The sequence below is a fragment of the Rhipicephalus microplus genome, unplaced genomic scaffold (assembly GCF_043290135.1).
Source record: "Rhipicephalus microplus isolate Deutch F79 unplaced genomic scaffold, USDA_Rmic scaffold_27, whole genome shotgun sequence".
Classification (NCBI taxonomy): domain Eukaryota; kingdom Metazoa; phylum Arthropoda; class Arachnida; order Ixodida; family Ixodidae; genus Rhipicephalus; species Rhipicephalus microplus.
The window spans coordinates 3,331,895-3,403,983 of NW_027464600.1; the positions used below are offsets into that span (position 1 = coordinate 3,331,895).

General features: G+C 45.8%; 1 long non-coding RNA gene across 3 annotated transcripts; it reads right to left on the minus strand.

Annotated features, from left to right (window-relative positions):
- Window positions 1-21,452: 21,452 nt before the first annotated feature.
- On the minus strand, window positions 21,453-32,683 carry LOC142786664 (uncharacterized). 3 transcript variants are annotated; one of them, XR_012889105.1, is made up of 4 exons: window positions 32,398-32,683; window positions 29,410-29,519; window positions 25,922-26,116; window positions 21,453-21,777 (listed from the first exon to the last, which is right to left on the minus strand). It is a non-coding gene; the product is annotated as an uncharacterized LOC142786664 (long non-coding RNA). The 3 variants fall into 3 exon arrangements; XR_012889104.1 differs by having other exon boundaries at window positions 25,922-26,131; XR_012889106.1 differs by lacking the exon at window positions 29,410-29,519 and having other exon boundaries at window positions 25,922-26,131.
- Window positions 32,684-72,089: the final 39,406 nt, after the last annotated feature.

A 72,089-nucleotide genomic window follows, 5' to 3' on the forward strand; every position in this document is an offset into this window, starting at 1 on the left:
CAATGAACGTGACGGAGGAGACGGGAATTTCGCAACATTCGTATGTCTGCTCACACTACTGCTGACTGGTTTTATTTATTAAATGCGGAGCATTTCTTAGCGAACTTCAGTGACTTTGAGCGTGTCCGTCCGTCCGTCCGTCCGTCCGTCTATCTATCTATCTATCTATCTATCTATCTATCTATCTATCTATCTATCTATCTATCTATCTATCTATCTATCTATCTATCTATCTATCTATCTATCTAGCCGCCTACGACTTTTAGCTCTTCTGGCCGTTTGCATTATGGTATCGATACCAAACTTGATATGGCATAACATGACTATATGAAGAACATATTTAACTAGACATAACATGAAAATGATGATATGTGTTTCATAAATGTCATGATCTACATTTTATGGTCCTGCTTGTCTTGCGGTGGTTTTGTTCACATGACATGGTCTAAAACTGGTAAGGTGTGACAAGATTGCATGGCGAACACAACCGACAGACCCTAACATGAAAATCATGACATGCGTGTCATGTAACAACATAATTACATTTCACGCTTATTATGCGCTCGTGGTTGTTTCGCTAGCGTCACATATACCGAATTCGGTATTACGGTACGTGAACGGATGACGAAGGTATGTGACTGGTGTAAACATGATAATCATGATATGCGTGTCATGTAAGCACGTGACTACATGCCACGTTAATGATGCGCTGGTGGCCATTTCGCTAACTTCCCTTATACGAAATTTGATATTACGGTACGTGAATGAATGACGAAGGTATGAGACTGCTACAAACATGATAAACATGAGATGCGTGTCATGTAGCAACACTACTACATGCAAATCTCATGACACGCTCGCGTCAGTTTCGCTAGCTTCAGATGTACCAAATTAAGTATTACGTGACGCGCATGGACGACATGGGTAAATGACACATCCAAACATGATACACAGGACATGCGTTTTATGTGACAACATCACTACATGCCACACTGATAAAGCGTTCACGACCGTTTCGCTAGCTTCCCATATGGCAAATTTGTTATTACGTGACGCCAATGGATGACGAAGGTATGTGACTGGTGCAAACATGATAATCATTAGAAGCGTATTATGTGAGAACATGACTACATGCCACAGTCAAGGCGTCAATACAATTCGACGTGACACGGTGCGCGTGCGTGGTGGCGTTCGTTTCGTCGCGTCACGCCGGCGTTGCCACGCCGGGCGCCGGTCCTGCCATATACTCGCAGGCGCGCGCCCCGCTGCGTTGCTCTGACGCATGCGAGTTCCAATGCGTCTGGCATCCCTCCGTCACGAAAAGAGGCAGACGCAGTGCTGTCTGGGTAACGCATCGGCGCGAAATGCAGCACGTCGCATTTCGCGCTGGTTGCCGTAGGGCCACGCCTACGGACGCTGGTAGCGCCTGGCGTCAGATTTTAGAGTGCTCGCGTTTTGTTAACTTAGCGTCGCTGCGCCCAACGTGCGCGCGCGTCAACGCTACATTGAAGTATATTGGGCCCTGCATGATGCGCTCACGGCCGTTTTGCTAGCTCCACATATATCAAATTTTGTTTCATGTGACGTGAATAGATGAGGAAGATAAACGACACATCCAAACTTGATGATCATGACACTGAAGTCATGTACGGCATCATTTCCTTCCACCTCGTAACATTGTGCTGATTTTAAAGTGACGTATCAATATTAGTGATTCGTGCTTCGCATATCATCGATTTCCACCATACGTGAGATCTGCCAAGTAGTAGTAGTAGTAGTAGTAGTAGTAGTAGTAATAGTAGTAGTAGTAGTAGTAGTGTAGTAGTAGCCCCACCGCGGTGACCTAATGGCTAAAGTACTCGGCTGCTGACCCTCAGGTTGCGGAATTGAAACCCTGCTGCGACGGCTGCATTTTCGACAGAGGCGAAAATGCTAAATTACCGAAGCCCTAGCCTACGGTGCATCTCATAATTAAATAGTTGTTTTGCAACGTTAAACCCCACATATCAATCTAGAAGTTGTAGTAGTGGCAGAACAGCAGAAGTATTAGTAGTTTCAGTAGTAAAAGTAGTAGTACAGCAATATATTAGTAGTATCAATAAAATAGTGGTGGTAGTAACAGCTGCACTACTATAGTAGTAGGCATCATGCAGATCATATGACTAAAGATTTGGGGCGAGCAAATAAATAAATAAAACAATATAATTACGATGTTGGAAGTAATGATGATGATCTTTATACCAAAAGTCATCATCATATTTACATCTTCGCTGTGTTTTCGTTTCCCCGACGCGGAATCAGCTGATTTCTTTATTTCTCCTTCACTCGCAAAATATGCGAGATATGTTACTAGACTAAACCTAAACAACCGTACTGCTGCCTCGTACTTTGACAGAATATACCCGTTCTGAGAAGAAAAAAATTGCGGCTGGAAGAGGCCTCTGTGGTGTGGCGCGGGGGCCTAACGCCTCCAGAGTCGGCCGCAAAAGCGTTATTCAGTTTTCATTTTTCTTCGTCCCTCTTTTCTTCCTATATCTTGTTGCTCGGCGAGTGTCACATGCAGTCGGCGTCAAAATAACTTCGTTGCACCGCCTTTGTTCGGCTACCCATGTACATTCTTAATAATTTCCGCAGTGAAATTACTGTCAGTCTGTCTTTTTTCCTTCTCTTTCTCATCTTTCTTGTCCCCTTCCCAAATGCCCAGTGTAGGGTAGCCAACCGAATGTCTTTCTGGTTAACCTTGTTCCTTTTATTGATTCCTTCCTGCCTTCCTTCCTTCCTTCCTCCCTTCCTCCCTTCCTTCCTTCCTTCTTTCCTCCCTTCCTCCCTCCCTCCCTCCCTCCCTTCCTCCCTTCCTCCCTCCCTTCCTTTCTTCCTTTCTTCCTTTCTTCATTTCTTCCTTCCTTCCTTCCTTCCTTGATTAGCGATCTTTTTTTAGAATGCAAGATTCTTTTGAAAATCTTCCTCTTCAACTCTACGGAGGAATTGGCTGATCATCGGTATACTTTGAAATTGTCCCGCAGTTGTAATTATGGACGTAATTACGAATCAGTGTACGATTTATTAAATTCGCGTATATAAAATTTCTCGAGATGTTCACGCAATTACGCGTGCAGTCTTCGTCCTCCATACAATCTACTGTACTAACCGTACTGGGAGGCGAAAGAGTTTAAATGAGTTCGCCCCGAACATTCCAATCAATGGGGTACACATGTAAAAAAAGATGAACTCGGCCATTCAGTGCTTCAGTGAGCTTGTTTGAAAACGATAACGCTGAGTTGTGATCGGCATCGCGGAAGAATTCACGAGAACGCAAACTTGTGTTATTTGTGGAAACTACATTACTTGGAGGCTTCGCAGGCAGGAAACATTGAGCGCACTAACACGAACGCGGAGAGTGAATCACTATACAAGCTATATCTCGGAGCCTCATAGTTGTCTCTTTCCATCTCGTTTTCTCTCGCCCGCCGTGGTGATGAGCTCGATTCCTGCTTCCCCGAAGGTTGCGGGTTCGATACCAACGGCGGTCGCATTTAGATGGAGACGTGACGCTAGAAGCGGGCGCGTACTGTTCAGTGTCGGTGCATGTTAAACGCCACCAGATGGTTCAAATTTCCAGAGACTTCCACTAAGGCATTCTAATTCATTGCTTGATTTCGGGATGTAAAAACCGAAGTGTTATATTTATTTTTCAACCCATTTTTAGCTTCCAGTGTGGCATAGTAAATCAGGTGCAACCTGGTTAACCTGCCTGCATTTCCCTTGCCTCTCTTTTTTTTCGTAACTAGCTTAAAGCTTAGTCTGTAGCACCGGAAGAAGTGAAGCGAACTTTATTGCCACATAGATCAAAACATGTCTAAAAAACAAGGATGGTGGGATAAAGGCTGCATGTAGGCAGCCTGACCAGTCCCAGCTCCCGGAACAATAACAGCAGCAAATATTTATTTATTATTTATTTATAATACCTCAAGGGCCCCAGTCAAGGGGTGTTACATGAGGAGGTAGACAGTTCACAAACAGATGATTTGTTCGATGGCTTCTTTGAAATGGGCGATGCTGGAGTGGTGCACGATGTCAGCAGGAAGATCGTTCCATTCTGTTGATGTTTGCACAAAAAATGAAGAGTGATGGGCAGTTGTATGCGCACGGGGTGGATAAACCGCTCTCGAATGGCTGATATGGCATGAAAGACGATGGGCTGGAACGATAACATGGTTTAGGTGCAATGCAGGATAAAATGTGTGAAACAAACACAATCTTGAAATTTCGCGGCGTGAAGCTAAGTTAACCATGTTAGCCTGAGATTAACAAGCATTCTTACTTGCCACAAAACTAAACTAGAAATACACAAAGCAAAGCGATAAGAGAAGAAGCAAAAAAAATCTGTAAGAAGCACACATTTTTAACAAACACATTAATAAACAACAAACATTGGTATTCATAAAATTAGTTGAAACATTGTCTTTTTAAAAATATGACGTATGTTGTCGTCATGTATTTTATATTTGTTTAGTATTGTAGGAAGGCAATAGGAAAGTGTCTGAAAACCATAGTTTGTGCGTGGTCGCGGAACTGCCCAATCTGCTTAGACTTAAGAGCCACAGTGCTTAGGCTGCTGACCTGCGGGTCAGCAGCCTAAGCACCGTGGCGGGGCCTTCAGGCTTTCTTGATTCTTCTATCCAAATGGAGCAACTGCACCTGGTCGCTTACAAAAAGCGAGCCCTCGCGCTTCGAAGCAGTACACCATGCCAACAATATTAATAATAGTCGCAAAGGTTGAAATGTCAGCGAGACCTAGCGATAGGTCGTGCCCAGCCGAAGCTATGGTTATTGCAGTGGTGTAAGATGGCGGTTCTCGTACAAATATCGTACGGGTCATCATTTTGAGTGGAATATATACGGTACTCACGAGTGTAGCCTTGTCATCTGCTGACACAGCTCACATGAATTTGAAAAATGTACGCGAGCCAAAGTGTCATATTGAAGAGCGCCGTTCTTACTCTCCCGTTCCATGCGTTGAGTAGCGTCACTGTCGCCGTATACCAGTCGATTGTGCAACCAAGAAGCATGAAAGAATGAAAAAATTTTCAATACAAACTAGGATGCGAACCCGGGCCCCTTACGTGGCAGTCAATTATTCTACCACGGGGACCTGCTGTTCTTTTTTATTCATTTTATTGCCTATGGAACAGTTACTGTTGCTACCTGTAGAGGCGTCATAAAAGGCTATACTGCAGGCGGCATGGTGGACAAGCAATCGGGCTAACCTACGTAATATACCGTGGCAAAATAATAAAATAACAACCAGTAATCGCACAATGCTAATTACGTTACGAGTGTTTGCTTCTCACCCACAGACAAGTGGTTAGCAATAATTCTTGATTGGCGTCAGCCACACGCTGCATCAACGAAGAGCGCACAATACGTTGAGTATAGCGCACTTACTACACGCTATCTTCAAAACGTGTAGTGGGTACCAGGCTTATCGCGAAAGACGCACAGTGGCGTAGTTGGTGTGGTGCTACTTTACAAAAAATTATGAGTTACGGCCTAATCGATACCTTGAGGAAAGCTAAATCTTCAAACACCATTGGCCTTCCTCCAGCACGGAGCTGAGCTGAGAATCCGCCTTAGGCAGAATCGTAGTCATCAGTGAACTTCTTAAATGCAAAGCAATTCTTAGCGAACTTCGGCGACTTTGAGCGTATCTATCTATCTATGTATGTATCTATCTATCTATCTAGCCGCTTACGTTTGGGTGCTCTCGGGGTCAACCCGTTAACTTGGCGTGAAGCAAAATTAGCATGGGAGGGTAAGATGGTTTGAGGAATATGACGCGCTGCTCAAGACCTCAATAATGTCACAATCCCGTCGCGTACGTCGTCAAAAATGTCCCGCCAGACAGTGGCACATACTCATCGGTGGGTATGTGCCGCTGGTAGGCACGTATGTGCCACAGGTAAATGACACTTAGTTTCTACCCAGGAACGACGAGAACACACATGGGCAATTTGAACGCGTGAGCGTTAGGCAATACCCGACATCGTAGCGTCGATCCAACGGAGTCATAGAATAAATGTCACTGTTTAGAAAAAATTTGACATAAACAGCGTTGGCCCCCCGACGAATGCAAATAATGAAATTCAGGGTCCTAGCAGTAATCGAATCTAAGCATTCTGCGTGGCAACCAAGTATTCTACCACACAGCTACGCCAGGTCTCGGAACTACTTTTCAAATAGACACAAATCTTCGTGAAACGTAAATAGATCTTGCAGTTCTACCTACCCAATTTTATAAACATTACATATGTGCTCCTTTGACACAGCCGTCACGTCGGGTTAGCGTCAATTGTGGTTATAGTTGCCATGTGCTGAAGTTGATTTATGTAGCATTGTCCAGGGCCAGCATTTTCGCGAGCATGAGCGGTTCGTATCTCCTTCTGGTGTTGCTAACACGCATGTTCCAGTTAACATTGTTGCGAAAGTGTAAACAACTGCTTATATAAACATCTGCAACTCTTCAACATATATCTGTGCATGCAACATTTGTAGATATATTTAGCGTCATTTCATGACGTGTCGCTCAATAACAAAAATTGCAACACGGTCACCTTCCTTCCGCATGCTTCGCATAACATCGACTACCAAGTACGTGGGATCTGCCAAATTTTTCATTTCTATGCGCTTGCACTATGTTTGTAGTGCGCGTGGATGCTTAACGCTTTACGAACTTGTCTAACCTAACCTAACCCAACGCAATCGAAAGGCCGGCGAGGCGATTACTCGTCCCGTTGTTTACTGCAAGCGAACGCGAAGTTATGTGCTATGCGGAAGCGACATTTTACCAGCAACTCGCCATTGTGGCTAGCGCAAAATTGTTCTCGGGCGAGCCCCTTAAAGCATTTGTTTTTGTTTTAGATGAAAGCAATCACACAGCAAAAAAACGTCGAGGTTTTGTTTTCACAGGCGCGTTCATGGAAATGGTCGCCAATCTATTATTTTACAAAAAAAAAATGTTTCACGCTGCCGCTTCTCGCCAGTTACGAAACTATACGGCGCACAATGGAAACAGATGGTTCCAGAACAAACTTCGTACCCCAAGAAAACGTTTTTCTCTAGGCTTATAAAACAAGACTCGCGTGCTTAGGAGGTTTTCTGTCGCAATCTTCGACGCCTAGCTATTAGCGATGCAGCAGCCGGTGGCGAATTGTGCATGTGTACTTCGAGAAACCTTATTGTTTCCAGCTGCTACGCCATCAGCTGTAGGTTAGTGCTGATTTAAAATTGCCAAGAACTTCAGCTGGCTGCTCTATTCGTTGGGTATAGTTAATGTCGTGTGCATGGCGCAGACATTGTACAACACATGCAGCTGCTCAACGCACCTTCTCAAGGCTTACTCACGGTACACTTTAGTGATGTTGAATTCACAATAAACTTCACTATATAGTTTTTTTGCATGTCATGTTTAATTGTTACATCTTTTTTTTTCTGGTATGAAAATGCTTTCTTGGCGAAAGCCCGTTGCAGCTGCTTGGGTCTGAGAACTATACAGTGGCTTTTTTCCCGACTTGAGGTCTGTTCATACAAATCATAGCATATCATGCTGTTGTGCAAGCCAATGCCAACAAAGCTGATGTTGAGGCTGCCCTTGTTCTCACATCAGCTTTATTCGCTGAAAGAAAACTTCTGAGAGAAAAAATAGTGATAGGACCAAAGATAAAAACACTGGAAATCTGGCAACCTTCTATTGCATACCACACTCCCTGACGTTTTAGATCTGGGGTCTCAACCTCCACTTAACTAGCACTCCACAGTCAAAAAATGTTAGTCTCTGGCGTGTATCGGAGTCGACTGTGAAGAAGGTTGGAGCAGGAAGTATATTCAACAATGTGTCAGCCTACATCACCATTTCAAAAAAGGACATTCCCATACTCTGTGTTCGGATCATTCCTGAAAGAACTTTGACGTCTGGCTTCAAGAAACCCATCGCTATACTTCAGAATCACTTATACAGCGATGGCAATTCCCAAATGCAGAGCTTTTGTGCTACGGTGACTTTGCAACATATCAGAATACCATGAGGATCTTCATGGGGGGAAAAAACAATACTGCGAGACAAGTCGTGGCGGTGTAATTCACTAAGACACTTACTTAAAAATTATATGCCGCGAAGACAGTTATTCGCAGCCTGGGCCGCTAGCGAAAGATTCGCGGGCAAGGTGCCTCACGCCCCTGCGATAAAACGACCATCCTATCGGGACGCGTTTTGATGTGTATACGTGGCTAATCTGCATTTCGCGTTTGATAATGCAAGTACGATCTGATGAACTATAGTTCGTCAGAACTGGGTGAGCACCATAAGAACTACGTACTAGTTGGTTCGACAGTGAACGGAGAGCTCACCATGACTGGAGACGTGCAGTGGCACCTGGCAGAACGCATGGCACCATCCGTCTCCATATGCTCGCTGCCCTGCGATAAAGGGAACGTGAAGGTACAGTCAACCACAGAAGCTTGCAGACCACGCACGTGTGTGCCTAGTGGGGCGCCATCTACCGTCGACCACAGTGCTAGGCCGTAAATGGCTCTTCTTGTTGTTCACTGACCTTTGAGTTTTCTACTAACACGCAGCACATTGTTTGTTCACACATTTCACGCGGAGCACGTATCTGCAGTATAGCCGTCATACTTCTACATTCATTGCAGGATCAACTATATCGCGGCTTGCCTCGAACGGCGTTTCATTGGCTAGGTATCGCTGTGACAAAGATTTGCGACAGATAACACTTAGGCTCACAAACTGATCTCGAGGCAGAATCACGTTGACACAGATTCCAAAAAGCACGACGCGTTGAAAAGTGAACACTGAGAACTATTTGCACCCAGTCAGAAAACAGACAGGCCGTAGATTAAGAGAGAGATGCCCCTCGGGCGTTGCAGCGCTGTTGAGTTCCGCTGACGTCGGAGAAGGGTTCAATCGCGTGGTCCGTAAACTTTTGTGGTCGACTTTACGTCGCACCATCCCAAAACTCGTGAGCCTTTTTTGTTGCTGCATTTACACTGTCGGTTGTTGTGCTTTCAAATGTGTCACAAATCGCTCAGGCTGACCGATGCCGCCTAGAAAAATATTAGGGGTGAAGCTACTAAAAGCATGGGTCTGTTCATTCCGTGTATGCATGTACGTGACCGCCTTTAGTTACACTTTTGCCAACTGCCCACTACTTCGTCCTTGCAAACATCCCACTACGCCCCCTCACTGATCCACCACTTCACCGACCATAAATCAAATACTGTTCAAAAGTAGCCAATATGAAATGCAAGATAGTCGTGTACTTGTATGCAGGTGCACGTTAAAAAACCATAGATCGTCCCATTGTGTCCATCCCTTGATTGTACGTCACCGCTTATAGTTTCACCTTTGCAAACTGCCCACTACTTCGTCCTTGAATCATTCCGCTGCACCCCATCACCGATCCACCGCATCACCAATCCTAAAGCCGTTTTAATGAAGGTGGAAAAGAAACGACGCATAGAAATTATTCGTTAATGGTGGCTATGTCGCTTCCATTTGAACCCAAGCATTCTGTGTGGCAATAAAGCATTTTACCACAGAGCTACCCCACGTGACGGAACTACTATTCAAATAGACGTTAACCTTCGTAAAACGTCAATAGTGGTTGCAGTGCTGCCTACACAATTTTATAAACATTACATATGTACTATTTTGATACAGCCATCACGTCGGGTTAACGTCAATTGTAATTAGGTGCCATGCGCTGAAGTTAATTTATGTAGCAGTGTCCAGGGCTAGCATTTTTGTGAGCATCAGTGCTTCATACCAGCTTCCGGTGTTGTTAAGATGCGTGTTCCAGTTGACATTGTTGTGCAAGTGAAAATAACTGGATATATAAACATCTGCTTCTCTTCAACATATGTCTGTGCGTGCAACACTTGTACATATATTTAGCATCATTTCATGACGTGTCGCTAAATAAAAAAATTCAAACACGGTCACCTTCTCTTCGCAAGCTTTGCATAACGTCGAATCACGTGGGATCTGTCGATTTTCTTCCCAACAATTCAAGTAAACGTAGGTAACGCTAAACGTCCGCGGTGTGAATCGTCAATAGCAAAATGTTTACCTACCCTAAAGGAAAAACCCTGCTCCGAAAATGTACTGTCATGTGCGTTCAATATTTTAATGCCAAGGCTTACGGTACCGAGTCACCAGCACACAAGACCCCTTTATTTTAGAGCAAACGCCGAACAGGGTGAAGTTGTTGCCGTTGGAATGGCTTCAAAATATGTAGTACGGGCACACGTACCTTCAGGTCATGAAGAAAATGGATTTCGACATCAGCTAGATGAAAGGCTCACTCAAATTTTGCCCTTCAGTTGTCCTGAAAAAATGATAACACTCGCCACTTCGGTCTACTTGTGACTGAAATTTGCCACGCAGCATCACCCAACCAATCGGATTTGCAGCCATATACATTGCGGTTATCCAGTGCACAATGCGCATCACATATCCACGCTGCAGTTCACGGACACGGAAAAACACGGTCTTCTCGTGTTACCAACAAGGACACCAGAACGCAACGAAAACGTTCATCAGGCTTAATAATCCATGTCTGTCAATCGACGAAAGCGAGCGTATAGTCATGCCCATGCAGTGAAACACGGCAGTCTGAAGTGAGTGACGTCAGAGCCCGCGGCAGAAAGAGTGCGCAGGCCTGAAATTCTCTAGGTGGAATTGGGCTGACTCAGTGATAGAGATATCCAGGGACTCGGATGAAATGCAGATAAAAACGCAAAAAAAGAAGTTGTTGAAAACGGGACTATATTCAGCCTTCAAACGCGGACACAGTTTGGACAACAAATTCATTGCTTAATGACGGGCACAGGTAAACTTAACGGCAGGGATAGCTGGCTCTTTCACAGGTGCTCTCAATGGTATTTTTTAAACGGCTGCCCAGAACTGGTCGTTTTGAAAAGCAGCAATTTTTTAGAGTACTAAAGCTTTGTGCATTTTGCGCGTAATCGCCAGCCTGAAGCGCTTATCTATGGCCACTGTTGCACCTGCAAATCGCCATTAATGGCCTCGTTAACCCAAGTTTCAAGCGGCACTTGAAAGATGGTGCACTGATGACAGAGGCACCCTGAAGACACTATAGCTTGTCATTGCGAGTCTGCTGCTAATTACGTTTTTTTTCCTATGAGCTCTATTTTTCATATACTTTCGCTGGTCTTTCCAGTTTCGCTGACTCTAAGTGCCGCATGCAATGTCAGCATTCAATCTTTACAGCCTCTTTCAACGAATTCAGAAAAGAATTGTTTATGCGTAGAAGTCCATTTTTCTTTTGCAGACAATCTTTGCAATGCTGGCTTTTATATGACAGTATTTTGTTTGGTGTTGCTTTCCAATACCCTGTTTTATAGTGAAATTTTTCCGGGATCGGCCCTTCGTTCTTAGAGTAATGATGTCATACGGTGACACCATTGTGTGACGCTGCATTTATTGATACGTTCTAATAAGAGGACACATAGCGCACCCAAGAATGAAATAAAAACAAAGGACGGGGCCTGGAATTAGGATCTGGGGTCCTCTCGCTGAAATAAACACCAGCGTTTGGACGCTCTGCTCTGATCTCTTGAGAAGCATTGTCCTTGAAGCCTGGCTCTTAATAGAAGGAAAACCTCACTGCTGTAACTTAAGCTACACTGGCCGAGGTTGATCATTATCGTGAAACCTATGCTGATAGTGCTGTGCATGCGCGAAAAAAAATGACGTCACAAGGCACACATCTAGAATGCCAGAGAAGGCCTGGAAGCTCCTGGAGTGATGTGTCACTAGTGAGCTGGCGGTTGACTCGCGTCAGCTCACTCGCTATTATGTTCATTCGTCCATTCGTCCTTCCTTCTGTATGTGCGCCTGACCAGTTCGTCTGTCCTTCCTTCACTTGGAGGTTGTTGGCAACGGTGTTCATGCTCTGTGCTTTATTTTTTCTCTCTTCCTCTTTTATTCTTCAAAATTACTTTTTGACAGTAGATCTATTTATTTTTTTTTAATTTGGTAGCCTGGAATACTTTGGCGCAGCAGGCCGGGCATTTTTATTCTCTTAAGATTAACACTTGTCCACACAAACCTTGTTGTTCATTCGTCCATCCGTCCAGCAGTAATCATTATAACCTAACCCTTGACAGCCATGAAAGCTAATCAGCTGAACCTTAGCTCACGCTACGTATACCCTGGCGTAGCCGAGCTATGCCAGTGCTAATGTTTTACGTTGGTGCTAAATCCCGGGAAGTCCTAATGGCGTCATGTTGACGTCGCAACTAGTCAAGCTTCTGTCACTATGAAGCACCTTCGAGATGGACTTACCACCAATGATAATTGGTGCATATAATTAGCACGCCTTTTATAATGTGTGGTAGCCCAATGAATACACAAGATATGGGTGTTAGCCGAATGTTAAAATGCACCGCACCATTCAACAAGTGGTCACCGGTATGAATTGCTTCATTCTCTCAATCGCGACAATTTTTTTCCTTACTCTCATATACTTCGAATTTTCGCTCATTTAACTAGCTTTCTGAACTTTCTGGAGTTTTGATCGCAACACCACAACATACTGCCGATAAATGACATACAATTAACGTGAGATCCTCCACCATAACTCAGCGCATCATTGTTTGGTTAGCATATGCAGTCTCCATATGACTTTCTTGCCGAAGCGTATTATGATAAAATATTTCTCTCCGAACACTCCGATCATGTGCTTGTCTCGTGAAGCGGCAACGTGTGGTCCCGTTGATTATTAGTGGCTGGAATGTGTCAACGTGGCTTTCATAGTAGCTTTTGATTTCTGTCTCACTGTTTTTATTAGATGAAAGCCTCCAATTTTGCGTATGCTGACATTAGCTTAAAGGCTGTCAAGAACACATAAAGTGTATTTGATTTGTAGCATTCTATGCTGTGATGGCTGCCCTCCTTAGCCGTTTATTTTTAATAGGCCTGACGAGAGAGTAGACAGAGCTTGTAGACGCTTGGAAGTGAAGTATTGCTACTTTACTGTGCTGGGAGCTCACGAACTGCCACACTTATGCCCTGTTTTTTGACTCGGCCACATCATGTGTGAGGCTCAAGGGACAGCTTTTAGCTTTCCCATAGTAGAGTACCGAGTACTCCAAATCGTTAAACAGTTTTTTCTAAACACAAATCCTCTTCTAATTTTCACTGTTTGTCAAAATAAATTTCTCCTAATATCATCGGTATTGATTGCCACTCGTGTCGATACTACGTTCGTGACAGCTTCTTGCTCTCCCATAGTAGAGTACTATCACTCTAAATCGTTATACACTTTTTTTTCTAAACACACGTCGTTTTATGTTTTGTGTCTTTGATACAAAACTGGGTCTTGATATTCTTGCACAGGTATGTCTCGAACGCAAAAGCTATGATGTTATCTTGAATTGTTATTTACTTCAGCTGTCTATGATATAAAAAAATTTTTCTAAACACATCTAGTCATCTTTCAGCTGAGTTGAAAAAAAACAATGGTACCGAGAAATGAAGTGGTTTGACATTTTAAGCAGCTTGGCAATGACATTCAGTTCGCGTGTGTAAAGAGCATGTAATGCTGCTTTTGAATCCAAACTCGTTTGTTAGGGCATTGTTGTGCAAGCCTATCTTCATAAGCCATATTGTGTGGTCCTGCAGCGGAACACGCGAAATGAGGTTCTAAATACAAGAATTGCAATAAAACACATCGGAATACCAGCAGCCGAGCCAACAAAAAAATACTGCTTTTTATACAGTACAGCGAAAAACGCTGCCGCCGCCGAACTTGCTGCCTCTCGCGGAGATCATTATTATTTTTCTATGCTTTTCTACATATCCCTGAACAAGGTCGCCAGCAGCTCACACCAAGACGCTACTAAACTATGCATGCCTACATCGTATCGCGGTTTCGGTGCTTGGCATAGAGTTTCATACAATAATAACTAGAGAGGAATCTGGCACTGCGATCACGTACCCTCATGGAAATTGTGGGAAGTACAGGCTTCGGATTGGATCGCGTTGGCTAGCAAACTGTCTACGGATCTTCTTCAGCAGCTTTAGTCTCGTTCTTCACGCGGAGTGGTTAGGGGAGTGGGTGACTAGCCTAACGCAGCAAAAGCATACCAAGTACCTCAAACAGCTTACTCCGGTGTCTTCTTGTAGCTCAGTTCACAAATCCAATGAAATAAATGAAGGCAAACACACTGTGTCATTGTCATTCAATTCATTGTACTTGGTTTTGACACTCAACTACACCAGCCGCGTTGAGCTTGAGGCTCCATCAGTGATGGTATCAGCGTCTGTACTGTGTATATAGGACCTCAATACTAATTTGTTCGCCACTATTCGTATCTCTGTTTGCATTGCGTTCCGCTTGCAGCATGTGCCAGTTGCAGCTGCAGCGCTGTCAAACTCGGGCGGCTGCTACGTGCCCTGTCTTCTGTTCGCGCCCAAAAACACGGACGTCCCCTCTCATGTATCAACCCCTCCTACCCTCCCTCTTGTCCTTCCTCCGTGTTCTGTAGCTTACTGCACGACATCGATTCATGTCGAAGCTAAATGGTTCCTTACGGAAGAACCGCATTAGCGCGGCCGGTGTTCCTGTCACTGGTTTTTCTTTTCTTTGGCGTGTTGTGTATTGGGGAAACTGGCACATAATGAATGGTCTCACCTTCTCGGCGCCATTGTGTAATTTTGGTCCCGCAGCATGTCCGATCTCACTGGAAACCTTGCTTTAAGCCGACATCTGTTCGTGTGCGAATTCCCTAGTTTTACCAAATGTGCGAAGTATGTCGTATAATGAACTTAGCTTTCTATTGTTGGTTGTTATATACGTAAAGGTGGAATGGGCGCATACAACACAAAGAAGGTAAAAAAAATACAGGGATGTTAAAACCCACGTCAGTGGGCAGAAATTGAAAGGTTCATATTCCCCACAACCTTCTTTTTCAACTTTACGTGTGTATACAGTAAAAGGTCGCTAGTTCGACCTTTGTTGATTCTATAATTGGGATGATCCAGACGTGTTCTCTGGTGTTGGAGTCCATACGCATGGTTTACGAGCATCAAGCTTTTAGTTAGTTCAGTCAAATTTAGCCGCAACCAGGTTTGTTCGGGTGGTCCCCGCAGTGTGCCGAGCACGAAGCGCCGCAGATTTGTTGCGCTGTGCAAAACAAAAATGAACATGGCAGTTCCAGGTAATCAAATATAAGGGGCTCTTCACATCGCTATCTTCATCAATCAGGGACCACTGTTTTATCCACACGCGGATCTGGCACTGTGTAGCTTCATTCTTGATGCCATGCGCACGTGATATATTGCAGAATTTCCACATTGATTTATTTATATTAAATAATTGATCATTTATTGATTGATCGACTGATTGATTGATTGATTAATCTATTGATTGATGGATTGACGTCCCAAAATCACCATATGATTAAATATCTCCTCACATCACGTCAATAACAAAAGTAGATTTTTTATAGTACAGAATTCGGAGCCGTATCGAATGCTCATTTTATTTCTAAGAAAACACTGACAGCTATTTTATTACCATGAAGTGCTTAGTTGACTAACTGCCAGCTGCGGTTATTTGTGACAAAACCATGTTGTCCGGGGCAGATTATTTCTTTTGAGCTTAGAAATTGGCACAAAACGGGCCTAATTAGGTTTTCAAAATGCGCGTTCACAATTCTGAGCACCAATAAGGGATGGTAGCTCCTCGGGTTTTCTCTTGATTTGCATATAGGTACCACTTTCGCAATCTTTAGTACGTCTGGGTAATTGCCCATTAAATATCCAGGTACGCATTGATGATGTGGAAAAGAGGCCATGAAAGAAACTGTACAGTTTCCTTCAGTACTTTTGTTGATTGAACGATATGTGGGCTTTAACGTCCCAAAACCACCATATGATTATGAGAGACGCCGCAGTGGAAGGCTCTAGAAATTCCGACCACCTGAGATTTTTTAACGTGTACCGAAGTATGAGCACACGGGCCTACAACATTTCCGCCTCCATCGCAAATGCTGCCGCCGCAGCCGGGATTCGATCCCGCAATCTGCGGGTCAGCAGCTGAGTACCTTAGCCACTATAGACTACCACGGCGAGGCTTCAGAACTTTTGTAGTAACGTCATCATTGCCAATGGCTTTATTGTACGGGAATTTTAGAATTACTGACCTATTTTCTCAGCTGTTACGTTTGCAAGCTCGAAGTCTTCATCAAATACTTTCTTTTGACAAAAATGTACAGGATCTTCTTGAGACTGAGCAGAACAGTTGTTGCCAAGCTTGGTAAAAAATTATTGAAGTAACGGTATTTGTATGAGAGTTATGTGTAGGAGAGTGCTTTTAAATGCGAAGCATTTCTTAGCGAACTTCGGCGACTTTGAGCGTATCTATCCATTTATCTAGCCACCTACGACTTTTAGCTCTCTTGGCCGTTTCGATAATGGTATCTATACCAAGCTTGGTATGACATAACTTGACTGTATGATAAACATATTTTACTAGTCATTAACATGAAAATGCAGGACCATGAAATGTAAACATGCAAATGTAACACGCAGGACCATGTAATGTAAATCATGTCATGAATGCCATGATTTACATTTCATGGTCCTGCAGCTCTTGCGGTGGTTTCGTTCACATGGCATGTTTCGAAACTAGCATGGTATGGCATGATTGCATGGCGAACAGCAGGGACAGACCCTCGTATGAAACTCATGACATGCGTGTTATGTAACAACATGACTACATGCCACGCTCCTGATGCGCTCGGGGAAGTTTTGCTAGCGTCACATATACCAAATTTGGTATTACAATACGTGAATGGATGACGTATGTATGTGATTGGTGCAAACATGACAATCATAAGATGCGTGTCATGTACGAACATGACTACGTGCCACACTGATGATGCGCTAGCAGCCATCTCGCTAGCTCCACATATGCCAAATTTGGTATTACGTGACGCCAATGGATGACGAAGGTAGGTGACTGGTGCAAACATAATAATCATGAGATGTGTGTCATGTGAGAACATGACTACATGTCACAGTCAGGGTGCCAATGCATTTCGACGGGACGCGGTGCGCGTGCTCGCCGGCGTTTATTTAGTGGCGTCCCGCCGGCGTTGCCACGCCAGGCGCCGGTCCTGCCATATACTCGGGGCGCGTGCCGCGCTGCATTGCTTTGAGGCGTGCACGTTTCAGCGCGTCCAGCGTCCCTCCGTCATGGAAAGAGGGAGACGCAATGTTGTCTGGGCAACGCATCGGCGTGAAACGCAACATGTCGCATTTCGTGCTGGTTGCCTTCGGGCCACGCCGACGGACGCTGGTCGTGCCTGGCGTCAGATTATAGAGTGCTCGCGTTTTGCAAACCTAGCGTTGCTGTGCCCTACGTGCGCGCGCGTCAACGCTACATAGGAGTATACTGGGCCCTTCATGATGCGCTCGTGGCCATTTTAATAGCTCCACATATAACAAATTTGGTGTTACATGACGTCAATGGATGACGAAATATATGACTGGTGCAAACGTGACAATGCTGACTCGCGTGTTATGTAAGAACATGACAAGATACCACGCTCATAGCATGCTCACGGCCATTTCGCTACCTCCACATATACTAAGTTTTGTATGACGTGATGTGAATAGACGACGAAGGTAAATGACACATCCAAACATGATAATCATGACACGGAAGTCATGTACGGGCATCATTTATCTCCACCTCGTAACGTTGCGCTGATTTTAAAGTAACATATCAACATTTCTCTCTCGTGCTTCGCATACCATCGATTCTCGCTGTTCATGGGATCTGCCAATTTTTCTATCTAGAAACGCTGGCTTTTGCACGCGCATTTTCTTAAATTCGTGCACTTTGTTCCATACCTGCTTCGTATCGCCGACAATACGAGCCCTGTATTACCATTTCATAGCTTTCCTGCAACTGCTGTTGTAGAAAACAAATACTGTTGCAATGGGCAGGAAATGCGTATTCTTTTGTCCAACACTCACCTTACGTGATGACTTTTGTGCCCTTGAGAAAATGAAAATGTGCGTGTAAATAAATGGCATCATGAATTACAAAAATTTAATTGCTTTAAAAACAAAATACTGAGAATTGCTGTATATTGCGCGAAAGCGTTCAGAAAACAATACAAGAGGTTACGTTTGTACTACGCACAAAATTCGAAGAACTCTTTGAATTGTAATTTAGATACGCTCATTGGTAAAATGATGCGTGCTTCGCTGCTGACTTGCAGGCCGCCGGTTCGATTCCAACCATGGAAGACGCAGTTTTGGAGGTGAAATGCTAGGAGTCCGAGTTCTCTGCAAAGTCTGTGTACGTTAAATAACTCTAAAAGGTCTTAACTTCCAGAGCCTACTAGTATACGGTCTGCGTCCTAATTCGGGGCGTTCAGAAGTAGCCACTTTAGATGTTATTATCATTACAAAATATCCAAATGTTTTTTTTCTTTTCTTTATCCGCGAATTAAAAGAGCTTTAAGAGAGGACAACCTGATTTTTGGCTCAAAGAAGCATCATCAATGTTGGATCAGTTAAGCGCCAGTCGTAGAGAAAAATCAAGTCGTTCTCTGTTATTCGCATTAGGCCCCATAAATTCCAGAACGATTCGCCCTTTTTTCATCTTTCCTGTTGGTCGCAATAGAAACACTATAAGAATATACAAGAGCCACTGCGTTTTAAACAACCACAAGAACACTCCCACTTCTTACTCAAGAACCAACCAACCATAAAAATGATACGAAAGTACAGCATGCATCGCGTCAAGTCGAAGCTGACAAAGGGAATGTCAGAATAGAATAGAATAGAAAAAAACTTTATTTGTAATGTCACAACGAATGAAAACCGATTTAACGATATTCGTGGACGTCGTCGTTCGGTAAAAAGCTCCGCCTAAATCAAGCTTAACGCTGCTCACTTACTCCGTTTTTTTATATTTTGTTACCAGTTTAATTCTGAATGTTTTCTATTTCAGACAGTTTTGCCCCGCCACGGTGGTCTAGTGGCTAAGGTACTCGGTTGCTGACCCGCAGGGCGCGGGTTCGAATCCCGGCTGCGGCGACTGCATTTCCGATGGAGGCGGAAATGTTGTAGGCCCGTGTGCTCAGATTTGGGTGCACGTTAAAGAACCCCAGGTGGTCTAAATTTCCGGAGCCCTCCACTACGGCGTCTCTCATAATCATATGGTGGTTTTGGGACGTTAAACCCCACATATCAATCAATCAATCAATCAATCAATCAATATTTCAGACAGTTACACCAGTCACTTGCCTTAACCTCGCTAGGCCCTAGACGTCGTGGAAAGCCAGAAGATTTCTGTCTTTTTTTTCCCGCACCCACTTAATATTGCTTTTAATATTCTTTGTGGTATGTGGGACAAAATCTTTTACAAAGCCATTTCTCGCTTACGCAAGAATAGGAAACTTTGAGACCAGTGCTAGGCCTAGAAAAATGAAAAAAAAAAAACTGGTTGGTCAGATATGCGGCCGCAGTACGGGCACGGTACAAGTTTGTCAATTTTATTTTTTGCTGCCCACTGCAACACGTGAAAAGATATTCCGGCCCACATAAGAAAACCCAGTGGTGTACACCACCAATCGTTCAGAATATATCAAGCGGGGAAACGCCCACCGCCTACGGGATATCGCCTCACGAGGGTGTCAAGCACAGCGGTCAAGCATTTCCGTTCATCAGCTCTCACCTTGAACAGGAAAAAACAAAGATGCAAGTCTCCTCAATTTATGTTGGGTTGAACTTTGGAGAAAAGAAGCAGTTCTTTAGCCGGTTTCAAATAGAGTGTCGTTATCTGTAGGCTGTTTTACGGGTGGGTTTCAGTGTCGCCATGTTCAGTTGTCAACTTTGGTGTTTTGTATCCTTATCAACTAATCGAACGGTGTTACCTACGCGCATACGCATGGGAATTCTTGGGTTGGTGCATGCGATGTTTTATGGGCTTATTAAGTAACGTCGCATTATACAAAAACAATAAACGTTGATTTGACAGCGAAAGATGGTGGTGCTCATTACGTCTCAGCAAAACAGGTGCCCATACGTCTCAGGCAAGCACTTGCCAGATGCTCTTCAAGGAGCAAAGGAACCAAAGAATTGGTTGGCTTGTGGGTTGTTTCTCAGAGTCCTGGTGCAACCCACAACGGGGGATCGGCCATGAAACGGACGGTGCCTCATTTGTGAGATGGAATTGTTTTACCAGACAGATTATTTAGATACGGATGTTTAAACAAAGAACCAATTGGTAAATGATAGATTAGAAATAAAATACAGGTAATACAAAAACAAACAAGCTAATATGGTTTGAAATAATGTGAATTTATGCCTCAGCTTAACATTCTATTCGTTTTGTCGCCTTTAGAAAATCGCATGCGGCCTCGCAAACGTTCCTGTTGCTGAATCTTTTTTCAATTGCTCCAAAGGAAAGGACGACAGGTAGGGATAAATTTAGAACGAACCTACGGAGAAGGTTTTTAACAGTCTCTTCTTTTGATTTGTATATGACCTGCATGTTAAGAGGAAATGGTGTAGGAATTCTCTCTCGTTGCAGTAGAGGCATAGGGGAGGCTATCAAAGAGTCAAAGCACGTTCACCATAGTCTTCGTTGTCTTCGCCCATGTGCGCAACGATAGTCAATAATTCCCTACCCTACTGAAACGTTCCGCATATACGGATCCGTACATACGCAATTATTGGACTACGGAAAGCCGCATCATGCGGAAAGATGCGAACATCCGCAGCTTACGGAAAGCGCCATATCATGCGAAAAGATGCGGACATCCGCAGCTTACGGAAAGCGCCATATCGTGCAGAAAGTTGCGGACATCCGCAGCTTACGGAAAGTGCCATATCATGCTAAATTACCTGATAAGCAGCTTACGGAAATTAGCATAATGCAGAAACTATGCAGCTATCTGCTGCATCTTGCAAAGATCAAATGGACATCCTAGATCTCGAGTAAAAGCAATTGGCCATTCACGTTGTTTGCAAAAGCAAGTACTGTGTAGAAATATATATGAATATTTCATTCTTAATATGTTGCATGAAGGTGAAATATGTTTGCTATCTGAAACAGCCTTGATGAGTAAACAAAGGCTTGAAAGAAACAAATGTGTTAAGAAGCTACTTAATGAGGGATTGAATCATCGGCATCTTTCTAATTGTCGTGATGCGGAAGCAAAATTACCTTTCAAATAAAATACACTACAAAACTACTAAATTAACATGCTAGCGATCATAAATGGTGGTTACATTGCAACACATTAATGCAGTGTTCTATGCAAGACCTAAAGAACTTGTAAAGTTATTATTATCAATAGAGAAGCATTATTATACACACCAGCCCTGCTACAATCAATATATTTTTTTATTTGTCTGTATGCTCCAGCTGTGAATGGTGACATTGCAGTGTTGATGGTACACAAATGAGGTGACTACACCGTAATTTCACGAGCTCCACCTAAGCCACAGGATGGTGGCACAAAACACAATGTAACAGCAATTTTAGAAGGAAATGTTTAAACATAAATAATAATCATAGCACTGTGAAAGTGTGGCGCTGTGTTTGTATCATGAACGCCTTGTGGAGATCGGCGAAATGCTGCTTGAGGCTCCGGCACCACTGTAAATTTGGAAGGTCACTGCCATAGAACTTATGTGTCCTTCATAGGCACCTGGAAATGAAAATAATTGGCACAAATAATGTCAGAGACACATGTTAGCACATTAGTTCACATGCACAAGAAATATAACACACAGAATGAAACTGAAAATGTAAGGCACACAATCGTTCATGTTATGCATATGTGAATAATAGAAGGAATGAGTGTATAAATTAGTTCTGCCACATCAAAAAAACAGCATGCTTATCACAGTGAAAATAATTAGGTTGTCACGATTTTCAATGGTAGAGATAATCGATTAATATGTCCTTATGAAATTATGATTTAAATGCTTCCTGCACAGTAAAACTTTAGAAACTGCAAGTGAAAGCTCTCAATGTACATTTAATAGTGTGTGCATGTATATCTGCTGCCTTTATACTATACAGTTTGTGCACAAAATTGGCATCTTGAACAATTTTGAGAGTTAAACCTATGTAACTTATGAAGGTTAAAATCACCATGAAAGCAAGCAGGACAAGGCAGGTGCCATTAAAAATCTGTGCAAGCCAGATAACTATAACTGAACTGCACACATATAAAGGAGCAAGAGTACCAGAAATTCCGCTGCTGACCCGCAGGTCGCGGTATCAAATCCCGGCTCCATTTCCGATGGAGGCAGAAATGCTGTAGGCACGTGTGCTGATTTGGGTGTATGTTAAAGAACCCCAAGTGGTCGAAGTTTCCGGTGCCCTCCACTACGGCGTCTCTCATAATCATATCGTGGTTTTCGGACGTGAAACCCCACATATAAATCAAGAATAACAGAAATAAACTGCCAACAGAAAAGTTGGGTGCATGTGCTATCTGTAAGTGCTTACACCTTACTACATACAGCATGCTCATTCCATTTTAAATACCAATATTGAAAATAACTGCTCAATTAGGAATATAAAAGGTAAGGTAGAACTGAACGACCCTACAAAAAGTGACCCTATTATGACATCACGTTTTCTTATAACAAAATTGACTAAGACTCTGAAATATCATTATGCAAGAAAACATCTTCAAAAAAACAATCAAGTTTGAAGTCATATATTTTTAATATGGCTACTATGACTATAACCAAGAAATCGACCTCAACATGGCTAATGTTAGTTTTTAAGGCCTCTGTTCACTAGACAATGAACTGTACCACAAAAAGCACAGCGTTCAGGCAAAGCACCACACAAAAAAAGAAAGCAGTCCTTTTTGTTATTATCTATAATGCCTTTAAAATGGTATTTTTACCTCTACTTCCCGCTTTTTATCAAAGTAACTGGTGTGAAACAAGTTAGCTGAAAATGCACTGTGCCTCCAAAACCTGTTGGTTGAATCTGAATTTTTAAAACATGGTGAAGCTTGCACTAAATTAGGCTCCACAAGCCTTGGAAACGCGAGACTGCATGACTCTTAGGACTACTTTGGTTACTTGTGTTTTGTTTCTGGGCCTAAGCATAAAGACAAGGGCTTAACTGAATTGCTGCTAACAAACAAATGCTTTCGAAATTGCCCGAGCATCAAAGGATGCTCAGACATTTGTTGTTTTTCGCACTGGGCTATTCTACACCAAACATACAAACCATACTGCCTGGCGACCATCACAGATGTATAGTTTAAAAAATGATGGTAATTTACTCTTCTGAAAATAGCTATTTGCAGAAATGTTTTGAAGAGAAAAAAGTAGTGGTCACGTGGGTACCATCAGAATTTCGCAGAATGTCGTGCGGGTGTTATTTGTGAGAAAAATTTCGAAGTACCGCTTTTTCTTGCCATATCGAATTTGATCTCCATATTAAGTAAAGGTGCTTCTTAAAGTATTTGAAGCCGAGTAACATTAGTGCAATTTTTCCGCTACATAGGCTTTGAAGAATTCAGCCAAACTGTTTATCGTTTGCATTTCTTGTATGGCAATACTGCACTTTGTATGAATATTTGAGCCACAAATACTCACTGCACAGAAGTTATATTTCACGAAAAAAAAATAATGTTAGGTCCAGATTACAAATATCACTATATAATCGTTTTTGTCCACACTGAGATGCAACTTGAGCTGTGTGTTTGTCTAATTGAAAATTACTTTTATGTGTAAGTTGAAAGCAAATAAACAGTTCTTGTTATATGGCAAGTGTTATCATTACAATTTTTGTTTAAATGAGGAAAATGATTTTTGAAGTCTCCTATTGAGGGCCATGGAGAACTTCGGAACGGAAGCTGTCGTATATCAAATGTAGAAAACAGCCATCATAAGAAAACTTCAAAAATTTTTTTCTACTTTAAGACAAAGTGTAATCATATAACTTGCCATATAAAGAGAACTGCTTCCTTGCTTTTGATGTGGCAAAAAAATTGCACTAATATTACTGAGCTTCATGCACTACACACAATCACCTTTACTTAATACCTAGACCGAATTTGGTGTAAAAGAGGCAGTATTTTTGAAACACTTTTTACTTTTTACAAACAACACCCAGACGACATCCTGGGAAGTCCAGAAGGCACCAACGTGGCCTAATATTTTGTTCTCTGCGATATATTTTAGCATTTTGCTGTTTTCAATACAGTAACCGAGCACAATATTTTTTTTTTTTCAAAACACATTTAGTACGGTTGGCAAAATGGCTGGGATGTTTGATGTGTAATTGCTTCACTGCCAGCATTTATTCTTCCGAAGCTCAAGCTATCACCTCTCTGTTACTGCCTCCCTCACATACAATGCCTGCATAGGAAAGAAAAAGAAAGGCAGGTCCGACAAAGTTCGCAAGGCAAGATATTTTCATGTTGGATAAATTCATTACCATAAACAGCAGCAAAACAACATTCATTTTGAGTAGTCCAAGACACAAGCTATATACCAGCATACTAAGAGCCAAGCACAAACTTTTCATTTGAACATGTGTGGTGATAGACAGGAAGCACTTATTGCAAGACTGATCAGTCTGTAATTAACTGAATGAAATACAATGCACTGTTCAATCCAACACCACATAGGCATCTTTGCTATAGCAAAGCCATGTGTCCTTGATTCATGCACTAGATGGGACAATGCAAATGTAACAAAAAAGGTGAAAAAAGAAAACAAGGGGAAAAAAAAGAAGAAAAGGGGGGATGCAAAGTAGGAGCAGTGTAGCACTACTTTTACTTTGCAGCCCCTTTTTCTTTCTTTTTTCTTCTTTTCTATCATTTATCTTTTTTTTTTGCTTCCCTTACCCCCAACCTCTGACAGAACAATTTATATCAGCGCAACCTAACTTGAAAAGGAGCAAGGGCTGCACTCTTCTGCGTTATAGTTTTTTTTTTTCAGACAAACATTTCCAACAGGCACACACGCCTACACCAAAAGATGATGTCATTACTGACCTTGTTTAAACTAACACGCCAAGAATGACAAGGTGACTTCTAAAAATTAGGTCCTCCTATCGCAACATCGGCCAGCCTGTCTGAGGCACTTCCACTGTTCACCCTGATTACTAGATGTTTCCATCTGTCGACTCACATCTTCATTTTGGATAACACTAAGACGAGCTTACATTGATGAATACCCACGAAAGTTTAGTGATGTATCATGTATGAGATTAAGCAACTCTGTTAAAAAATTATTGATAGCTTGCTTCCAGGCTTTTCATACTGTAGCCTAAAACTTCGTAATGTCTTCTATGCACATGAACCAGATTGACAACGTAATGCACAACATGCTTAAGAATACTGCGAGGAACATGATAACGACAAAACGACCGGCCACCCAAATTTTTCGCTGTACATGTTTATAAAATGTTCATGTACACCCAAACGAGGTGCTTATGATACAAGCCGAAAAAACCTACAAGTAGGGCCTTGGAGCCTTCTGAAAATAGACGTGTTGCATTTTTTCTGTGGAGGACTTTACACCCATAAGTGAGGAACAAAACTCCTATATAATGAAGAATGTTGGCAGCTATCAGTTATAGAAAAGCCTAATGCAGCTAATCTTCCCCGACACATCTGTACATTTAGAGAGATGACGTAGCTTCTGTGATTGTGGCAGTAACTTTAACAGGACCAGTGCGAAAATTGGCACTACTTGGCTAGACAAATGTCCAAACATGCCTGCCCGACTCCCTCTAGCCATCCCGGCTGAATCTGACACATGATTTCTTAACTGCTGGCTGGACAAAAACAAAACCACTGAAGCACTCACAATACACAGCGTGAAGTTCCTCTGGAGTGGTCAACTTCGTCTTCTGCGATGAAAGAGCAGCACAGTGTACTGATAAGGCACTCCTTGCAATGGCTTTCAATGCCACACAGTGACTATGATGTTCCTGTCGAAGAGAGCTTCGGGAGCTTGGAGGGTGCTTGCTCTTTTCTGGGGGCTGCTGGTGCTCCTCGTTTTCTGCTCAAGGTCAACCTTCACAAAGTTGTAGACGAGGCTTTAAGAGTTGTATATAATGATATGCAAATTTTCGCTGAACACACATTTCCTCGTGGCACACTGAGCAATTTCTTATAAAACTTAGGGCCTCGCATATGCAAACATTTACAATCGATCCGAAGATGCACTCGACTCTAAAGGAGCAAGTTTGTTATGTAGTGTATATAAAGAAAGGTCATTCAGCACAACCACAACTACAGTTGCACACGAAAACGACATTTTACACGATCCTGTTTATTTACATGGTCCATTTTATTTTATTTACACGGTCCATTTTACACGGTCCTGTTTTACACGATCTGGTCTGCATGAACTCTTGAACCGGGCACCATATAGATTGAAAGACACACACAGAGTTTGAGACAAACCTAGTTTCCCGTGGAGCATCTTCTTGCACTATAACAACACATCTCAATTTAGTTAGTTGGTCAGAACGAGGTGAAAACAGCTCGCACTTGAAAAGCACGGGCAGAAGGAATGACGCCTGCACCCTGTGCTCCCTGTACATTCTCGTTGAGGGTGCAGTTTTCACCTTATCCTTATGCAATTTCGCATTTGTAACATTGTTCGCTGCATAATCTTTGTGGCATTAAAGTGTGTGATACCGTCATGTGTATCCCATGTAATTTATAAAAGTAGAATACAAGATAGCTTGATTCAAAAATAACAAAGTGCATCCAGTGCCATGTCCTGTAGCCATTCTTTAGGCAAGTGGCAGAATGATTTATTCTTCAAAACATATCTTACTTGTAACCAGTACAAGAGCTAACTCGTGCACTGGCACATTCTGTTTGCCTCTTCAGATTATAAGGTACCTTTTTTACACCAGAAAGTCTTCAAGAAGAATAGAAGTGTTGTAATTGTGAAGAAAGAAAAGTAGAAAGAAAAAAAGATAACCTGCCCTGTACAGGGACCGAGCCTGCGAACTTCGAATAACATGTCCGATGCTCTATCAACTGAGCTACCATGGCGGCTATCCCTCTTCCATTTTGTATGGTATATATGTGCATTTATACATGGAAGAGTCAGTCAGCGCTGCTTGTTACCATTATGGCGAGTGTGGGACACCTTTTTTTTGCCTACTGGCAATTACATTAGGATTGCAATTACGTTACGATTACTTCCAATATCCCTATACTTCTTTGGCAGCATTATGCATCTGTCAGTTCTCAGAAAATCTGCTAGTCACAGGAGGTTGCAATGGTTCACCCTCTCACCTAAATGCATGTACTTGAACACATGCACAACTGATCAAAAAAAAAAAAAACAAGTCACACACCGTTAAGATTACTGAGATTCACTGTTTCAGATTCATGAGTAAAGGAAAGAACTATAAATTTAAGGGTTTGTTGTCTTTGTTGAACACATTATAATGAGAACTAGTAGAAAATGATGCCAAACAAACTCTAGGGGATGTTATCAAAAGTAACTTTAACAAAATTATGAAAAGAAAAGTGAACAAAAACGTAACTTGGCAACGTTTCTTGACAATTGAATTGACATTACTTTTTATAACATCCCTATATTTTACTGGGTAATGTTGTCGGGTAATTCTCATTATTAGAGTGGTGAGTAGGCTGACAAAGAAAGCATATGGCATTGATACTTCTTTTGAACACCTAATAGTTTGAGGACCTTAAAAGAGCGGAAGCTATTTTGAGTAGACCGGAATATTTAGTTGGAGCGAAAAAAAAAACGTACACACATTTTTACCAGGCTTTTTTTTTTTACCAGGAGACATAAAAGTCTATGCTGCCAGTAATCTTAAGTACCATTACTTTTGTCACACTATGCACTGTAGCAGGTGTAGTTAGAGTGGTGATAGTGAAGGATTAATCAAGCACGCCACCAACTGTGTTCACATCAATGGTCACGTATTTTAAAAATAAACCTGCTGTATAATAAAAAAAAGTTTAGAGCATTTATGTTTTTATCCAAATCAAGTTAAACCGACTGGGTAAGCAAACCATTTGCATAAAATCAAAAGGCATAAAGTGATTCATGTATTATAACTATGTGAACAATTTCAGCAACGCAGGGCAAAGTTACAACAGTTCTATTAAAAACCCCTCTCATTATAATATGCATGAAAAGCATCACACCAGAATATTTTATAGTGCATGTAATGTCGAGACTACTAGACTGTCTATTGACCTTTTAGAAGAAGGGTATCTCCTTCACGTTCAAGGGGCAACCACTTAGCCTTTTCCTGAGCTTTTCTGTGAATATTTCCTGAATTTCAGATATCATTAAGATTGATTTAGAGTGAACAGATTTTGCTTACGCATTGAAACCTAGTTCTGTATGTAACTGCAATTATGGGTGTCAAACCACCTCCAATTAATTTTTAACATTTAACTCATTTTTTAACTGCAGCAGCACAACTAGCTGTGGGTGCCCAAAAAGTAGCTAGAAACAATACCTTTACCTCTTTGAGCCTTTCGGAAGTGTTCAGCATCTCAGTGCTCACCTTACAACATTTTTTTTAAATACGTGTTTGGGTGCCCACTACTCTTGCTCCTTGTACAGTGAGGAGGAGCACATGGCAAGAAGAGACAAGAAAGAAGCATAGCGAAAAAAAAGCGAAATAAGCGAGGTTGTATCGAACAATGTGTGTAACATTACTATTGCGACAACATATAGACAAATTATCACGGCTATGCATCCATTGTAGAGTCATACACAGCTGCAACACCACGACTAAATTTCAACCTTGTGTTGGTTTAGTATCCCTTTATAGTGGCAAGCTAATGATATCTGCATTTGTTTGGCACACATTGAGATGCAGCGAAATGTGATATGGTAATCTCATTTAGAATGCACGTCATGTGGCTTCATTGTATATGTGGCCACAAGTAACTCTCGTTGCAAAGCAATATGGCAGAGCCTAAACAGACGTCACCGACCACTCCAATCTGAAGTTGCCTTTGCTACTTGCCCATTATCATTCCAGCAAAAAATGAATAATTGAATCTGCTACAGGTATGTGCTAGCTTATGCTAAGGACCAAGTATGAAGGGTGTTTTGTCATTATTGAGATCAGTTATTTGTTCAAGAACACTTGCTGTCAAACACAAATACATTGCTGTGGAAGCATCAAGACTCAAATATAAAGCAAAAAGAAGTGTCTCTTTAAAAATTACAGGCCACAAGGTGCAGGATAAATATTTGATATACTTGGGATGTAAGGCACGCACAAGAGGTGCTGCCATATTATACCTTTTCTTGTGTTGAAACCTGCTTGATTTACTCACCCAACACATCTGTAAAGATGCCGTGAAAACACCAAGGAGCTGATGCAGCAAGGTTGAACACCTGTCCAGGGATTCCACCATTCCTAAGCAGCCCTACAGCCTCCACAGTCCTGCAACCATTTGTAAGAAAAATATGGTTCTACCAAAAGTTCTTGGTTTACAGACACAAATGCAAGACGCATAAACATTCTATAGGAAGTTTGCATGATAATGCGCTGGGTAGCAAAACGGATGCCAATATCAAGTATCCCGGCCTGCCGCTTCTTTCTCTCCGTTCTTAATTAATCAATCCATGGTTAATAAATGTTCCCCCAATGTGAAGTGTACTGGCAGTCCGGTGAAGAATTGCAATGCATTTCAAACACAGTCCAATTCATGGCAAGCAAGCATCCAATAGCGTTTTGTCAGCTGTTCAAGAAAAGAGCATGAAGTTTAGCTAAAACCCATGTTTTTTATAAACACCATTCAATTTGATATAAAAGTTGTGAGCATTATGTGAACGAACACGGATTAATGTTTAATCAATGATTTATTATAATGTACTGATATGAATGCAACTAACTGAATATGAAACGATAATTTTTGCTTGAGAATTTAGAGTTATGAACACTATCGCACTTGCCAGCTGCATCTTGTCCAAAACAGCAGCAAGATAGGCTAGTTTCTGTAGGTGAGCAGTAATGAGCAGTGCAAAGTAACAACAAGAAACACCAGTAACAACAGTATGGAGCAAGCACAGACTGCCAACTGTATAATTTATTGCACAAAAGTTCGCCTGAATATCAGTCAGACAACTCGTGCAAATGAAGGTCCAGTTGGGAATGAACAAGTTACGAAATCAACAATGCCTGCTTTCACTAACAGGACCCTCATTCACATAAAGTATGCAGCGATAGGCCCCTACCGAGGTACGTCACAGCATGATGTCACTGGCACATGTAAAAGATGTGGCTGGAAAAACACTCCCGCTGGTGGCTCAGCCCGGTACAGTCGTGCGGTGTTTGGGGCAAGTTTTAATTTTTCAAAGCTTACACTTCACGTTACAATGTCGACATTAGCTGTAGTATGTGTCAGCAAACATCTAGCTGTGTGGTAAAATATTTGCCACGCTGTCTGTTTATCTTGAAGAAGTGAACACACGTGGTGGCCTGTGCGAGGAACAGTGGCATAGTCTTCAAAAATGTGCACTGTTGATTGTGGCATGTAGTGTGCATTGAAAGGTATTGAGAATATTGGTTCAACTGAGAATATTGTGTGTGGTGTGTGCAGTGTCAATAACAATGTGTCTTGTTCGCGAAGACGTTAGCACTCATGGCAGGGACCGGTCGGTAAAAAAACTTGATTCGACATTTTAGTCAAGGTAAATATGCACTTGAAGCGACCATCTGCGAGTGGGTACATCTCGGTGTTTGCGCTATGTGCAGAAAAAAATTGCATGGTCACCGGGCTGGAAGATACCATTTGCTGAAGCTGCATGTATGAATCGCCCCGACGAGTACGCAAGCCCAATAAAGGTATAGCTCGTTTTATCGAAGGCCTCATATGTCTTCATGTAATAAGCAGAGATTCTTGTTTCACATATACTCAGTACCTTTACCGCTCGATATTCATGAAGTGACAATGCAAACAACAAGTTTGTGTGTTAGGTCCTAAGGGAGCAATGTAAATATGCAAATAAGTTGTAGGTGTCAGATGCAGCGATGTAACTGCGCAAAAGATTACGTATATATTAGGCTACAGGTTTAGAATCGCATACATCTCAGTGGTCTATCAGGAACGTCACAAACAACTTCCTTGCCAACCAGCCCTTGCACAGAGGGAGGGAATGGCTGGCACGGCGCTCGAAGTGACGTCACACTATTTGCAAACATAGAGAGGTTTCTTACTTAGGCAACATTTTGCACAATATATTTTTTAGATGCAAGACTGTACTCGTCCACATTAATCATACTGATGTCTTTTGTTGTTACTTTGTGCTGTGAATTACTAGGCATTTAGTCACCATGATCTTTAAAAGCTAATTTCAGTGTTCTCTCTCATATTGCTGACAACTGTGTTGTTGCATAAATTGGGCAAAAAAGCAACACAGAAAGGCTGTCACAATAAATACACCAACATGGGTATTCTCCTGCAAACAAAAGTCGGCACTCGTCCTGTCATTACCCGTCTTCCTTCTCTCTTTGCCTTGTTTGTGCTGAAACAGCCAAACACCTGATGAGTTAGATGAGAAATATTAACGCATCAAAACTATAAGTGCTTGCATCAGCAACTACACAACAGCGTGATAACCGCACCCCTGCCACACAGCAGCGAAACATATTTTGAACATGCTGGCAGTGTATTATTTTATAAAAAGCAACTCTGGCAGATTACAAAATCTCACATTGTGCATGCAAGTTTTCTTCAAAGTCAGGCGTACAATGTAGGTGCTGGCCGGTACATTATTAGTTACAAGCAAAAGAGTCTTGCAGGTACATATGCAGATTGCACGAACACCTCTCTCTCTACACTAGGCACACACATTATATCTTTTAACAAGCACACGCCACTGTTTAGGGGCATAATAACGCTCTACCGTGAACGTATGCTAATCAACCCACTTAGGCGGTTGGCTAGGTGAATCGAGCCAAGTTACGAATTGTATCGCCCGCGAACGTAAACAAAATGCTGCTTTCCATCAAATGGCACTGCAAGCTTCGTTTAATCAACAACGTAGCAAGCGCCGTGTGCGTCTTCCTCACTACACTGCACATATGAAAAAATCGATCACCATACACATGCATGTTGCCGCAGTTGTCTCGAGTGAGCTCCAGTAAGGCCGCGCCGATGCGCCATGGCTCTGCTAGCGTTAGCGTTGTCAAAGCGAATCGGCTACCGCACTCGCAAAGGCGCGTAAGGTTGCCGTTTCACGACGCCTCGTTCGAGTGCAGCAACACACACTTGCACTGAGTGGCTTATTTGGTCTACATAAAAAAGTGTCCCCCTTACCTTTAGTTTCTTTCACACTGTCCTGAGGGAAGCAACCACAGGCGTCAGCCGTCACCTCGGAGTCCTTCGAGCGCCCGCCCAACCCGCGGATTCCTTGGACGACTCGCACTTGATCCACACTCGAACAACCGCGGGAATAGGGCGCAATCTTAGCACATCACACGAACGAGGAACGGCGCTTCCTTGCGTAAATTTAACATTTCGTGCTCTCGTGTGTAGCAGCGCGAACACAGGAGAGAGCTACCCACGGAGACAAAGACAAACAACATGTGGCTTTAGCTGTGAATGGATTTGACTTGGATATCTGTGTGAGGAAAAAAAAAACATCTGTCGCTGCTATAAACTAAAAAAAAATTATGTTATCTGGCAAAATAACTTTAAAAGTGATAAACGGTTATTGAAAAAACAAGTTACAACTTATGAATATTTTCGCAGGTTTTTGTTTTGTTTTTGTTCTAGCAGACGACAGCCTCCTACTGCTTCTACGACAGACGTAGCGCGGTTTCACGTTCGGTGCGTGTCGCCGACGCAAAGCTCTACAGTAGTGATATCAGAGTTATCAATTCTCAATGAATAATAGGATGGCTACAAAGCAGTAACATTTTGACATAGTGCAGTACGCAATCTTTCAAGGTATGACATTTCTTTGCTCTGAAGCAAATCGAAGCAAGCGGGCCGGCGCAATCAGCTGATGTCGCCACTACGCGAGGCATGGTCGTGCGCAATAACGTCGCGCCCCGCGCTCGATTTGTCATCAAGCGATAGAGCTACTAATTGGAATACAGCTAGATGCAGGGATTAATGGCGTATCACTCTAATTCCCTGTGGTGGCCGACTCAATCGCAAGAGAGCCCCGGGAAACAACCTTCAACTGCTCAAGCTTGTGTGTGGGTGTAAAAATACTTGTTTTCATCCGCGGCGAGGCAGCAATCTATAGTTGAAAGACATGCGAAAAGCATGTGACGTATATACAATCACAAAACATATGCACACAACAATAGATACAATCGCATATCGTACATAAATATGCCAACACATAGCGTGTGAAAAGCAAGTTTATATGCATAACTTAAACACCAGTTCATGTTCTGCGCGAATAGCTTAGCTAGTTAACGCACTCGGTTTGCGTGCACGAGCACAACTGAGTGGCGCAGGTCGAATCCCGTCATAATAAAATATTTTTTGATTTTTTTTTCAACGTTTTTATTGTACTGCTATTTTTCCTAATGCCTTAGGTTATAAAACAAAATAAAAGCAATATTGCGTTCAAGTACGTATGTGGGACTGTGTTTTTTGCGCAACAGTTATTAGTATTTTTATTTTCATTATTAATTTTTTTTATTTATTTCATAATATAAGAAAATTAAGGACTAAGGGGAACATTCGGTCTGCTTTATAGTGAAGGGACTCGAGAACTGAGAAAACTCAAACCAAAAAGTTTATTTGAGAAAAAACTGAGCATTTCACAGCCGGACCAGTTTCTTCAAGGGTAGGCCCTAGGTATGCGCGAGACTTGCTATATGACTCATCTTAAGCTGTGGCAGTTGAGGGAAGGCAATATCACCGAGGAGCAGTTCCAAAATATATTTTGGTTGATGTTTTTTTTTATTCCTCCAAAATAAGGGCTGCACAATTGTGATCGAGCCAAACCAAGAATTGCGGGCACGAAGTCATGAGACAGAAAATGAATAATGTTGATTGTTTGAAAAATTGCCCTTAATAAAAGGAAGAGTTATGGAGTGCTACGTAGCTTAACCCGACGTAGGAATTTTATATATACATATAGATAGTTTAAAATGGACAATGTTGCACACACAGACATTGGTTAAATTTCTTTGCAGCACAGTTGAAGCATCTATGTAGACCTGAAGCATCAAGAGAAGCTCATGCATCCTCACTTTATTGCGCTTTACATAGCTTGTATGCGTCCATGCAGCCATGATATGATATATTTTAAAGCATTTGTTTAACCTATAATCTTCTTATTCATTAAAGCTGGCCCATAAGTTGTGTCTTATGTAGCACTACAATTGAAGTGTAATCTGCATGGTGGTCTGAAACAATGCTTTTGAAGATCTCAAAACGACCCAGCTCTATACACGACCATTCGTGCATCAATGATAAGCACCATTATGTGTCCGTACATATCAGTTGTGCTCTCATACTTAATTATTTTTCTCACCACTCCCTCTGCCCCTACCTCGTTTCTGTCATGAAGCTGTGGCAAGTTGTGTATAGCTGTATCTATATTGTAGGAGCACATATACTATCAATAAAAAATTATTTTTAGGCTACATGCAATTAGTTTTCATAGATTTTCATTTCTTTTGTCGGTGCTCAGGAGAGCTAAGCTCATGGTCGATATTTTAAAATGACATTTCTCTTTGCCAATGTTAATGAGAACAGTTTCATTAATATTGACAAGTTCATTCACATTGAATTTAGTTCTCATTATTATTGTTTCTACCAAAAAACAAGCCCTTGAAGTTATGCTTTGCTTGCTTGATTTGTTTTCGTGTGACAGCATGCAAGTAAAATGACAGTTATTGTCATTCCTTGTGAATGACACATTTTCCGTGTGACAGACTTTAGCACCTGGTCATCTGCAGAAGTTGTATTCATTCTGGAAAAGGGCGAACAGCGGTGACTGACAACACAGACTAGCCTGCGTTATTCTTTTATACTATATATGTCACTGTGCATTCATTTATAACTTTATAGAGCTCGGATTTCCTGCTGAAAATGTGACAACAACTGTACAGTTTCCACCATTTTGCAACAATCCACATTCCTTTCATACACTATTGCACATTTTCGTAAGCACCTTACAAAATTTGTATATTTCCGTAAGACCTTACATTCTGTATTTTCCTTATAAAAGCTTCTGTACACTCAATACACATTCTTTATCCTCCCATATCTTCCATAATGAACTCTCCATATGCTCCATAAGTTTCCTTATCTTTCCATATTTTCCATAAAACTCACTCCATCCACGCCATAAAACTTCTTTATCCTTCCATATACTCCATAAAAAGCTTTCCATATATGCCATACATTTTCCTTATCTTTCTGTATACTCCATAAAAAGCCTTCCGTATACGCCATACAATTTCGTTATCCTTCCATATATTCCATAAGAAGCGTTCCGTAAATGCCATACAACTTCCGTATATTTCCATAAAACTCCATTAGTTTTCCGTATGTAGCATAAGGAAATGTTACGGAGTCCATATATTTTCCGTAAGATTTCATACGGAACTTTTCAGTAGGGTACTAGAGCACCCCTATAGTAAAGCTCTCCCCGTTTCCATATGTGGTGCGCAGTGGTACGCCCACTTACGTGATAAAACAGCGTCACAAACCGTGCAAGAGCGAATCAGCCCCCGTCCTTGCTAGGCAAGATTTCAACTGTACATAGGAAAGTTCAGTATATTCTCAGGCTCGCTAAATTCAAAGCTGCGACGAAAGTGCAACGTGAGTATTGTCGCTTGCACGGCGAAGCAGCACCACGTATATTTGGTGAAGTATTGGCTGTTATGCATTGTTTCGTGCATTTTCTGTCACTTGCCAAAAGAGGATCACGACTTCACAGGTGGACTGTGTGTGCGTGTTTTTTTGTTTACCAGCAATTACATTTTCCGACAAATAAATTGTTCCCGGAAACGCATGTAAATTTCTGGTTGGTGAGAACTCTATTTGTAAAACGTCCCGTGCTATTCTCTATCATTTCAAGGAATGAAATGAGTCTCATCGCATATTTACATATTTATTAAACTTCAATAAGTTCTCATTTTATTTAATATGGCATTGATGACGATGGTCCTAAGGCTGTAAAATATTAATATCTCTACTGACAAAACACAGACTCATCACGTGTTTACATATTTATTAAATTTCAGTACATGTTCATGTTAGTGAAATGGACATTGATGAAGATGGTTCTAAGGCTGTAAAATAATTAGTAGCGACACTGACAAAGAACAGAGACCTTCATTAAAAAGCCCAACTGAGACAATCTTGTTAGAGCCTAAATTCTACGTTTCGATGACATTAAGCACTTTTACGAAGCTGCCACTTGGAAGTGGAGTCGGGAATGGGTAAAGGACAAGAGTGCAGTGAAGCCACTGTTAGCTCCATGGGAACGACCCAAACTGTTATGCAGCTTACACTATAGCTATTGTACTGCACGCTGCCTGCACGACAAGTGGTGCTGCCGCATCATCGCGTATCCTGTTAATTAGAGCAGGTCAGGCTTGAACGCTCGCTGTTAAAAGTTGTCGATGCGAGCAATCTCGCGTTGCCATCGCTGAAGCATCTCTAAGAGGCGTAAAGGGGAGGCAGCAGTGGTTGTCGGCGTCGAGGGAACTCACTGGCTTGGCATCAGCTACGAGTGACGTCTACTCAAAGTGTCAGTCAGTGTAGAACAGGCTTACATATAGAAGCAGAGGCCCGATGAGCAAGTAAATGGGAATTCACGAGAAGGCTAGATAAACTACGTCATAGAGAAGCTATGATAGTGACGTGCTCCCAAAGTTCAAGAGTGGTGAAAGGGGTCACCAGAAGATTTTCGCATTTTGTAGTTGCCTCCATCTCCATTAGCTCGAGCAGCGCCTTCCTTCTTAGCAGAGAGAGAGACGTGCATGGTAAATTGAAATGCCTCGCGTGATGAAAATAACTCTATGTTCCGCAGTTTGCGTTCCTGATGAACTGATCCGCACTGAACTCAAGTGGTCAGCGATGAACGTACCTTGAATACACGACGCACATTTTGACAACAGGGCACAGAATGGGATATGAACGTTTGTCAATCAATGAATGGAGAGGTAGGCTTCTGAACACTCCTTCGATATTTACAATGCGCATCTTTAGAATTAGACAGCCACCAAACAAACAGCATTGAGAGTGTCTCTGCTATCTTCAAATAAACTTTTGTTTCGCGTTTTTATGTTGGGCAGCGTGCGTCTTCTTCAACCATGGATGGACGAAATAATGAGAAAGCAGAGTCGTCAGATTACTTTGTCCTTTCTCTGGCGTGATTCTACCAACAGGAAGGGGAAAAGAAGTGAAGTCAGCGTGCGAAGGATAATATAACCCAATGAACGTACGTGTGCGATATGTATGGTAGCACATTTTCAGCGTACTCACCATACTCATGTTACATTGCGCATACACCTCTCAAGTTACTGCGTGGACATTAAAATAAATGACACAATAAAACCTTACCATAACGCAATAACAGCATTTCTATCTCGGAGTTTTTCTCGCAGTGGCAAAGATGTGTTTTAAACAAACACTTCCAAGGTAAATAGGTAACTCTAAAACACTAACGCATTTACTTAGGCCTATTACGTGGTTGGATGAAAGGTTTGTAGGTATACTTCAAAGTATTCTTCGGAAGGTGATAGTACGGTGACAAGACTATCTCCACAGACGAAGCACTCTACGTGAGTACACATTTTCATAAATAAGCTGCCGCAAATAGACAATCTCAGCTTCCTTCCGTGCTCCCTAAACACTCAGTGATTACGCATTGGCCGGCACTACGCAAGGAGGCTGGCAATACGTGCTGGACGCGGGCAGGGTTCCTTGGTGGCTGGCTTGTGAGCTTCGTCCTCGCCGATGTTTATGCACGAGACCACTAGGTTCATATCTCTTTCTTTTTATACATCTACAACCCTTAGCTATGTTACCCTTAGCCGCTTTGAAGACATTAAGCCCAGGGTTGTTCTTTGCTTTAACTTTTCATGCCATTCGCCCATAGCATTGCGATAGCGTCGGCTTAGTGCACGGAGTTAGATGCCCCGGCCGTTAAATGGCCACAGACCGATGTCTACGATGAAATGGGGGAACCGGAATGTCGATTGGATGTCATCATATGTCCGGTAACATCGGCCTTCTTCTGTACAACCCTCGCTGAACGTTTGGCCACCGACGGCTGTCTCAATGATCTTGATCAGGCACTTTATGATCCTCCTTTGATTTCTCTGGTGCCTCCACCACAATGTTATGGAGCCCTGATCTTCCTCTGGCCGTCCTCTCACCATATGTATTTGCTTCTAACGAAGGCACATCACTTTTGCTCTTTTTTGGCTACATCTACTTCTACCTTGTTTTACCGTGCTTGTCGGCGTTTCCTGTAGCTTTCTCTCTTCATTGACATGGCGTTTTAATCACTCACTCGCGCTGAAGCATTTGGAGGCAGAAAGTAAAGAGCCCTATGCAAAACGACTGCCTCGTGTTGCCTGTCTTTCGCATTAGTAGGGGAAACACGACTGTGAATAAATGCCCTCCATGCGAGGCCAACACTTCTTCGACGCCATCGGGTCTTTCATAAGTAGTAGTAGTAGTAGTAGTAGTAGTAGTAGGAGTAGTATAGTAGTAGTAGTAGTAGTAGTAGTAGTAGTAGTAGTAGTAGTAGTGGTAGTAGTGGTAGTAGTGGTAGTAGTGGTAGTAGTAGAAGAAAAAAGTTTTTATGTACAGGTACCAGACACGCTAGAGCTCCAGTGCCCCTAGGTAACAGAAGCGTGAAAATCATAGTCTGTCCAGCTGGGTAATGCCGCTATTCCAAGGCCCTACCAGCACTAGCCATCCGTTCAGCTCTTCGGATCAGACGGCACTGACCTTGTAGGGCCGAGCTAGACAGCAGCGCCTTCCATTCGTCCCATGCCTCATTTGTGTAGTGGTCTTCTCCATGCTATACACACTCCCACGTGATGCGAAAAACTGTCGGTGTAGCTCCACATGCCGACAGATGTCACTATACGCCGTTAGCTGGGCCAGGTGGAGAGTGTACAGATTTATGAACGGGTTTGTTTGTAGCCTTCTTAGCACAGTCGCCTCCGCAGCCCCTAGTTCGTCATGTAGAGGTGTATATATCTGTCTATTTCCCCTATAATAGTTTAGGATCATTGCGCAGCAAAGGTCTAGGAAAATAGGCTCCTCTACTGCAGAATCTGGGGTGGCTTGGTGGTTGGTAAATCCTCGAGCCGCCTCAATCTCTTGCAAGTTCCCAGTAACGCCCTCATGCCCCGGTGTTCATGTCACAGTCTGGACGTAATTGTTAGTGGAGTCCCATTTATTCCCAACCAATCTCCGGAGCGCGTGTGTTCCAATTTTGCACTTGATATAGTTATCTAAGATTCGTTATATCGCAACAGGAAAAGACTTCAATTGTCAAGTGCTATAAACGGTTAATGCTGGTTTTTTACATTGTCAAGTAGAAGTAACACTAGTGGTTTGGTAGGCATTCTCTCTTGGAAAGATTTCACCCCAACTCGCGATATAAACGTAGTCTCAAAGGGTCTTTGTTTGCCAGCCGACGGAAACTCCAAAGTTTGTATCCCTTCTCTTTCTTTCTGTCTCTTAAATTACTCTTGTAAAGCTGTAATCCCTCCTGTCTGTAAGCGTAAGCTCATGACGTGCACTCGTGAAATGCTCAGCTTGCCCTCGGTAGGCATGGGCTTGGCACAGCATTTGGACTAAATGGTCATTTAACAATGTATTCAGTTCAAACGCACTCAAGATTTCATGCATATATAAATAAAATTTAGGGAGACAAGCTGCAAATATCTATCATGCGACACTGAGTCAACCGCTTATGGTGCAAAGGAAAAAGGGCAATGTTCAAGGACTTGTTTTTCTTTGTAGACACAAGATTCCTTATGCACATATCAGTGAATACATCCCCATAAGAACCAGGCGTTATGACTGCTATTTTGTGCAGTTTGGATTCAATTTTACCTAGAAACAATATCAGATGCAAATTTCACTGTCTTTCTCACATTTCCTTATTGTTGTGTTGCTGTTGTCTGATATGACCGTATGAGCTTTTTTTTTCTTTGCGTATGTGGGTTCGGGTGTTGTATTTTTCATATACTGCTCTTCATTTTTTTCTTCAAGATGACTGTTCAATATTTACTCAAGAGCTGAGGAGTGGTCGGCGCCTGACTTGTTCGCCCAACATTTATCATATCACTATCATATATCATATCAATGAAAAAACAACAAAAAACGAGTCATTAAAGTTAAAGGTACTATGAGAGGCGGTATTCGTCAACTTCCAGTTTGTAAAAATGGGCACGTGCCACGTGACGCTAGTGGACACGACAAAGAGTTCCATGCTCATCGCAATGGCTACGATCGGCGCTGACTAACACTCTCAGGTTTAAATGCACAGATAAACCCAATGAAGTGGACGGAAGTATGACCACCACTGTAGCTCAATCGGCGGAGCATCCGAAGCGTAATTCGAAGGATGCAGGTTCAGTTGCTGTGAGCGACATGTTATCTTTTCGTCCACATTGTTATCTTCAAAATTATGTCATAATTAGTAAAAATAAAACACCCCTTACTTTTCTTGGCATTACCGTCTGATTGTTCACATCAATATGTATTCGGATAACGCGTTATATGTTATCAAAGCCGTCGTCTCAAGTCGCACATCAGCTCTGAAGCCGCATCGGAGCCAAGCGGTCAGCGGAAAATGATCGGGATAAGCATACCACCTCACGTGGTCCACTTGCATGAAAAACATTTCAGGATATTTTCGCAGCCAATCGCTATATACGGAATGTCAGGTATACAAATATACTTGTCCGGCCCTTCTCGCTCTTCCTCGCGTTTTGCTGTAGCCGATTCTTATTAAAAGCTCACTATAACTGCTTAAGCAGTTTTGCGACTACCAGTATCACTAGCAAGTGTTTCTCCACTTACTTCATGAAAGCCAGCATGTGGCCTAGGAGGTCCTTTTACGAAAATTCACGAGGCACCATTCCTTCTCCTTGGCATTGTTGTCTGTTACTTGTCAATGATATTGGGCTACTGTGCAGTTACATGCTCACGGTGGCGTGTTTACCAACACCGTCACACAGAGGAAAATGGAAGTACAAAAAAGTGAACCAGAACGGGAAATTCCTTATACTACCTTATACTATAGGCCCTACGCTGTGCAGTATTCTACTTTTTTCTACACTGGCGTACAGGCTCACCTACCGCAGCAGGAGAGGTCGCTAAGGCATTCTGCTGGGTTACGAGATTTGCATTAATAAATTACACGAAGCAGCGCAGCACGATAGGTTCTCAGTCCACATCGTTCCGCGGGAATTATGGAGTGAGAAGTTGAATTATCAATGTAGCCCGAGCGAAAGAAAGGAAGAAAAAAAGTATGCAGACATACCACACCATACCACCAGAGCGTGGGATCATACAACGGCACGAAATCACGAAATTTATTTCAAAGGTGGGTTTATTTATTCATTCAGCGTTTGTTGTGGTTCTGGTGGTAGCAGCGAACATTATCACAATAAAGAGAGCGTGTGAGTCACAAATGGGTACCTATAGGTCGAGTAGCATCCTCTGTCCATTACGTGATGGGATGATATGGCTACGTTTGCAGCTCGCGAGGGGAATGTGTTGCTAGTTACTCACGCTAGCTTCTCGCATCTCTCGTTTGATAAAGTGTGAGTCGCACCAACCTTAAATTTATAAACACTGTTCCCTTCTCGAAAGCCACTCCGGTTCTCTCGCGACGGCGGAAATGGCCTGTGTAATAACTTGTCGCGGGATTGAAAATAAAAGAAAAATACCGCAGTAAATATTGCACTGATATTCACAGTGAAGTAACATTCACTGCTCCGCCGCGGTGATCTAGTGACTAAGGTACTCGGCTGCTGACCCGCAGGTCGTGGGATCGAATCCTGGCTGCGGCGGCTGCATTTTTGATGGAGGCGAAAATGTTGTAGGCCCATGTGCTCGGATGTGGGCCACGTTAAAAAACTCCAGGTGGTTGAAATTTGCAAAGACTTCTGCTACGGCGACTCTCATAATGATGTGATGGTTTTGGGAAGTTAACCCTACATATTAATCAATCATGAAGTAACATTCAACCGCGAACAGCCTATCACTTCGAGCTTGTTCACGCTTCTAGGCGCTGATTTTCCTAACACAAACCAGTTCATGCTTGCAAGAGCTGCGGGTGCCATGCACCCAGACATTGCCCCAGGTTAATATTTTGAAGTTAGAGAAAGCAGAGTGCTGTTTAGTGTAATAATGGCCTCCGAGATTGCGCACCTGCGCGTTTCTCTCCGGCTGTCGAAGTCTCACGGATAGAGCGTAATTTCCGAAGTAGGCGTGGCCGTTACTCGCGGGCCCCTGAAGGTTTGAAAAGTTGCGGCGCTGTAAACGCCGCTTGCACGAGGCGGTGAAAAGAAGGTTTTGCGCTCATATATGACCTCTCACTAATTTTGAAGGGTCATGTCAAGGTGTACACAAAGGGGCGTGGTCGGGCCTACTTAAGGTCGATATGTGCTGTTTTTAAAGAGGATAGTCTTTCTTGGGGACCTTCAATAAAAAAAGTTTGCTCTGTCTGTCTGTACATTTGTCTGTTTGTCCACCCTTAATGATACCTCAAACGGCCGATCCCATCCGCAGCGCCCACCAATATTGCTCAAGATTTAACGCTCATAGTTGTGCGATTGTTAATTAAAAAGTAATTATTGCACATATCTGAGGCACCATAACAACACGTCGATGTTTTGCATGTGTGATTTTATACTAGAAGAGGCACACACAAATAACTCTAAGGACTGTAGCGTTTATCGCGCTGCACTGACAGTGTAACGCGATGCTCAAAAAGGTAAATGTTTCCAACGCTTTGCTAAGACGACATGGTGGTGGCACCTGCCCATCGCTTTGCGTTCTATGCATTATCACCTCTAAGACAGGCTCGCATCTTTCTCCGCGGGCGCGCACGCCTTCGTTTTCGAAGATAACTGCCAGATGGCACTCGCGTCTAACGTGCTTGAATGCACTCGTTTGCCTCCACTACATGCTCAAGGCACTCTAACCCAGCGCCTCCAGAATACCATTCACCGATTTTGTTGCGCAGAACATAAAATGTACGTTTTGTTCACTCGCTCCAGACGCAAGACTATCGTCTTTCGACGGCATTTGCAGGTTAACATGCAGATTCGGGGTTAATTTTTCTCCTACATTAGAGCACTGAGAAGTTCTACACATCTGCAAGACATCCACATGTGCTGAAAACACACTGTACTTCAAAGTTTGCAGGCTGTAATCTTTCTCCATAACTTTCTTCTTCTATACTAGTGGCTGTGTACTTTCTGTTTTGCTGTATTCTTTGCCTCTTTCTTGGCTAGGATGTTTTTCAGTATAGCCTATGTACGCTTGGTGTTTAGGGTTCCTTGAAGCTTGTTACAAGTTTCAAGTCAGCTTTTTTTTCCAGTTGTTGATAATACTCTGCGCCTCCTTGACCAGGTTGGAGACTCGCATTTTAGGTTTGAAGTTGCACTTGTGACGATGCCAACGCTTCTCGAGGCCCATTCGCGCCCTCCACAGGGGATGTAAGTGGGAATCAACAATGGGTAAGACATGCTTAAAGAAGTGAAAAAGAAATTCTTCGTTATGGAGCCGAAGATCGCTGCACATTCACGTTTGCTCAGCGCGCTCATCCAGAACACGGCATGGGACAACGATCGAATAAATAACAAGACACCCTGGAATCGAAACGAACCACCTCTACACGCTCCCTTAAAATATATCAATGATTGTTGGTGCAGCAATAAAGCACCAGCGGAATGGAAACACAATGATGTTATCATGATTCCTAAACAAAACAGGCCGATTAAGATTCAGAACTTAAGAACTATATTCCTGACCTCATGTGCTGCAAAACTGCACGAGCACATGGTGCACAACTGCATGGTCGAATATCTCGAGGACAACGGACATTTCCCAAAAACCATGTCCGGCCTCAGAGCTCACCTGTCCACGCCAGACATCTTACTACAGATCAAGAAAAAAGTCATAGTCAAACTAGCGACGCACACCCAGAGAGCCATCCTCGCACTAGACATGAAAGGAGCTTTTGACAACGTGTCGATCGAAGCCATACCACAACATCTTAACATCTGTAATTGCGGAGAGAAGGTGGATAACTACGTTAGATCTCTTTCTTCAAAAAAGGACAGCTACAGTGGGAATAGGCTACTAGTGCTCTGAGAAGTTTGAAATACCACCGAACAGCACGCACCAAGGCTCAGTAATTTCTCCAACTCTCTTCAGTCTGGCGATGAGCTCGTTACCAAAGGAACTCAAACAAATATCAGGGATCGACCTTGTAGTACATGCTGACGACATTACCATCCGGACTACGGGGGGATCCATAGACCAACAGCAAGAAGCTCCGCAGGAAGTGGTCGACCGAACAGAAAGATATCTGGGAGCATGTGTACTGACGTGCGCACCAGAAAAGCCTCCGCTCTTAACGCTAAGCAAGCGCTCAAGATGACAACCACCACAGACACAGGACCCGAAAGTAAAGATGAAAGGCATCGTAACTCCTCAGGTTTCAACGCTACGCATTCTTGGGCTGATTATTCAAAAGGATCGGGCCGGGGGAGCAGAGTTAGAAAAGGTTCACAAAACCAGGCAACAAGCGAGTAACCTTATAGAAAGGCTGACAACCAAAGCCACCGCCTGAAAGAAGACGACTGCACGAAAATTACCCGTGCATTAGTCACACGCATAATCACGTGCGGGGTCCCGTATGCAGATATGAAGAATAGCCAGAGGATTAAAATAACACTCTTATCATAAAGGGCGACACAATTGCCACGGGCCTGTCACCTTCCACATCCAAGGCAAAGTTGCTCAAAATGGGAGGGTAAAACACATGGGAAGAGTTCGTGGATGCACATCATGAAGACTAGCTGACCAATACGGGTAGACCCCTTCTCCAATATTTGGGTTACCGCTTCGAAGATGACATGCACGTCCCTCGGCGTATTCGGTACGAGATCAGAAATAACTTGCACATAATCAATCTACCAAGTAACATGCATCCCGAGTATGATAAAGGAAGAAGACTGACTAGGATAAAACTGCTCAAGCGGATACTGGAACGAACCAACAGCAAAGAAGATGTGAGGCACATGGACGCAACAGCTTATATTACAAATGACCGTTTTGCTATAAGCATGGCCGACGAAATCGGTAAAGAATTGAGAGCAACATCCATGCATGCTTAGGACGCGAGTAGAGTGGAAGAGCTCGGCATAGCACTGGCCAGCGCTACACGCAATATGACATGGGCTACAGTGATAACGGATGTTCAAAAGGCATGCGGAAGATACATGAATGGAAGGATTGGAAAGCCAGCACTACATTTCTTGAAAACCACCAATATGAACAAAAGAAACATCCTTTGGACACCGAGACATGAGTCTCTCGTGGGAAGAAGGCAGCGCACGCCACGACTTCAGATCATACACTACAAGCCATCTCCGACACTCTGGGAACACGTACCAATGGCTGTCACTACGAGCATGAGCGCATACCAAAGAAGTAATCAGACATTTTGGCACATTACAGGAAGCAGAGAAAGAAGTACCCACCACAACACAACACTCCGAGTAAAAAACAAGCAGTGACCTGGAGAAGACTCCAATACGGAACTTACCCACATGAATCATTGATGCACGTAATGTATCTCGAGACCTACGGGCGGTACTGCAAGTTTTGCGCGTCAGACACGCGCAGCACTCTGTGCCACATGGTTCTGGAGTGAAACAACAATCTGGACTTACCTCCGTTGTCACCGCCACGTGAAAATGAAGAGGAAGAAAGATCCAGAGGAAGAATTCAAAAACCAGTAGGAGGCTTTTCTGGTGATGCAAGACCCTGAAAACCAGCTGCGATTGTTGAACAGGGCTCGGGTGGCGGCAGCGAGCCACGGCTACCTGTGCTGAGGAGGCCACCCACCTTCGGGCAGAAGTACAAAGAATCTGGTTCAAATGAAGTTCATATATATATATATATATATATATATATTAGGTGTGAGCATTATCCATGCCTGGCATTCATCTCGACCGATTTGCTATTATTGCGGAATACGTGGCCACATCTCACGGTTCTGTCGCCGACGTCAACAAGACGAAAGGCGGGCTATGGTGACTTCAAGAGGGATGAGTTTGCTCCTGCTCCGCAACATCGCCACCCATACCAACTGTACCAACGCCACTCACCATCTCCACAGCACTTCGATGCAGCCAGTACCTTCCGCTCCTCGCGCCGTCGTTCGCCGTCACCTATGCACCGTTCCTCCTCACCACTTCGTCCGGCTACCACGGCGTCTGATCATCGCCCGTGAAAATAATAGTGCAGCTTCAGGAGGTAAAGCTGCATCTGGCGGACTGCATCGAACTCCTCCGGAACGCCCTTCAAATGTACTTTCAGTGTGTGTTGAGCGTATATGGACTGAAGCCTTGGTGGACACAGGTGCATCGCTCTCAGTTATTTGTGTGGACTTGTGTTCCCGTCTGCGCAAAGTGAAGACACCGTATGATGGCCCTCCCATTCGCTGTGCTAATGCGGTTTTCGTTCAGCCTTCTGGTGTTTGCACAGCACGAGTTTTTGTTGAGGGCATCCTTCACCATATACAGTTCCTCGTTCTGTCACCGTGTACTAATGCGCTCATTTTAGGGTGGGACTTTCTCTCCGCAGCTTCAGCCGTGATATCTTGCCGTCAGAGGGTCATTCGCATATCAGATACTGCGCTTTCGTCCGATAAAGATGCTCATGAGATGGGAGACGCGGAATGGGAGGCTGCGTTCGTACGGCTCCTGTGGACGCGCAACTAAATCTGTGTTTCTAGAGTTTTTTCTTCAAGTGTTCATGAACTGTTGCTCGCATCGGTTCCGAAAAGTTATCAGGATCCTACCGATACCATATTTCACCACAGTGAGTGAGTTGTTGTCAAGTTAGGAACAATTTCTTTTCCTGTGGAGCGGTGCCCTCTTTAACCCTAACGAGTGGCTCGGGAGACCGCGCTTTTGCTGGGCTTGTTCTCGCCTGCGGCCGGCCCTTCAGAGGCCCGGTGCGCGGAATTATTTGCTCACGATGGAGTATGAAGTGCACGGAGAGGATATTTCAGAAGAAGAGTTCACTCAAGATAAATGTTGGCAGTCCGCTGGGGCCAGAAGAGCTGGCGCCAAAACACGCACTGCTGACTCTAACGCGCCATCGTCGCAGCCGGGCGCACGCCACGGCAAATCGAGAGGTGCTGCGCTGAAGTCCAAAGTAATACGCGCGAGAAAGATGCCCTCCCTTCCTTAAGATGACATCAAGATTGTGATCCGCCCGAGAGGTGGACTCAATATTTCGAAAATTGGTGCAGCTACGGTGGCTGATGCAATAGTAGTTGCCGCTGGCATAAGCCAGGAAGATTTGTGCCAGGATACTCTATGCCCGAATCTGCAGCAAAATATTATGGTTACCAGTACTCCCAAGCGCGAAAACGCAGACCGATAGGTTCGGATGAAGCAAATACTCATATCAGGCAAGGTGCACGAGCTAAGTACCTATGAGACTGCCCCACACTCCACTTGCAAAGGGGTGATTCGCAACGTCCCACTTCAAGACGGCCCTGACGTCATCGATGCGAAGATTGTCAACACAAATAATCCACTCGCCTTAGCAGCCAAGAGAATAGCCCAAACTGGCACGGTCATCATCGCTTTCGACGGGTATCGTGTACCGAACTTTGTCAGGTATGGACCAGTGCTGATGCAGTGCTCACTCTACCGCAAGCAAATCGACGTGTGTTATGCGTGCGGCCGTTTCGGTCATCGCGCTGACGTGTGCCCCACTCCCGGTGACACGATTTGCCGAGGCTGTGGTGCCGCAAGCCCTGACAAGCAACATGTGTGTACTCCCAAGTGCAAACTCTGTGGTGGCCAGCATTTCACGGCTAGCAAAGACTGTGCTCAAAGGTTCAAGATCCCGTACATTGTGCGCCGTCGTTGCAGTGAGCGTGCCAGAATGGCTGGTGCTGCGTCACCGTCCCCGCAACGTCACCTCGACACTGCGGACGAGTTCCAGTCTTCGTCACCCATCACGGATGCTCAGCGCAGAGGACGCCCCCGTTCCAGGGGACGCTCGGGAAGCCGCTCCGCATCCAGGCGCCGTGGTGCCACCAAGGGATGTTCCGGCTCGCGCTCCAGGTCGACAGAACGTGCCCGGGGAAGTTCCACTTCTCAGCCTCCATCCAACTAAAAGCCGGGGCACGTTTCGCCGGGGCCGACTAGGTCCCGCTCCCGCACGCCCACCACCTCTAACAGCAAGAAGCCGACGCTCTCCTGGGCCGACAAAGCCCGAGGAAGACGTGAGTCTCCTAGAGGCGACGAATCGAATCGCGGTTCTCCCCACGCGAGTGAGCTCGACGAGATGCGACGAGCTAACGAGCAGCTGAGGAAAGAAAACGCGCAGCTTAAGCAAGAAATGAGCAGGCTAGCAGCGGAGATGGCGGAGATTAGAAAGCTCGCGTCCTCGCCCCCTTCGGCGCAGCCCGCCCCAGCCCCGGTCGCCATGGATACGTCTGAGGCACTTCATAGGCCTAGCGGAACTAAGCGCCGAGCGGTTGAGAACACACAAAAAGAAGAGGCGGTAAACTTACTGTCGGAACTCAAGGTTTCCTTTGTGAACATGCAGGCTACCTTAGCGAAAATTCAAGAAGCCGTGGCGCATCCAAAGATGGGATTAGGAGCACTGAGTGAACGCATAAGCAAGTTAGAAGAGGTCGATGCGAGGAGAGACCCCGGTCCGACTCCTTTGCAGGTCCCAGCACAACGCAATGTACTAGCGCCACCGACTGAGGGCTCGATCCTCCGGGCTGCTATAGCTGCTCAACCATCCCCTCAGCCTAAACATATATAGTGTGGACGAAAACTTCAGAATCTGGCAATAGAACTGTGGCGGGTTTACTCACAAAAAACCCATTCTACAGGAATATTTAAGAACTCTCGATGTTAAGCCCCAAATCATCGCTGTTCAGGAAGTTGCTTCTGGAACCCCCATCAAAATCCAAGGTTACCTAGTAGCGTCATTACATTGAGGAGGTAGGGGAGTTGCCACACTTATCAGCAAAAGGTACAATAACCTATCGCGTGACCTCGGTGCAGTTGCCGATGGCATTGAGTACGTAACGACTGAAATTATAATGAACTCACCCAAGAAGGGTCTTCGAAAAAATAGCCTTTTTATTCTCAACGTATACTGCAGTCCCAGTTATCGCAGGGCGAGAGCAAACTCTCTCCTCAAAAGGGCTGTGAGCATGGCCAGTAGTTACCCCCTTGTAGTTGTAGGGGATTTCAACGCCCCACACAGCGTGTGGGGATACATGTATGATACCCCAAAAGGACGCGAGCTATGGCAGACTGCGACAGAAGCCGACTTAACGCTTATAACTGACAAGGATTTCCCCACTAGGAGAGGAAACTCCATATGTAGGAATACCACCCCGGACCTGACTTTTGTGAAGAATATAGATGGAGTCAAATGGGTCAACACGGCTCTAGACCTCGGAAGTGACCACTACATCATGGAGGTATCCTTAGCGATTGCCCGCTTTAGGACGAAAAAATTCAAGGTGGTCGACTGGGACGCTTTTCGCGAAGTCAGAGCTGAGTGAGCACCAACGGCTGGGACAGACTTTGAAGGATGGTACAAAGGAATCAGAGATGACGCCACGGCAGCGACCAAGGAGGTCGTCACTGACCTCGATGTTGAAAACATGTACAGCAGGTTGGCACACCTACTAGAAGCCAAGCAAGCCCTACTCACGAGGTGGAAGGGACAGAAGCATAACAGGAGGCTCCGCAAGAAGGTTTCCGAGGTTAAAAGGGCGATCGAGGAGCACTGCAAAACCTTGTGTAAACAACAATGGCATGAGCTCTGTGAGAGCATCGAGGGTCAGCTCAGATCTGGGAAGAGCTGGGGTCTTCTCAAACACCTTCTCGATCAGGGCAGCACCAGGTCCAGTCAGAGGCGATCCCTCGCGCGAGCCATCCATCTTGCTACTGACTCTACCCCGGACGAATTGGTTGTCAACAAGCTTATAGACAGGTATCTGCGAGTCGCGGATAGCTCTGAACCCACACAGTTTCCGGAGTATACGCGGGGTGCGACGTGCCGGAGTTGGACCAGGACTATACTGTGGCCGAGATACGGCAGGCTCTCTTTTCCCTAAATGCCAAATCCGCCCCTGGCCCTGATGGCATAACCAATAAGATGCTCAAGAACCTTGATGATGACTCCATCGAATTCCTTACGGAAAAGATTATTGAGGTGTGGCGCGGTGGGGAAGTTCCCGTACAATGGAAGACGACCTACACAGTTCTAATCCCGAAACCTGGTAAAGCACCAGGAATAGATAATCTAAGACCGATTTCCTTAACTTCCTGCGTCAGTAAGGTCGCAGATCACGCCCTTCTGAGCCGACTCAAGGTGCACCTCGAGACCAATGACATGTACACCCACAATATGATTGGTTTCAGAGCTGGTCTCTCGACACAGGATGCCATGAAGCTGATGAAGCACCAGATCATCGACCGGAGCACAGGAGATACCAGAGCCATCCTTAGATTAGACCTGGAGAAGGCTTTCGACAACGTTTCTCACGAATTCATACTCCAGTCTATTGCCAGCCTAGGGCTAGGGAAGAGGGTCTACGACTTCGTGAGATCTTTTCTTTACCAGAGAACTACCAAGCTCAAGATCGAAGGGTACTTCTCACGAGAGATCAACCTCGGTTCACGCGGCACGCCTCAGGGCTCAGTTATTTCACCAACACTATTTAACATCGGGATGATCGGGCTCTCTAAGGAACTCGCGAAGATTCAAGGAATCAATCATACCATCTACGCAGATGATATAACCATCTGGTGCAGGGGCGGGAGCGACGGCAAGTTGAGGAAGCCATGCAGCACGCAATCGACGTGACCGAACGTTTCCTCCGTCCCACCGGTCTCAAGTGCTCCCCATCGAAATCTCAACTTCTGCTCTACAAGAAAAGGCCCCGAGGCGGCGGCCACCGTGACTGGAAACCTGCGTCTCAAAGTGAAATACGGCTTTTCACTAGTGACGGGTCCCCAGTGCCAAGAGTGGATTCGCTCCGAATATTGGGAATGTATATCGAGTCCAACGGCGCTAACGGAGCTGCACTGAGACAGATCACTACCAAGACGGAAAGTGCTATCGGCCTCATTCGGAGGATCACCAAGAGACACCGCGGAATCAAGGAAGACAATCTCATCCGCATCATACATGCGTTTGTGCTCTGCCACCTTTCGTACTCGGCGGCCATGTATAATTGGCATGTTACAGAAAGAAGTAAGCTCAATTCCCTCATAAGAAAGGTTTTCAAGCTCGCGCTCGGCTTGCCTGTAAGCACTGGCACTGAAAACCTTTTTTTCAAGCTCGGTGTTCACAATACACTCGAAGAGATAATCGAGGCGCAAGAGCGCTCACAGCTGCTCAGGCTTTCCGGAACCAAATCGGGCCGCAAGATACTCGATGATTTGGGCCTCAACTCTATTGACCAGTGCCCCGATTCCATGCAGATTCCCAGAAACATCAGGTCTCAGCTGCGCATCGCACCCATTCCCCGCCATATGCACCCTGCGCACAACGTCGGTCGGCGTAGGGCCAGGGGTAGAGCTCTGCTCGAGCACGTCCGTAGCAACCCCACTGATGCAAGCTTTGTGGATGCTGCGCCATATGTCCAACAAGAGGCATTCGCTGTTTCCATCGTCGACTCGAATTCCAGGCTCACTTGCTCCGCCACAGTACGCACATCGAAGCCCGTGATAGCCGAACAGGTTGCGATCGCGCTGGCTATGCTAGATAGTTGCAGAGAGTCAATATACAGTGACTCCAAAGCGGCTATCAAAGCCTACGAAACCGGGATGGTAGCCCCTCAGGCCCTCCGCATTCTCCAAAGCGTCAAGAGTATCACGCCCCATTCTCTCACTTGGTTTCCCGCTCACCTGGGGTTGATTGAGGGCCCTACCTCTAACCAGAACGAGGGCGCACACGACGCCGCGCGAGGACTCACTGACCGCGCTGCCTCCACAGTCCCTCTGCCTCGCTGGGAACCCTTACTTACGTTCAACGAAATAAAGCACTTCTATCTGTCAAGAAGGGTATTCCCTTTCCCACACCCGGCCTTGTGCAGGGCGCAGGCAGTCACCCTAAGACTATTGCAAGCCAGTGCGTATCCTAACCCTGTGGTTCTTCATGCCATCTACCCTGAACGGTATCCAAGTGCGGATTGCCCCGCTTGTGGACTGTTAGCCACATTCAATCATGTCTTGTGGGAAGGTGAAGCCATCGGCCCCGCCCTCAGCGAGGACAGGTGGGCTGCGCTCTTACGCAGCCCCGAACTTAAGGACCAAACCCTGGCCGTCCAGAGTGCCCGTGAACGGGCCTGCAAGCTCGGCTTGACGGTCCCAACGTGGGATTAGCCAGGTGGCGTGGGGTCTCCCCTGCGTCTTCTCAGGACAAAAATAAAGTTTTAATCAATCAACCAAGATGCTCATAGCCAGCGCTTCGTCACCACTGATGACTGTTTTATTCCTCCCGGTAATGAGCATATTCTGACCCTGACATCAGATAAGATAAGTACTGGTGATGTGTTCCTGGCACCGTGTGGACGCTACATCTCTGCTGGGCTTACCATCGCTCCTAGCCTGGTGCGCTTTCATGATGGCAGAGCATTAGTTACGGCAGTTAACCCTACTTCTTCTCCTGTTGCACTGCCCCAGGGCACCGGTGTGGTTTGCTTCACAGATAACGAGCCACTTACTTTGGTGCCCTCTTCACGCAGACGCGCCATCTTTCTCTACGAGTAATGATGACGATGCTACAACGGCTGCTTTAACAGCCACAATAAATCCCGATCTCTCGTCAGTGCAAAAGCAAGAACTTTTGGGTATCCTTTAAAAACACAGTGCTTCATTTGATGTCAATTCCAAGCTTTTGGGTCACACTTCCGTCGCCGTACATCGAATATAAGCGGAAGGCAATACAATAGTACGCCGCCGCTCATATCGAGTGTCATCCGCAGAGCGGAAAATAATCGAGAACAACGTTGCTGATATGCTCAAACGAGATGTTATCCGGCCTTCGTCCAGCCCGTGGTCATCACCTGTAGTGCTAGTCCGAAAGAAGGATGGTTCGGTGCGATTCTGCATCGATAATCGAGCACTTAATAAGATCACGCGCAAAGACGTGTACCCGATCCCACGAGTCCACGGCGCACTTGACTCTGCAAGGCGCTGAATTTTTCTCCAGCCTCAATTTACGGTCTCGTTATTGGCAAATACCTATGCACGAAGCGGACAAAGAAAAAACTGTCTTTGCAACACCAGACGGGCTGTGTGAATTCAACGTGATGCCATTCGGTTTATGTAATGCTCCTGCCACGTTTGAACGCATGATTGCCACAGTTCTACGCGGCCTAAAATGGAAAACATGTGTCTGTTATCCAGATGACATCGTCATTTTCTCCTCTTCATTTCGTCAGCATCTTGATCATTTAGACAAAGTTTTGACGTGTATTTCTAATGCTGGACTTCAGCTAAACACAAAGAAATGCCACTTCGCCAACAAGAACATCAAGGTGTTGGGCCGCCTTGTCAGCAAAGATGGCGTTCGCTCGGATCCTGACAAACTTGCTGCCGTGATACGCTTCCCTCGGCAAGAAAATCAGAAACACCTACGAAGTTTCCTGGGCCTGGCATCCTACTTCCGCCGCTTCATTAGCCATTTTGCTGCCATCGGGTCGCACTGCATAAGCTGCTGACATCCGGATCAACTTTGGCTTGGAACGACGACTGCGAGCGTGCTTTTCAAGCCCTCAAGCATGCTTTAACATCCGACCCTGTTCTGTGTCATTTCGACGAGAACGCAACTACATGTCTCCACAACGACGCGAGTGGCCAAGGCATTGGTGTAGTTTTTCTACAGTGGGATGCCACTTCACGGGAAAGAGTTATTTCGTATGCTAGTCGTGCCCTTACGGCTGCTGAACAAAACTACTCCATAATTGAGCAGGAGTGCCTTGCTGTCGTTTGGACCATACAAATATTTCAACCATATCTTTACGGACGCCACTTCACAGTTATTACAGACCATCACGCCTTGTGCTGGCTATCGTCACTGAAAAACTTCTCTGGTCGCCTCGGTCGTTGGGTGCTCCGCCTACAAGAGTAAGATTTTAACGTCATCTATAATGCCTAGTTCACACTGAAACATCCGCTTTCTACAGCGACCGAAATTTCCCTGCCACCGAAACGCAGCGTTGTTCGCACTGGACGCGCCCCGCGCCGCCGAATATGCCATCTACTACGGGGCGAACGCGGGATGGATGCGCTGTCACCCGGTTGTTGTCGCGGCTCGCAAACGCTACTACGGTAATTCGGTGGTGTATACTTCGACGATTCTCGTACGCAAGAAGCAAGAAAAGACACTACTGCTTTCTTTGCCGGCAAGTGGGTGTCTTGTAATGCACGAAGAGCAGAAAAACCACCGACGCCAGCTGCATTAGTGGGTTCGTTTTGCTCTGCAAGACCGCAACAAGCTCGGTCACGCCAACAGCAAGCTCGATCACCTCTTCCACGAAATACGGATGCGAAGTAGGCACACAGTAGGTTAAACTTCCGTTGGTTTCAGCATTCAGTTACGTGCACTGCTCCATAACAAGTGAGTAGGGCTTGGCCGCCATTTTTCAAAATTCCTTGACTAGTGCTCCTATTGGTCCGCGGTGACCGGTTCGGCGGCAGACGCCGCAAAAATCGGTCCGATAGCAATTGGCGCGGAGAGAGCCCTTTCGGCAGATCTCGCCGCCGCCGAACCGGATTCGGAGCACTTTCGGCAGCCGAAATGCTCAGTGTGAACGCGGCCTAAGTCTGGCAAAAGACACCAAGATGCAGGTGCTCTCTTTCGCTGCCCCCTTCCACTGTCACCATCGAGTACGTTAGGTGATTGCTCGTCTGGTGGGCAAAACACTGCGTCACCCCTCACATTATCACAACTTGCGGTTATCGACACGCCAGCTTCAAATTGCTACACCGAGTTCGCCACACGTTAGCGGGATGATCCATATTGCAATAGCATTGTTCAACGCCTAAATGGTATATCACCTACTCCTAATGCTAGATTGCGCCGACAACTACGGCAATTTAAGCTCGATAACATTGTGCTCCATCGTTACGTTTACACTAATGATGGACACCGCTGGGTTCCAGTACTTCCGCGTTTACTACATCACCAAGTCCTCGAAGCCTTTCACGACGACCCATGTGCAGACCTCTTGGGATTTCACAAAACACAAAGCCGCATCAGAAAACGTTTCTTCTGGCCTGGCATCTCTACGTTTGTGGCCAAGTACGTTGCATCTTGCCATCTGTGTCAACGGCGGAAGTGACCAACTTCATCTCCTGCTGGCCTTCTGCAACCCATCCCGTGTCCCGAGACACCTTTCGCCATCGTTGGCATAGACCTACTAGGACCTCTCCCCATCACGCCAGCAGGTAATCGTTCGATTGTGACTGCTATCGATCACCTGACACGGTACGCAGAGACTGCTGCACTAGGCACAAGTTCTGCTTTAGACGTCGCAGACTTTTTTCTCAACGCCATTGTATTTCGTCGCGGTGCACCTTGCGTCCTACTGAGTGATAGCGGCAAGACGTTCCTGTCTACCATAATCAAAACCCTGCTCACAACCTGTGCTACAGTACATAAGACGTGTCAGCCTACCACCCCCAAACTAATGAGCTGACAGAGAGATTTCACCGGGCACTAACAGACATGCTATCGATGTACATCTCACCAAACCACGACACTGGGATACGATTTTGCCTTTTGTGACGTTTGCCCATAACACCGCTGTTCAAAGAACTACTGGCTACTCGCCTTTCTACCTCGTGTATGGCCGTACACCCACATTCACCATCGACGTCTCTTTTCTAAATCTTCTGACTCTTCGGCAACCGTATCAGAGCAGTTTATCACAAAGCTCGAGGAATGTCGCCAACGGGCTCGCCTTAATACAGAAGCCAATCAGCAAGATTGCAAGCAACGCTACGACAGCTCTCATCGCGACGTCTCCTTCAGTCCGGGGAATGAAGTGTTGCTTTGGAGGCCCATTTGTACTCCACGATTGTGCGATAAATTACAGTCACGCTTCATTGGACCCTATACAATCAACGAACAAACGTCGCCAGTGAACTACCGTGTCACTCCCAGCGACCTTTCTTCAGATCGTCGCTGTCATGGTTCGGAGATTGTCCACGTATTGCGTCTGAAACCATTCGTTCGACGTCCCGTTTCCGTCTAAGACGCGCCCGGGCTGGCCGCTCAAGTGTGTGGGGGGGGGGAATAAGTGTGAGCATTATTCATGCGCGCCATCTTGTCATATGTACATACTTATCTTCATCAGTCTGACCTTTCTTGTGGGGCAGAGGCTCGGCAAGTAAAAGTGTCTTGCAGCAATAACGTTGCCTTACAATATATATATATATATATATATATATATAGAGAGAGAGAGAGAGAGAGAGAGAGAGAAGTAAACGTTTATTTTGAAACAGTGCCCCGAGCAATGCCCGGTGTCACCCTTAGGTGGGAAGGCTCCTTAGTCCAGGAACCCTCTGGCTTCTACTGCCCTCTTGGCCCTGGCGACGAGTTGTTGATCTTCCAGGTCCTCGAGGGCGAGCTTTGCCTCCCACATTTCCGTTAGGTCTTCGTTCGTCCGTCCTTCTTCGTTATCAGTCGTATGTTGTTGCAGATTACGTCTGGCAATACACTGGCATGCAAGAAGCAAGTGCGCCAGGGTGTCCGGTACGTTGCAAAGCGGGCACATAGAGCTATATCTCGTTGGGTAGAGACGGTGCATTAGGGCCCCATGTGTGTACGTGCTGCTTTGCAGGCGTCTCAGTATTACGCTTTCCTCTTTTGTCAGTTTTGGGTATGGTGGAGGGTATACTCGTCACTCCAGCCTGTAATGCTGGAGTAACGACGAGTAGGTGTTTTGAACGACTTCCGTCTCTTCAACGGCGGGTCGAATGTCCTGTGGGCAGGGGGCAGCCCGGCTGACGTGCTCGCGGGCAGCGGCGTGGGCCGCTTCATTTCCCTGCAGACCCTCGTGTCCTGGCACCCATAATACACAAGTGTATGGGAGTGGAGTGCTTCACCGTTTCAAAATATTGATGGCATTGGCTGAGATACGCCCCTTAGCAAAATTCCTGCAGGCGGCTTGTGAGTCGGTGAAAATCACCGCGGTGTCTGTACATGTTGTGGTTGCTAGAGTGATTGCCGATTCTTCTGCGGCGTCTGAAATGAGTGCGTTGACCGTGGCCGATGCTAATTCTTGGCCTTGAGAATCGACGACGCTGACAGCGTACGCGTTTCTATGCGGATACTGGGCCGCATCAGTGTAGCGGGCATCCGGGTCTTGCTTGAACTTTCGTCGAATAGCGTTGGCTCTAGCCTCGCGTCTACTTTTGTGGAAAGTAGGATGCATGTTGCGTGGAATAGGTGCGATGGACAGCGAGCCCTTTCCATATTTTCCTAATGTACAGTGGGATGCGCTTTTTCCGGTCTGCATCGGCGATGAACGTGTCGCTGTAGTTGAGGTACCGGAGCACCGACCTCCCCGTGGGCGTCAGCTTGAGCCTCTCCAGCTGACTGTTCCTATGCGCTTCGGTGAGCTCTTGCCACGTGTTGTGGACGCCCATCTTTAGGAGACGTGTGGTAGAGGCCATTGGCGGAAGTCCCAGGGCTACTTTAGTGGCCCTTCTTATCATAATATTAAGTTTTTCAATTTCAGCGGTTTTCAAGTTCAGGTACGGCGTGCAATACGTAATGCGGCTGGTGAACAGAGCTTGCATTTTACGTAGCGTGTCGTGCTCTTTGAGTCCGTTTTGTTGATTCGCGATCCTCTTGACGAGGTGCGTGAGTTGTGATAGTGTCCGTTGGAGTCTCGGTATGGTGGCAGCTCCCGATCCATCCTTGTAGATGTGAACTCTAAGCACTCGCAGGGTCTCGACTTTTGGAAATAAGGTCCCTTTCAGCGTTACGCTAGGGTCGGGCTCGTCATATAGACGGGGTCTGCCTCTTGTTTTCGCTTTGAGGACGAGGTGCTCGGATTTCTCGGGGGCACAGCAGAGACCGCAGTTTCTGAGATACCGTTCGATGGCATCTATGGTGGTTTGTAGGCAGGTCTCTTGTCTCCCAGTGTTCGATGCCCTGGTCCAGAGCGTGATGTCATCAGCGTAGATCGCGTGTCGTAAATCAGGTATTTTGTCGAGAATTTCCGGCAGATTGATCATAGCCACATTAAGAAGTAACGGCGAGATGACCGAACCCTGCGGCGTTCCTTTTTTCGGTAGTTGGAAGCATTTGCTGCGGATGTTGCATATGCCCACAGTTGCCGTACGGTCTGTCAGAAAGTTTCTAACATACGTGTGGGTTCTAATGCCGCAGCCAACGCCTTCGAGGTTGTTGAGGATTGCGTCGTGGCTGACGTTATCGAAGGCCGCCTTGACGTCGACTCCGAGTATGGAGTACTTTCTTCGATGGGTGAGGTGATCAAGGAGGTCTTCTTTGAGTAGTAAGAGCACGTCGTGCGTCAAAAGATGCTGCCTGAAGCCAAACATGGTGTCCGGTAGGTGTCCACTACCTTCCAGGTACTGGCTTAAGCGGTCGTGCACCATGTGTTCGAACAGCTTTCCCACGCACGAGGTGAGAGAAATCGGGCGTAGGTTGTCGATGCCGACTGGTTTGTTAGGCTTAGGGATCATGGTGATTTCCGAGTGCTTCCATACCGCAGGTAGCTCTCCTTTATCCCAGCAGTCGTAATATTGGAGAAGAGCCGTGGTGGCCTGATGCGGTAGGTTGCGTAAGTGCTTGTTGACAATCCTGTCTATTCCGGGGATGGTATTTCTTGTCAACTTCGCTAGGGCTGTGTGCGGTTCAGCCAGGCTGAAGGGCCGGTTGAGTTCAGTGTTTGGTGCGCCAGCGTATTCTTTGGTGTGAATTGAAGCCCCAGTGGGTGCATCGCCACAGAGCTTCTTTCGTAATTCTTCTAGAAGGTGTTCTTCTGTACCGGCGTAGTTTCGAATAAGCCTATGAAGGTGCTGCTTCTGTGCTGCTTTAGAGGGTTGCGTGGCTAGAAGTGTGCATAGCAGATGCCAGGTCTTTTTGGTGCTCAGAGTCCCCTGTAGCTTGTCACAGAAAGCGTGTCAGTTCTGCCTGGCCAATTGGTTAGCATAATCTTGAGATTGCTCGGTGAGGAGAGAAAAGCGTTTCCGTAACTTTCTGTTTAGTTTTTGCCGCTTCCACCTTTTTAGAAGTCCTCTTCTAGCCTCCCAAAGGTGGAGGAGATGTGCGTCGACGGCGGGTGTACTGACGTCAAGCTGTATGTCCTTAGTGTAGCGTTCGGCTATTTTGTACACATTCTTAAACCAGTCTTCAATGTCGATTATGGTGGTTTCAACGTCGAGGTCATCTCCAAAGGATTTCCATTCCGTTAACCGCGCTATTCCAGTCTTGGTCTGTTTACGAGTGTGCGCTACGGAGAGTTTGATGATGTGATGATCACTACCTAATGTTTACGGTAGCACACTCCACTCTGCCCTAGTGACGTTCGCCGTAAATGTAAGATCTGGATTTGTATCCCTGGAGACGCTGTTCCCGATTCTCGTCTTCTGAAGAGGGTCGTTCCACAGGGTTAGTCTGTGATGTTGAGCAGTATCGTGCACCCTAGAGCTCTTCCTCGTGGTGATATGATAGCCCCATGCGATGTAAGAGGCGTTAAAGTCTCCCATTATTATGATCTGGTGGCCATTTGTGCGCTTCCTGATTTCTCGTATGAAGTGATCGAAGTCTGGTAGTTGGTCTCGTGGTGGGCTGTATATATTGAATATGAAAAGACTTTGCAGCATTTTTCGTTCCGGCAGAATCTCTATTAGGGTATGTTCTATCTGAGTGTCCTCTATCTTGTGTTTTTGCGTTGAAAGTGCTTTCTTGACAAGTATGGCAGTGCGTTGGGCTTGTGCGCAGGTCGTGAACCCTTGCAGTCATACGTTCTGCGTGTTGGTTTCCTGAAGTGCAATGATGTCTGGTTGGTTAAGCTTGATGAATGCTTGTAGGCTTGCGTGTCGAGGGCGGTATGACCGACAGTTCCATTGGCATATGCGTAAAGTTGAATGCTGGTTCTTATACTTATGGTTAGGGACTGCCATCTTCGATCGATTCGATGTCACGCCTGCCATCGCGACTCGGCGACACTGAGCGAGAGGCATTGTGACTGTTCGCTCGTGCCTTCTTCCGAGTCATTTGGCGTGGGTAGTTCAAGCTGTTGAACTGTGCCATGGTTACGTAAGTTTTCTTCACGTGTGCGATGAAATTGTTGACTTGCGCAGCAATCCTATCAATTTTGGCATTAAGCGTAGTGATCTTGTGTTCAAACACCGAGGCTGTTTTTTCTATTGCATTCTGGACAATCTTTTACATTGTGGCGTGCATGTTATTCATGAAAGATTCTTCGAATATCGTGCACCTTGCGTTCACTAGAGCTTGGACGCCTACCTTGGTCAGCGTCGTTGCCGGCTCTGTGCTTGAGTTTGCTTGTTCTTGATAATGTTGTTCTGCATTGTCCGAATGTCTTTGCTGATGCTTGCACTTTTCAAGTAGTTTGTCAATGAGTTCTTCTTGTCATTTTTGACTCTGAAGCAGTTTATTTATGAGGGTTTCTTGGCTTTGCACTTAACTGTGCTGATTCTGGAGCTTTTTTTTTGCTGGTTTTTCAGTCTATCCTCGAGAACCTGTATGGATGAGGTGTCCGACTTCAAGGAAGTTAAGCTGCTGCTGTCGTTAGATTCACTTGCCATGGTAGCGTAGCTCGCACGTTTAACGGAACGCGAGCGCGTGCGAGAGCGGGAGCGCGAACTGGAACGCAGTATTGATTTGGATCTGCTGCGCGTAGAGACGGAACGCGTGCGAGAATGGGAGCGCGAACTCGAACGCAATATTGACTTGGAACTGCTGCGCGTGGAGACGCGGCCCTCATTGTTACTGTTAGAGGTAGCGGCCGATATGCTAACCTCAGGGAACTCTTCTCCGCTGGCGTTCCAGTTGTATATTTATTGAAGCCTGTTGAGGCGCTGTTGTCTTACGTTGAAGGGTGGTGGACTTAGCTTTAGTCTCTTTTTGAATTCTTTACTTGCAGTTTTGTGCCCTTCCCCGCAGATCTCGCAGATGGGTGCATATTCACGTCCCTGCGTTTGTCCGGCCTTGCCGCATTTATAGCAGAAATCCGGGATAGGTTTCGGACAGACGTCCAGGCGGTGACCCATATTGCCACAAGCTCGGCAATACTGCACTGACTTAGGATATGGTCTGCAGCGGAAGTCTACGCTCTGGAAAATTATGTAGCAGGGAACGTGTGGTCCTTCAAAAAAGACGACTGCCGCGGTCGGTTGACCTAGCATTCGGGCGTGAAGAACTGTGTATCTTGCCGGTGCACGAATTCCAGCCATGAGTTCTGTGGTGCTCGTACCGGGTATCAAGCCACTGATGACGCCTCTGGAGATATTATCCGGGTTTCTGATGTTGCCGTTCACAGTGTAAAAATTTCCTCCAAGCTGTATTTTCTGGATGCTTACCAGCTTCTTGGCGTCTTCTTTGGCGGCGGTGCTTTCGATGTTTAGGTTTTTCATTCTCTGGACTTGTACGCGTACCTTGTCGTTAATGTCTTGCTGTGATAGTCCACTCACTCTGCCGATGGCATGCGTCACAGCGACGGTGTTCCGTTTGGCGAGGTCAAGACCTGCTTGCGCGCGATAGACGATCTTAAAGTCATCGAGCGGCAGAGGTGGCATCTTGGGCCTGCGTTGTTGCTGCATTGGTGATGACTTTAGCGTCTGCTCATTGATAGGTGGCTGCTCTGTGGGGTCGTTGGCCGGTGTCCTTGAATTGGCGACAGCCTTCTTGTCTTTCTTATTTCTAGTCATCCAAGCGCTTTCCGTTGCAATTGTCCTCCTACTTCCAGCGTCATAGGTCCACAAATTTTCTGTTGTTTTGTTTGCCTCCACTGGGTCAGTTTGCATTGTATTTTCTTCGTCTTTCCGGTTTCTTTGCATTTTGCTTGCTGCGGCTGCGTCTCGTCTCATTCTAAGCTTTCCGCCACGGTGAGCGCGAGTGCTCGTGCTGTGCCGTCAGGAACGCCTGAGCGCGTTGTGCACGCGCCGCGCAGCGTTGCTCAGGAACGAATTTGGCGTTAGGGTTGAAAAACTGCACGCGCGCTTGTCGGGAATTAAGTCTTATATCTTGAGACAGAATGCACTCACCTAAAAGAAGCTTGTGTCCGCCGATTCCTCGTGTCTTGGCAGCTAAGGCTGAGAAACTCTTGGGTTCGTCACTGGCCTTGTTTCGGGTTAAAAAGCACGAAAAGCAGGAGCCTATGCGAGACGCGTCTGGTCTATACGGCCCCCTAGCGGTGGATCATATTGTCGCGCGTGAACAAGAGGGACTTCAGGTAAAGAATACCGCGTAGTCACAGAGGCGCAGGTCAGAGACACCACAACCAAAAACAAAAGCCTCGGCGAGAGCGCGCTAGCCCAACAACTTCTTCCTCGTTTTTCTCCTCGATGCGGGCTCGTGCTCGCCGCAGTTCATGGCCAGGTGGCATTATTCCCCCACTGAAAAAAAAAAAGCATCGCCCCGATGCTCGCGCGAATGGTAGTGGATAAGCGGAAGTAAAGCAGACATGCACACTGTGGGCACACTTAAGAAAAAAACAACAACAAAAGAACAAGGCTGAGGCACGGTCCCACTAACGTACGAAGTACGGCTTGAGCCGTACAACGTGAACAATCTCTGGGTAGTGCTTTCGACGCTGGGGTGACATGGTTCCATATGGAACCACCTCATAATTCACGTCACTGATGCGACGCACTACTTTGTAGGGTCCAAAGTAGCGACTCAGGAGCTTTTCGGACAACCCTTGGCGGCGAACCGGAGTCCATACCCAAACTAGATCTCCTGGGTGGTATTCGACCTGTCGATGGTGAAGATTGTAGCGGCGTGCATCTGCAGTTTGTTGTTGCGTAATATGCAGGCGTGCCAACTGTCGAGCTTCTTCGGCAAACTGAGCAAGCTGCTCAGCGTCAGGTGTGAGCGACCCGTCGTAATCGTGTGGCAACATAGCGTCCAACATGGTCTGGACCTCACGCCCATAGACGAGACGGAACGGTGTGAATCGTGTCGTTTCTTGGATGGCAGTGTTGTAGGCGAATGTTACGTATGGAAGGACCTGATCCCACGTCTTGTGTTGAACGTCTACATACATGGACAACATATCGGCGATGGTCTTGTTAAGTCGTTCCGTCAGGCCGTTAGTCTGCGGATGATACGCCGTCGTCTTGCGATGGCTCGTGAAGCTTAGCTTGAATACATCGTCAATGAGCTGAGCCGTGAAAGCTGTTCCGCGATCAGTGATGACGCAAGACGGGGCGCCATGGCGAAGAACGATCTGTTCGACGAAAAACTGGGCAACATCGGAAGCTGTAGCTCGTTGCAGGGCTCTTGTCTCGGCGTATCTCGTTAGATAATCTGTCGCTACAACTATCCATTTGTTACCGGCAGATGACAGAGGAAACGGCCCCAGTAAATCCATGCCTATTTGATCGAACGGCGACCTTGGTGGTGTGATTGGTTGCAGCAGGCCTGCAGGCTTCAGTGGCGGAGATTTGCGGCGTTGACATTCACGGCAGCTTTTCACATATCTCTTGACGTACATAGCAAGTCTCGGCCAGTAGTACGCCTGTTGAACTCTGGCGAGAGTTCGTGAAGAACCTAGATGCCCGGATGTGGGTTCGTCGTGGCAGGCCAGAAGAATGTCGTCTCGCATGTCAGATGGGACCACTAGCAAGTAGGCTTTTCCATTGCCGTTCGAGTTTGATTTATACAAGACACCGTTCCGCAGGCAGAACGAAGAGAGATTGCGAGAGATGTGCCGAGGTACGGGTGTGTTGCGTCCTTCTAGTTGGTCAATGATTGCGCGAATCTCGACGTCATCGTGTTGTCGTGCGATCAAGTCTGTTGCAGTGAGGACTCCGAGAAAGCCGCAGTCATCGTCATTGTCGGGATCACAAACTCCGGTAGGTGCACGTGACAAGGAATCAGCATCTTCGTGCTTGCGGCCTGATTTATAGACAATGGTAAGGTCAAACTCTTGCAAACGAAGGCTCCATCGTGCCAGACGCCCAGACGGGTCTCGTAAATTGGCTAACCAGCACAATGAGTGATGATCAGTAACTACTTTAAAGTGACGACCGTAGAGGTAAGGCCTGAATTTCATAGTGGCCCACACCACTGCTAGGCACTCTTTCTCCGAGGTGGAATAGTTCATCTCGGCGCGAGACAGGGCACGGCTGGCGTAAGCTATCACGCGCTCGGTGCCTTCTTGATGTTGGACAAGCACGGCGCCGAGACCTACATTGCTCGCGTCGGTATGAACTTCCGTGGCAGCATCCTCGTCGAAGTGAGCAAGAACTGGTGGTGCCTGCATACGCTCACGTAGATCGATAAAAGCCGCGTTCTGTTCTTCATTCCAAACGAATGGTACGTCGTCACGTGTGAGACGAGTCAGAGGCTCGGCAATTCTAGAAAAATTGGCGATGAAGCGACGATAGTAGGCGCACAGACCGAGGAAGCGGCGTACTGCTTTCTTGTCACGGGGAACGGGAAAGGAGGCTACGGCGGTTGTCTTGTCGGGGTCAGGTCGAACACCGTCTGCGCTCACAACATGCCCCAGAAATTTAAGTTCTTTATAGCCAAAGTGGCATTTTTCTGGCTTCAGCGTGAGGTTCGCAGAGTGGAGTGCTTCCAGAACAGCCTGCAGACGTTTCAAGTGTTCCTCGAAAGTGACCGAAAATACGACGACATCATCGAGATAAACTAAGCAGGTGTTCCACTTCAGACCGGTAAGAACAGTGTCCATCATTCTTTGGAATGTCGCTGGTGCAGAACACAGGCCGAAGGGAAGCACCTTGAATTCATACAGGCCGTCCGGTGTAACAAAAGCAGTTTTTTCTCGGTCTCTTTCATCAACCTCAATCTGCCAGTATCCGCTTTTCAAGTCTATGGATGAAAAATACCTTGCTCGCCGTAGTCTGTCTAGTGAATCATCGATGCGTGGCAGAGGATACACGTCTTTTTTTGTCACGTCGTTCAGCTTTCTGTAGTCTACGCAGAAACGCAACGTTCCGTCCTTTTTCTTTACAAGAACGACTGGCGATGACCATGGACTATTGGACGGCTGTATAACATCATCCTGAAGCATCTCTTCGACTTGAGCATTGATCGCGTCACGTTCTTTGGCAGAAACTCGGTAGGGTTGTTGCTTTATGGGCGAGACATCGGTGTGTATAATAATCCGGTGTTTCATAAGGGGCGTTTGACGCACCTTTGAGGATGAAGCGAAACACTCTTGAAATTCAAGCAACAGCTCCTGCAGCGCTGTGCGTTCTTTCTGCGTGAGGCTCGAATTGATGTCCACCTTTTCAAGAGCCTTAGAAACGCCGGTCGATGTCGATTGTAGCCCACTATTTATTGATGCGGCAGAAAAACATTCAGCAACGTCTTCGATGGGGTAGGCGAAAGCGATAGCGGTGCGTCGAAACAGGTGCCGCTGCTCATTACTAAAATTTGTCACAAGCAGCGTGGCACGTCTGTCGTGAAGCGTAATGAGGCTGCGGGCTGCGCAGACACCTATGCTAAACAAAAGTGTCAAGTTGCCTTCGGCGACTGCCTCACCGTCACGTATCTCGTCACACACGACTTCAACCAGGATGCTTGAACGTGGAGGCAACGTGATTATGTCGGCCGAAACACGAAGCGAACTGAGATGGCTGTCATCAGGCTTTTCTGCTTTGTCTGTAGAGAACGTCACTGTGCGCTGTCGGAGGTCAATGATAGCGCCGTATTCACGTAAAAAGTCGACGCCTAGGATGAGGTCTCGGGAGCATTCAGGAAGTATAAGGCAGCTGCAGAGAAATGTGCGTTTGCGAATGCCGACTCTAATCGTGCAGATACCGAGAGGGGTGACGACGTGCCCGCCGGCTGTACGGATTCGTGTCCCGTACCACGGCGTACCCACTTTCTTGAGATGCGTCGCCAGTTTTCTGCTCATGATGGAGTAGTCGGCCCCTGTGTCTAATAAAGCTGTAATATCGTGGCGGCCGTCGAGCACTACAGGTATATCTAGGGAAAGTCGGCTTTCTGATTCGGGAGCTGTCGTCGTTGAACCACTGCTGGTACGTACTCGCATGGATTGGGGCCCTTGTTCGTGTCGTTTATCAGCGGCCCCGCCCCCGAAGGTCGCTGTCGTTAGTTTTCCCGCCTAGGGCTGAGCGGCCGTGCTGGCGCCGCCCCTGGGTAGTTCGGGACACTTGACGAAGACCTTCTTGGAGATGGTGATCGTGACTGGCGCCGCGGGAGCAGTGGCATGCGCTGCTCGGACAGGTACTCCTCAATCGCTCTGGGTCTTTCGCCAAATCTTGGCCTGGGTGAGTCGACGGCGAAACCCTGAAGTCCGAGGCGACGGTACTGGCATTCGCGGTACACGTGTCCGGCTTCGCCACAGTGGTAGCACAGCGGGCGCCTGTCCGGTGTGCGCCATACGTCCGATTTCCGCGGGAGGAGCTGCCGATTCTCGAAATGCTGGACTGGTTGAACTGCTGGGAGTGGATCGCGATGTGCAGGGTGTACGAAACGGCGTGGAGGAGCGTAACGACTCGCAGCTTCGGCGTACGATGCAGGAGCGACGTAACAGCTCACAGCCTCGGCATAAGATGCACGGTGAGGCTCGATCGGTACAGGCGGGGAAGCATCGTTGGACAGCGGGACTTGCAAAGCCTGCTGTACTTCACTCCTGATGAGGCTGGAGATGGATCCCGCAGCAGGTGGAGGCGGCCCGTGAATCTTCTGCAGCTCGTCGCGTACCACCGATCTGATGAGGTCGCAGAGAGCTTCGAGATTGACGTTACTCCCCGCAACTCCAATCTGGTCCACCGGCGAGGCAACATTCACGTGGCGGTCGTACACAGCTGATCGCTGCTGCAGCATGTTTTCCATTGTCGTTGCTTCAGTTAAAAACTCTGCCACAGTATTCGGGGGACTTCGCACGAGACCAGCGAAGAGTTGCTCCTTAACTCCTCGCATTAGGTGGCGCAACTTCTTGTCTTCTCCCATACCTGGGTCAGCGCGACGGAAAAGGCTCGTCATGTCCTCCACGTACGCCATCACGCTCTCGTTCGGCATTTGGATGCGTGATTGGATGGCCCGTTCCGCTCGTTCACGGCGATGGGGGTCAGCGTAACTTGCCAGCAGCTGACGGCAAAACATCGTCCACGACGAGAAGGGTTCGCGGTTCTCGTACCAAGTACGAGCTCCGTCCTCAAGGCTGAAATATACATTCCGCAGCTTGTTGGCGTCGGTCCACTCGTTGAAAGCCGCAACGCGTTCAAAGTGAGCCAACCAGTCCACAACATCCTCCAACATGGAGCCACGGAACACCTTCGGCACTCGTGGCTTCTGCAGCGTGTAATTAGCCATCGGAATATTTTCCGTACCGCTCTGGGGTGGTGCAGTTGATGCCATCTCCGGTAGAGGTTCACGCTCGGGGGACAATCCTCGGATTCTCCGGCTGGCCCGGTGGACAGGTGTTGCGACTGCGGGTATAGGGCTCCCAGGAGGCGTTTGGATCATTGACTGGGAATACCCAGCGACTCCACCAGTTGTCGCGCGTGAACAAGAGGGACTTCAGGTAAAGAATACCGCGTAGTCACAGAGGCGCAGGTCAGAGACACCACAACCAAAAACAAAAGCCTCGGCGAGAGCGCGCTAGCCCAACAACTTCTTCCTCGTTTTTCTCCTCGATGCGGGCTCGTGCTCGCCGCAGTTCATGGCCAGGTGGCAATATATATATATATATATATATATATATATATATATATATATATATATAGGCAGGCATGGTGGTTGAGTGGCCGTAGCGTTGCATATAGTCCAGTAGATCCTCCGTGAGTGGTCACAACGTGGTTTATTTCGACGTTTCGGCCTAGAGTCTGGCCGTCATCAGGATTAAAGATAGAGTTTGTTGGTGCTAAGCTTTATACAATCTCAAATCGGAGGGCAAGTAAAGAGGAAAAAAAGACAGAAAACAAAAAAGGAAGAAAAAAAAGAAAAAGGAAAGAAAAAGAAGGAAAAAAGAGAAGACGAAGAGAGAAATAATATACGGTGGACGCCCCTCGGGTGCCCCCCTTCCACTCTTCCCTCCACTTCCCCCTCCACTCCTTCCTCCACTTCCCCCTTCATCTCTCTCCCCCCTTTCCCCTTCACCTTTCTGATGTCAGTGGTCTGTGTATGTTTCCGTTCACTAACGCATTCCTCCCGATCAGACGGCCCCTCCTGGCACTGGCGGTTCGGTGTGGGGCAAAAAAAATTGCCCGCAGCTTCCCTCGGGGGAACACTGAGGAGGATGCGGACCATATAATTGGTTAACGGGGTGTTAAAGTGCAACTTACTTGGGTCGATGGCTAAATTGGTTAACGTGGTTGTAGGAGGGGGTGTTAAATGAGTGAACACGTACACACGTATGCGAAAGGGCGGCGCTGGTCGAAGGGACGTCGATCATTGTGTTTGTGGATTCGTTGGAATTCATTTCACCGCGACCTTGGACGTCGACGCGCCGTACAAACCAACCGACGAGCGGCAACTGAGCGAGCGAGCGCCGACCTTGAGTATGTACACAGCACGACGGCGCATGCACTGTCAGCTGTTGAATGTTCTCGAAGCGCGACGCCACATGCGCGTCCACTGGAGAATCAGGAGAATTGTAGATGTCGAACGCGGCGTGTAGAGAAGGAAGGGTGCACAGATGGTGGAGGAGTGAAGCGCGCGCGGTGTGTAGAGGAGGAAGGGATGCACAGATGGTGGAAGAGTGGGCGACGGCGCGACAGCGCATGCGCGCGCGTCAGCTGTCGAATGTTCGAGAAGCGGTGCGGACGGCGCACTACAAGGCGCGAGTATAAGATGCTCCGCATCTAAAAAGAGCTTTTCAGGAAGTCCTAAGCCTTTAACTACTCGGGGTCCCGTAAACAATTCGTCGTAGAAGGAGGGGTGCCACGTATTGTGGAAGAGGCTGGTAAGGGGGCATTTTAGGAAGTTCTAAGCCTTTAACTACTCCGCGCCTTGTCTTCAACACGTGTGTTGCAAGCAACTGGATTCTACCAACAACTGCTATCTGCTGTCTCTGCCACTGGTGTCGCTGCTGTGCCTGTATTCAGGATACTTAAGCTGCCCCGTGGCCATCCAGCAGCATCATTTGAGCGAGCGATCAGAGCCTGCGGACTGCTGTGTTTCGGTCATCTAATCCATCTACCTTTCTTACACAGGCCATGCTGCTGTATCTACGGGTCGATTACATATCGCCCTCCTGGTGAACCGACAATCCGTCAACTTCAACACGTGTGTTGCAAGCAACTAGATTCTACCAACAACTGCTATCTGCTGTTTCTGCCACTGGTGTCGCTGCTCTGCCTGTATTCAGGATACTTCAGCTGCCCCGTGGCCATCCAGCAGCATCATTTGAGCGAGCGATCAGAGCCTGCGGACTGCTGTGTTTCGGTCATCTAATCCGTCTACCTTTCCTACACAGGTGATTCAAGCGCCTCATTTTTACGTTTTATTCTACATTATTTTCCCCCTGACTGCAGTGCTCTGATCGCTCGTTTTAATATGGCTCCTACCGTTGCATCGCTTTCCAAAGAGTTTGAAGACTTTAAGGTGTCAATTGAAAGAAAATTAGCTAGCGTTCATAACACGTTGGAATCTGTAAAATCTGCAGTGACTGGGTGTCATCCTGAAAGTGTAAACACGCTGCAATCTGATATCGATGACATGAAAAAAGCCATGGATTTCATGAGCAGTAAGTTTGAGGCTGCAAAGTTGGAAAACAGCGTCCTCAAATCTGACAATAAGCACCTAAATGAAAATAATCAGATGCTGCTGCAAAAGATTAGACATGTGGAACAGTACTCTCGCCTCAATAATTTGGAAATAAGAGGTGTTCCAACAACGCAAGGCGAAAACTGCAGAAACATTGTCGAACTTCTCGGCGAAAAGGTCGGTTGTCCTATCAAACCTGATGACATCGATACTGTACACAGAGTACCAACGCGCGACATAAATAACAAAAACATCATTGTGCGCTTCTGCTCGCGCGACATGCGCACAGAGTTTCTGAAGAAGGGTCGGAAGTTCCGCCCAAAAACAGACTTGCTCGGTTTTTCGGCAGCGCAGGAAAAGCCTATATATGTTAATGAGCACCTGACGTCTGATAATAAGCGTCTGTTTTCTAAAGCACTTGCTCTCAAGAAACAAATGAAGTGGGCTTTTCTGTGGACTGACAATTGTGTTATTAAGGCAAGACAAACTCTCGATAGTGTAGTGCACAGAATTGTCAGTGATGTCGATCTACATGTGTTCAACTCATAGGTGTGAAATAACGGAAGCTCAAAAAAAAAAACATCATGGCTTTTCTTCCGAGTGACTTTAATAACATTTCTTCGCAGAACTGGGGTTTTTCTTCGATTCATTTCAATGCTCGTAGCCTCCCTAAAAATCATGACAGTATTACCACTCTACTAGCTTCCCTTAATCATCAGTTCTCGGCTATCTGTTGCTCCGAAACTTGGTTATCGCCTGGTCATGGGGACTTGTATGGCTTTCCCGGGTATGTAAGCCAATATGCTCACCGAACTGATAATCGTCATGGTGGCTCCGCCATTTTTATATCAAACAACATTCTGTATAAAAGGCGCCACGATTTAAACCTAAATGTGGCGAAATGTGAATCTCTTTGGTTGGAAATCGATCTGCCGGGTCTTTGTCAGAATCAACGAAAAACTATTCTTGCTTCTGTCTATCGATCCCCTTCCAGTGACCCCTCCGCTTTTTGTAATGCGCTTCATCTCTTGCTTGATAAACTTACTACTGAGCGCAAGAATATAATAATTATGGGCGATATGAACTTTAATTTACTAGATTCCTCTAACCATTCTGCTCTCGAGTATAAGACTTGTTTTCATAGTTTTGGGTTTAAATCGCTAATATCTGTACCAACACGCTGTTCTGATAACGGTTCACGGTCATCAATCGATCACATCCTCACAAACATTGATGACGTCTGTCATGCTGGTGTCATTGAGAGTGACATCACAGATCACTTTCCTGTATTTCTATATTTTGAACAGGTCATCACTTGTAGCAACATAATACGACAAAAGTATCACTTTGATTCAGACAAGTACTGCATGCTCATTGCCGATGAAGATTGGTCCAGTGTATATGCCGCGAATGATCCTGAAGAGGCCTTGACCAGGTTCTACGACGCTATTTATTCAGCAGTCGAGCGTTCAACTACATTGCAATCATCTAACAGACGCTACTTCGCCCCACGGTGGCCTTGGTTATCACAATCACTGATATGATCTCTTCGCAAAAAAGATAACCTATATAAAAAGACGAAACGTCAGCCTTTTAATTCACGCTTAAAATCACGCTATAAAACTTACTCCAGCACATTAGCCACACTTTTGAGAAAGGCTAAACAAAGTTATTACGAGCGGGAGCTACAGAATTGTGGACATAACTCAGGGAAAAAATGGCAGCTTTTAAAAGAATTTTTAAATTCCACTCAGTCGCGCAGAAAAGTGACCTCTATTCGTGTCGACAACGTCACCCTCACTGCGGCAAGTGACGTGGCC